We start from the raw sequence: 72,089 nt of genomic DNA, 5'->3' as shown, positions 1-72,089 counted from the left end.
TGTGGTCACTTTGCTCTGGGACCTGCTAGAAATGTGGGGGTGTTTGGGAAACATTTGGAGCAATAAAGGGGTCATTTGAACTACCAGCTGACTACATTGCCTCTGTGCCATGCCTTCAGACAACATAACCATCTGTATATAGGACTATATACAGATGTTTATGTTGTCTAAAGGCTCAAATAGTTTGTAACAGATTCTTCATTGATATTTGCCTTCCCAAAATAACCAATTTTAAGTATCTACTGTACTCTTACCAGTAGGTTCATTAAACAAGCTAGAGAACATCAGACTTCCTACTCAATAATGAACAAATTATGATGTTTTCCAGAGGTGGGTGGGCAGAGTCTCCTGCAGCTGCTACTATCAGTTTGGCTGATCTGGGCCGATCCGGCAGCAACCCAGCTGTGATGTATTCCATTTATATTCACCCATTCTGACCGGCTCAAGGTTGACTCATCCTTTCATCCTTCTGAGGTTGGTAAAATGAGGACCCAGAACATTGAGGGCAAGAGACTGATTCTGTAAACCTCTTAGAGAGGGCTGTAAAGCACTATGAAGCGGTATATAAGTGCTATTGTTAGTGCTATTCTCTCCCTCTCCCTCCCTCCTTCCCTCCCTCTCTCCTTCCTTCATGTCCTTTTCTTTCCATTGTTCTTTCCTTCCCTCTACCCTCTACTTCCTTCCCTTCTTTTTCTCAATTTATTGTTCTCTCCTGCTCCCTCCATCTCTCATTTCCCTTCTCTTTTTCTCTCCCTCTTATTTCCTCTACTTCCTCCCTCTCTTCTTTTTCTTTCTCCTTTTTTTTCTTTCTCTTCCTTCCATACACTCTCTTGTAAGAGCTGTGGTGGCGCAGTGGTAAGAATGTAGCATTGCAGGATCACAGGAAGCAGTTTGATCCTGATTGGCTCAAACCTTCCATCCTTCTGAGGTCAGCAAAATAGGTCAGCAAAATGAGGAGGCAGATTGTTGGGGAAAATATACTAATTCTGTAAACTGCTTAGAGACGGTTGTAAAGCACTGTGAAGTGATATATGTCTGCTATTTCAATTACTTTCCTTCTTTCTCCCATTCCTCTGCTTATCCTTCTTCATAATAGTTGGAATTAAAAAAAGTACAGTAAAAAGAACAGTGGTTGGAAATATATCCACTGATATGTATTTCACATAATCTGATTTATTAATAAAGTATGCTTCTTTACTAAGTTAATAGAGACTAGCTGCTTAAAATGCTGATAGTGAATTCTACCCAAGGGATTTTTAAAAGACACTTTTGATTAAAAAAATAAAATAGGAAACTGTCCTGCTGTAAACTAATGTACACAATTTTGATATCAAGGTTTATTTCCATGATGATCACTTAGGTCTCACTAGGGAGTATAGAAACAAATGAAAAATAAAATGATTGGTGATTGTTGACAATTAACTGATACTTTGTGATCAGACAGATCATTTGAATAATAATAATTTACTATTCACAATTTTAAAGAAATCAGATTAAATACAAAATAAGCCCCATAAGTCAAAATAAAAGCTTCCAATCCCCTCCCAAAATCAGAGACTCTTGTGCCTCATTATATTCTCTCTACAATTGAGATGGGGCCTCAGAAGAATAATGTAGCATTTGGGGAAAAAGATGCAAGCCAAGAGACCAGCCCCAGAGGCCAAAATGGAGAAGATCTCCACGGCCACCATGGACTTCCCTTTGGTGCTCAGGTATGTGGGGAGGAATGAGATCCAAACACTGCAAAAGATCAGCATGCTAAAAGTAATGAACTTGGCTTCGTTAAAGCTGTCAGGCAATTTCCTAGCCAAAAAGGCCACCGTGAAACTGACGAAGGCCAGGAAACCCAGGTAGGCAAGGACAGCATAAAACATGAAAGCTGAGCCTTCATTACATTCCAAGATGGCCTCTCCAACCAAGGAGTGGAAGTCCAAGTTGGGAAATGGGGGAGAAGTTACCAGCCAGGTGGCACAAAGAACTGCTTGGATCAGGGGACAGCCTAAGACAATGGAGTTGGTCAATGGTTTTCCTAAGAGTTTCCTTGCCCTGTTCCCAGGCTTGGTGGCCATGAATGCCAAAACCACCATGACAGTTTTTGCCAAGACAGAGGAAACTGCAAGGGAAAAGAGAACGGCAAAGGTAGTTTGTCGGAAGAGACAGGTGAGCTTCCTGGGTTGACCAATGAAGAGAAATGAGCAGAGGAAGCAGAGCAAGAGGGAGACCAGGAGGAGGTAAGTGAGATCTCGGTTGTTGGCCTTGACGATCGGTGTATCATGATGTTTAAGGAAAATTGCCAGGACTCCCAATGTGATCATGGAGAGAGAAAGTGTGAGAGAAGTTAAAGCGTATCCAAGGGGTTCTTCATAGCCAAGGAAGTGGATCTTCTTGGCAATGCAGTGGTCCTTCCCCATGTTGGGATATTGGTCTTCTGGGCAGGGATCACAGCTTTCAGAATCTGAAATCAAGAATTCTTTGCATGTCATAGAATATCAAAAACATCCTTCAATATTGATTATCCTATTGGTTAGGCTGGGACAAGAATGTTTCAGCTCTTAGGCTTAAGTTTTCTGCTTTGTATTTTGCATCCAGTTATTCAGACTATTTATTTATTTTTTGCAGGGAAGGACGGGCAGATAGATGGTTTCTCCCCCTTCTCTAACAGGTCTGTCAATCTCCTGGGTGACTGATGCTGGGTGCTGACAGAAGAAGCACATCTTAAATAATGAAAATTAAAGCTTGAAGCTCAGGAAAAGTTGCTAGCTGGTTTTCCAGATGTAGTTGGATGTGAGAGTAGGATTAGAATGTCCACCAGGAAAAACAAAAATACACCAACAGAAGAAAATGTGATAAAAAAAGTATTCGAATGAGCCAAAATGGACAGACTTATAAAAGAAATAAAATACAAAAAAGAATCTGAGTATTACTTAGTATGGAATTTATGGTACAAATGGCTAGAGGTAAAATGCAAAGAATGAGAAAGCATTTAGGGAAGAAAGATTAAGAAATTAGAAAACAATCATAAAACCACATAATTAATAAGAGGGGGGAAATGTAAGATAGATTGTATATAAAATTGTATAGAATAATAGTTATAAGAGGTATATATGTACATACAATGATATGATATATTGTATAGTACATTGAAAGAGTAATATGTATAAAATAAATATAAGTATAAATTACCCTATGAGTAGATGAAAAGTGTGTGTGTGTGTGTGTGTGTGTGTGTGTGTGTGTGTGTGTGTGTGTGTTTGTGTCCAAAACCCAGCCTGAAGATGGCGAGTGAGACCTCGCTGAAACATTGCCAAGGCAATCTCAATCTTACATGCGAAAAGACCCGAATACAACAAGACCAGCATACCTACAACGGTGAAAATCTACGAAAAGACACACACACACACACACACACACACACACACACACACACACGTATGTATGCGTAAGTAGGTAGATAGGTAGAGATAGAGGTAGAGAGAGATAGAGATAGAGATAGAGATAGATAGAGAGAGAGAGATAGAGAGAGAGAGAGATAGTTATAGTTATAGTTATAGTTATCAATATAGTTATAGTTATAGTTATAGTTATAGTTATAGTTATAGTTATAGTTATAGTTATAGTTTAGTTATAGTTTAGTTATAGTTTAGTTATAGTTATAGTTATAGATATAGATATAGATATAGATATATAGATATAGTTATAGATAGAGATAGAGATAGAGATAGAGATAGAGATGATATAGATATAGATATAGACATAGATATAGATAGAGATAGAGATAGATAGAGAAGAGTTAGACAGTTTATGTATATGTATATGTATATGTATATGTATACATGTACATGTACAGATAAAAAGAGTATAATTGAGGCTTACCAATGTGGAAATGTTGCAAAGATGATATTTGTGCTAAAAAAAACACCTGTTTGATTAAAAGAAAAATTAAAAAAAAGAAAATCCAGTAGGGTTATGAATTGTGTCCTGAAACTACTCTGTATCAATTTGATGAGGAGCATTAAAGGTGGTCAGGAGGACAGGAGAGTTAAATCCGTGAAAAGCCTGAATATTTTGAGGAAGATCACTCTATCAAAAATGACAACCCACTTGATATTTGTTTCTACTGAATGGCTTCCTTGATTCTGGGAGATCAACATTTGAAGTGTGATTTACCTGTCTGGTTAGAAACGGTCCCTTCTGAGCAAGGGGCACATTGGTAGCAGCAAACCTGCTCGCCCTCCGGAATGCTTCTCCTCTCTCCTGCCTGGCACCTCTTCATGCCACACCTGGCAAAGGGCACCTTCTGAAAGAGAAAAAGGGAAATACTTGAGATGACCTCATCAACGAATATGCTTCATTTATTCATTTGTACATTTCTGTATCCATCATCAGAATATCTTCAGAAGATATGGTTGAATAGATTCTATCAGAATAGCAATAGCATTTAGATTTATATAGTACTTCATGTCAACATCTAAAGCGTTTCCATGACTACTATCAACTTGAGAAGGGAGGAAGATTCCATGCATACTTTTGGCTAGAGTAAAGTCTCATATTCTTGTAACTGGGATGTGAATGCGCGTGTCCAGAACCCTGGAGAACTGGGAGTGGAAATTTTCAGTAGTTCGGAGAACCAGTAAATGCCACCTCTGACTGGCCCTGCCCCCATCTATTCTCTGCCTCCTGAGTCCCAGCTGATCGGGAGGAAATGGAGATTTTACAGTATCCTTCCCCTGGAGTGGGGAAGGAATGGAGATTTTACAGTATCCTTCCCATGGTGTGAGGAGAGAATAGAGATTTTACAGTAACCTTCCCCTGCCACGCCCACCAAGCCATGCCCACCAAGCCCTGTCACGCCCACCAAGCCATGCCCACAAAACTGATAGTAAAAAATTTTGAATCCCACCACTGATGGAAGGCTGAGTCAACCTTGAACTGGTAAGATTCCACCTGCCAAATTGCAGGCAGCCAGCAGTCAGCAGAAGTAACCTGTAGAATTGCACTCTAACCACTGCACCACCGAGGCTCTTAGAATTCAGAATCCTGGAAATGCTTTGTGGGGGATTAAGGCCAGTTCCACTTCAAACCACCAATCAATGCTGGAGATTGGAACTGGGGCTTGGCATGCAAAACAAGATTTATGAATTGAGTATTGCTTTAAAAAAAACAACAAATAATTATTTGGGATCCAACTGAACGGGAATGTTCCATGGAAACCACTGATGGCTGCTCTAACGGGACCCTGAGTTTCAGGCAGAATTTCTCCCTAATCTCAACTTTGTTTGATCCATCCCAAATGAGATCTCAAATATATTACGTGCAAAACAGGTCTTTCATCAAGTGGTTGCCAACATTTTGATTGAGTAACCTGTTCTCCAGTAAGGACGATGCTTTGAATCCCCAGAAGAGAATGAGCCTTTTAACAGAACAACGGAACGGCAGAGTTGGAAGGGACCTCAGAGGTCTTCAACCCCCTGCTCAGACAGGACACCCTATCCCATTCCAGACAAATGGCTGTCCAATCTCTTCTTAAAAACTTCCAGTGATGGAGCACCTACGGTTCACTGACAAATGCACGCTCGACAAAAGCGCGCCGATGAAACCGCGGTGAGAAAACCGTGAAGTCGAAATCATGCCGACGAATGAGCACAGAAGCGCGCCGACAACAGCGCGCCGACAAAAGCACACTTTCAACAAACAAGTAATAACAACCTAATAACCCTAACCCTAACCCTAAACCTAACCCTGACCCTAACCCTTACCCTAACCCTTACCTTAACTTAAATCACGCTTTTGTGGGCGCGGTTTTGTTGGTGTGTTGTTGTGGGCGCGTTTATGACGTCACGGTTTTCTCACCACAGTTTTGTCAGCGCGCTTTTGTCATGTGCCCATTTGTCATGCGCGCTTTTGTCGGGTCACGAGCATCTACAACCTCTAGAGGCAAGTAGTTCCACTGGTTAATTGTTCTAACTATGAATAAATGTCTTCTTAGTTCTAGATTGCTTCTTTCCTTGATTAGTCCATTGCTTTTTGCTCAATTTATTTGACCTTCCGGCTCACCTTTCTTATCCAGACAATCGCATCAGAGTTTATAGTGAAATCCTGGCCTGGGGGAGCCCTGGGATCTATTTGTCCAACTTTCATGGAGACAAAAGATAGGTTGGGGAGGAGAACCCAGTTGAGAAGATCGTAACGAGCAGATCCCAGTCCATTTTCTGAGAAGTAGATTTCATCTCCAGCACTGTTGTTGAACCGGACGTTCCTCAAGTAGGAAATAAGCTTGAATGAAAAAGACATCCAGTAATTGGAGCTATAGGCTGAAAGATATCTATGGAGATTCTCCGTTATCTTGATCATCGTTGCTTTTCCAAAAGGTATCTGGACTTTTGTCTCCCCTTGAAGACCTTTTGATTCTCATCCAAGAAGCTTCTTCAGCTCTGGCCTAATGATGGAGGATGAAAGTCCATATTTCAGGACCCGGATTGTTGTTGGGGGTGATATGCTGACTCTGTAAACCGCTTAGAGAGGGCTGAAAGCCCTATGAAGCGGTATATAAGTCTAACTGCTATTGCTATTGCTATTCTGGACAGAGAGGACTGCTGGTTTGAAAGACGAGTCCAAGAGCCCATCTACATTAAGGCTGAACAGCCCTCTCTCAAAAGAAGAGGAGGGATACGATCCTACCTGTCTCACATTTACCACACAGTCTTTTCCGCAGTTCCAAGATGGTTCCACACGCTTTTGCACTATTCAGATGACCCCGAGGCCACAGATAAAGCTCCAAGTGGCCTCAATGACTCTTAGAATGAGCGCTAATGACCAGATGATTGCAAAGGAATATACATGATTTCATCCTTCATCATTCAGTCAGAACTGAAGAAGTTTCTTGGATAAGAAGCAAAACATGTTCAAGAGACAAACAAAACCTAGTTGCCCTTTGAAATAGCATCGTTGGAACAACAGGCTGCAAGCCACAAATGAGACAACATATCATTGTGTGATGGACATCATTTTGGGAGATCTGTATATATCTGAGAAGCTAGACCTTGGTGGAGATCTGAGCAGTCAGGATTAACACCAAGTTTTAAACAACTTCTCCTTCAAAAGTTTCTCTTTTGGGAAGCACCCACAAATTCTGGAGGTAGGCTGTTTCACTGATTAAACAAAATTATTGGATTCATCCCTACAAGGATCATGAGCAGGGAAAGAGAGATCATAATGCTACTATAAAGGGCTTTAAATATACTCCATTTGGAATACTGCATCCAGTTCTGGAGAAGTCACTTAGAAAAAGATATTGATAAGATTGAGAGAAGTCTTATCAAGGAGAGAACCAGCCTAGAAGTAAGGAGGAATTTTCTGACGGTGAGAGCAATGAACCCATAGAACAGAAGTTGCCTTTGGAAGTTGTGGGAGCTTCATCACTGGAAGCTTTCAAGAAAAGACTGGACTGCCATCTGTCATAAATGGTGTAGGGTCTCCTGCTTGGGTGAGGGGTTGGACTAGATAACCTACAAGGTACCTTCCAACTCTGTTAATCTCTAAGCCTCCAAGATCACTTAGAACTTTGTCATTCTAGATTAAATCGACGAAACAAAACTATTTCGAGCACGCAAACAAATCTGGGCGTTGGTTAGCACACAAATTTAAAAAAAGAAAAAGAAAAAAGGGCAATGCACCAACTATAGGATGCTGATGGAATTATATACCATAGAATGGAAGAAAAACAGAATATAATCCAAAAGTATTTTACAGAACTTTATTTACAAGACAATATAGTGGAAGATAAGATAAACAATATCTAGAAGGAGCAAATACAAACCCAATTCCAAATAAACACAAAGAGATGATAAATAGACCAATTAGAATGACAGAATTAAAGATGGCATTGAAAAAGAAAAACTCCAGGCCCAGATGGAATGCTGGCTGAATAAGAATGCACAAGAAATACTGGAAGAACTATTGTTAGAAGTATTTAATGAGGCCCTAGAAAAAGCCAAAATACCGGCATTCTGGATAGAAGCAATGATAACCCTCATACCAAAAAAGGACTCATTCGATTCGATCACACAGACTTGGCCTTCTCTGGATTCCATCTGCCGGCCAATGTCGGCTGGCGACCCCCCGGGGGAGAGCCTTCTTTGTTGCAGCTCCGGCCCTCTGGAACGAGCTCCCTGTGGAGATCCGGACCCTTACTACCCTCCCGGCCTTCCGTAAAGCTACTAAGTCTTGGCTGTTCCGGCAGGCCTGGGGCTGTTGAAGTATACTCAATTATGAATGTTGTTGTGTTTTAAATTGTTGCATTGTCTTATTTATCCCCTTTCCTTTTTTATTGTAAGCCGCCCGGAGTCCTCCGGGAGTGGGCGGCATACAAAACTAATAAACTAATAAACTAACTCAGACCAGCAGAAAATCCAAAATTACAGACCCATTTCCCTATTGAACACAGATTATAAAATATTCACCTCAATTATGTCAGGAAGAGTAAAAAAGACTTTAAATCCACCTCCATTCAGTTCAAAACAGTTTCCTCCCAAACATACAGATTAAGAATGACACGAGAACCATAATAAACATATTAAAATATTATGAAATACACCCAGAGAGACAAGCTGCACTGGTTTTCCTTGAGGCCCAGAAGGCATTTGACAATATAAATTGGAAATTCATTATATTACAATTAGACACTATGAAATTCGGCAAAAAAATTGTAAAAATGATTGAAAAAAATATACAAAATGCAAACAGCAAAAGTGATTATGAATGGAGATCTCACAGAAAAAAATTGAGATAGCAAAAGGAGTAAGACAAGGATGCCCTCTTTCTCCACTCCTTTTTATCTTAACCTTAGAAATACTTTTAAATCAAGAATGAAAAGATCAGGAGATAAAAGGACTAAAAATCAGAAAGGAAGAATACAAAACCCAAGCTTTTGCCGATGACTTAGCATTCATATTGGAAGATCCACTAGAACCAGACTAATTTGGAAGATAGAAGAATTTGGCGAAGTGGCAGGCTTAAAAATTAATAAAAATAAAACAAAAATAATAACCAAAAATATTACAAAAAAACGAGAAAGAATTGGAGGAAATGACTAAAATGCAAATAGTCAAGAAAGTTAAATACCTAGGAATTTGGTTATCGGCAAAATGCTCTTCAATTAAAGAGGACAGCCACAACAAACTATTACAGCAAATTAAAAAAGCTTTAGAAATATGGAAGAATTTGCAATTGTCGCTCACGGGATGCATAGCCACGATTCAAATGAACATACGGCCAAGAATTTTTATTTTTATTCCAAGTAGTTTCTATACTACCGGGTAAAACATTCTTCCAGGATTTAAACAAACTACCGTAATGATGTGTGAAGTACCCGTGGTTCGCCCATGAGGCCAATGTGGAGAAAAGACACGGACACGAGCTTTCTCGGGATGAGGCAACCCAGATTGGGGTCTGGGAGCCCCTTTTATTGAGATAGGACAAAGGCAGGAGGAGCAATCAGCATGTGATTTAAGACAGCCTGTCAAACTACAATTGCTAATCTACTGCTCAGGGAAGTTCTGTCTATATATGGTCAAATCCTGGGTGTCGTTGGGTAAGGCACATCTAGAGTGAACTATCAGGATGTTATGTCTTTTAGGAGTTTGTTTTTTCCTGTGTGGTTCAGCGTGGCTGTGCATGCCCTGTTATGCACTGGGCCATGGGTGACCGCCACACCTACACAAGGAGTTATATGACAACAATGAGGAAATTTATATGGCAGGGGGAAAAAAAGCCAAGAATCAAATTAAAACTACTGCAGGACAGTAAGGAAAGAGGAGATTTAGCATTCCCAGATTGGGAATTATACTTTCAGGCAGCAATACTAACATGGCTTAAAGAGTGGGTTGAAAAATAAGAGGGTTTTATCTGGCATTAGAAGGGCACGATCTCCAAGTAGGATGGTATGCATTCGTTTGGGATGAGAAAAATAAAGCACACAAATATTTTCAAAAATACTTAATTAGGAATGCAATATTTTCCAGAATATTTCATTTTCTAGGAGAGGTGGGTGCTAACTTCCTACTCTTCCATCTGTTACTTCTTGTCCTGCCTTCAGATGCTCTGGAGAATAAGTCAACCACTTTCTTCTCTATGACAGCACCTCAAGTGTTGGAAGGTTGCTATCATGTCACCCTTAATCTTTCTCATTCATTACTCAATTCTTGTCACCTAGAAAATTACAAAAACAAGTCTCCACACCGAAGCACCACTGAAGGCACAGAGGATGCGTGGAAGGGAGAAAGGACCCTGAGGTGGAGAATTGAAGAAGGATGAGGTGGAGTTAGCAAGGGGATGTGGAAGCCACCACAGCTGAGTGAGGGGTACTGAGCCTTACAACCTTACAACAGGGGTCTCCAACCTTGGCAACTTTAAGACCTGTGGACTTCAACTCCCAGAGTTCCTCAGCCAACAAAGCTGGCTGAGGAACTCTGGGAGTTGAGGTCCACAAGTCTTAAAGTTGCCAAGGTTGGAGACCACAAGTCTTCCTCAGATCAATCATTTAATCAGAACAGATTCATTGGAGGTCTTCTAGTCCACCCCTCTGCCCAAGCAGGAGACCCTACCCCATTCCAAACAGGTCACTGTCCAACCTTTTCTTAAAAACCTCCAGTGACAAAGCATTTACAACTTCTGAAGGCAACTTCTGTTCCACTAGGTTTTTTAAAAAGGTTTTTATTTATTTTTTAATTTGAACATTTCATCTTCCGTTAATGTGTTGTCTGGGTGCAAATATCTCTGTACAATAACAAAATTTACAGTATTCATTACATGGATATTAATTCTCTAATAATAATAACAACAATAATAATAGGCATAATAGGGATAATAAGCATAATAAACCTATTCATTTCTCCCTCTTAACATATCTTCTAATAAGAATATAATAATAATATTAAACACAATAGTCATATTAATAAGAATCACCATATCGTTTACATTTCTGTTCAAACGTATTTTCTATATTCTACTGATGTCCATTTATTTCTAATTTGTTTTTGGTCCACAATCATCCATAAAATAGCTCCCATGTCATATAATATTCAGTTTGTTCTTTCTCCAGTATAATCTACTCAGTTGTGCACATTCTAATATTTTCCTAATCACGTTCTCGTCAGTACCGATCTCTTCACAGTTTTTTGCATGTATAATTAAATATGCATTCCCTTTACTATAGGTTTCGGATAAGCTGCTCCACTGGTTAAGTGTCCTCACTGAAAGGAAGTTTTTTTTCCTTAATTCTAGGTTGCTTCTCTCCTCGTTTGGTTTCCATCTATTGCTTCTTGTCCTGCCCTCTGCTCCTAGGGAAAATAAATTGACACCCTCCTCTCAAATACCGGGACACAGCTATCATGTCCTGTCTCTTCCCTTTCTCTAACTAACCATACCCAATTCCTGCAACTGTTCTTCATGTGTTTTAGTCTCCATTATTTTTTAAAAAAAATATTGCTGTTTTAATCTGCTTTTTAAGATGCAGAGATATAATGCAATGGGTGGAAACTAATCAAGGAGAGAAGCAACTTAGATCTGAGGAGAAATTTCCTGACAGTGAGAACAATTAATCAGTGGAACAGAAGTTACCTCCAGAAGTTGTGAATGCTCCAACACTGGAAGTCTTTAAGAAGATGTTGGATAGCCATTTGTCTGAAACGGTATAGGGTTTCCTGCCTAGGCAGAGGGTTGGACTAGAAGACCTCCAAGGTCCCTTCCAACTCTGCTATTGTATTGTATTGTAATGCCATACTGATATTTAATCGATAATTCAAGAAATCCACATGGAGAGCTTCTTCTCTAAAGATCTGTGGACTGGATAAAAAAAAAATGAAATTACCTGCCACGGTGGGACATTTAAGATCCTCTCTCCAAGCCTCACCATGGCTGGTTGCTCTCCCGATCCCTGCATTGCATGCGCCATGGCATAAATGGCATTGTAGAAGTTGTAACTTTCACCCGACATGCTCATTTCAAACACATAAGATGGCAAATTCTGTAAATTTTCCTTTCCTGTACATGTTTTTCCCCCCTTTGGAAGGATTTTGCCTGGTTTATGGATATTGCAGTCGAAGATCCTTTCCCACCACAGCGGGAGAAAGGTGTACCCGTGTGTGTTCAAAGGGTCTAAAGACATGAGAAACTGGCTGAATTCTGAGATATCCCCAGTGTGGTGCCTAAAATGCAAAGCCCCATGGAAAGGCTTTATAGCTGGCAGTACATATTGAGAATTCATCGCATTAATATTCCAATTGGATGTGAAGATCCAAACTTTGACAAATGGCTCATTTCTCAATTCTTCATAAGCATACACAGCTACCTGTACGTTTCTAACAGTACTGGGGCCTCCAAACAAAACAATCACTTCACCTATAGACCAAGTGTTGAAAATCTGGTATACTCTTGAATCGGAAGCAGCGTGAAAATCAGGTTTCATCATTTCAATGAAGACCAGGCAGATTTCCTTCTCCTTCAGCCTTGGCACCAGAGATGAAATGAAACGTTCTGCATCGTCATCTTCAGGGGCCACCAGCCCAACCCAGTTCCACTGGAAATACAGGAGCAGCTGAACTAAACCTTCATACTGAGCAGATTCCTTGGAATTAATCCGGAAGAAGGAAGGATAAACTCTTCTGTCTCCCTCAGAGAACTCAAAGCCAACACCGAGCTGGAGAAAGTGAGAATCTTCTTTATGAGAGAAAGTCCAGTTTAATCCTGATGTTAAATGTCCCACCAGTCATGGTTTATGCACTTTGAATGGCAGGCTTAACTTCCTCCCTTCTTAGGTAAAGTTAAAGTAAAGGTTCCCCTCGCACATATGTGCTACTCATTCCTGATTCTAGGGGGCACTGCTCATCTCTGTTTCAAAGCCAAAGAACCAGCACTATCCACAGACATCTCCGTGGTCATTTGGCTGGCATGACTAAATGCCACACGGAACCCTGTTACCTTCCCATCAAAGGTGGTAGCTATTTTTCTACTTGCATTTACGTGCTTTCGAAGTGCTAGGTTGGTAGAAGCTGCCAATTACCTCCAATAGACCGATTAGATCCCACAGATTAGGCCTCCTCTGAATTCCCTCCGCCGGCCAATGCCGGCTGGCGACTACCCGGAGGAGAGCCTTCTCTGTGGCTGCTCCGACCCTCTGGAACGAGCTCCCCATGGAGATTCGAACCCTCACCACCCTCCAGGCCTTCCGCAAAGCCCTTAAAACCTGGCTGTTCCGACAGGCCTGGGGCTAAAGAGCTTTTGCCCCCCTCCTCAAATGGTATGGTTGTTGTGTGCTTTTAAATTGTGTATTGTTTTGTTCGTCTTTTTATCCCTTATCTGTATCCCCTTCCCTGACTTGGATTGTGAGCCGCCCTGAGTCCCCTTCGGGGAAAAGGGTGGCATATAAGTGCAATAATTTCAATTCAATTCAATTCAAGCTGGGACAAGTAATTGGAGCTCACTCCATTACGCAGCGCTAGGGATTCGAACAGCTGAACTGCCGGCCTTTCTGATCGACAAGCTCAGCGTCTTGCCATTGAGCCACCACATCCCTAATCCTCCCTTCTTAGGAAGAACCAAAAGTTACCTATTTTACCTGGTTATGATAGCTCAGAAGTCAAGGGAACAAACCACCCACTTGATGCAGAGAATAGGATGCACTGAAAGGTGCAGAAAGTTGATAAACTTCTATGAAAGTCAGGAAGGAATTCCTCTTTTAGAATTATACTGTATCAATATTTATTTGCGGTTATATAGAAAGGTATCCTGACATATAAAATACAGAAATCAATTCAACAATAGTATGAATGATCAAAGTCATAAACTCCTGATGTGTGTCTCTTCCCAACACCTTTGTGTTCATCCTTAGCTTTTCTCTATGTTTCTGTTCGTTCTTTGTGTGTTCCACACTGTATCCCATAAGCCCCCCCCTTACCTGTGGGACCTTGAAGAGGCTGAAGATGGAGGCCATCTGCCTTGAGGATTTGGCATTGTCACCTCCAATGACAGAGAGCAGAGGCTCCTTCCTGTCACATTTATAACCTGGAACCATTTGGCCTCGTGTGGAGAGCAGGGAGAGGCTGAATAAAGTATTATTGCTGTCACTCTGGTGATTTTCATAGATGTGGAAGCCCAGGGTGATGTTGGGGAGGAGAACCAGATCCTTGTTGACTTCTGTAACTGCAAACATCAAGGCCAGGAACTGCTGGAAGTTCTTGGGTATGATTCTATAGTGAGAAAATAACATAGGGGGACCTTGCAAACTCGTGTCTTCAGGTGGAGTTTGCCTTGCCGAATTTCTTGTTTAGTTTGCAAAAGTAAGCCTCACCTTCCATTGAGTTTTTAGGTGAATTCTCCTTGAGTAAACTTCTATGGATTAGTGAGAAAAGAGGAAGTCTTTCTATAAATCATGGGCCATATTTTACGATTCTATCATCCCTCCCTTCTTCAATTTGCTCCAGTGGCTCTTATTGACTCTGGAAAGGTCTGCAGAAGACATCTATGGACATTTTTAGTCCTCCAGGTCATGGTTGTCCCAAAGGTGCTTTTTTTCAAGAGACAACTGGACTTTCTGGTTTTTCTTTGAAGATGTTCCACTCCTCATCCAAGAAGCTTCTTCAGCTCTGACTGGATGGTGGGGAAGGGAAGGATTTATTCTCCTTGCAGGCAGAGCTGGTCATTTGCATCCTTTTCGAGAGTCGTTGAGGCCACTTGGAGATTTATTTGTGTCCTCACAGTTACCTGAGAGATGGAAAAGGGTGTGGAGCCTTCTTGGAACTCCTGAAAGGACCGTGTTGTAAATTAGAGATAGATGACATTGTATTCCTCCCCCTCTGTTGAGTGAGGGCTGTTCAATTTGGATGAACCAGATAAATCTCCAAGTGACCTTAACAACTGGCTAAAAGAATGCAAATGACCAGAAATCTTTGGCTCCCTCAGATGCTCAACAAGAGATGACCGTCACCTCTAAAGTCAGACATAACTAAAATTTTAAGAATTTTGCTAGTACTTCACTTTGGAAAAGAATTGGGCTTTTCTTTCCATTTTTTAAAAACCATGATATTATGTCCAAATTAATCCTGTAAGTCAACATCTTCAGAAGGTGAAGAGTGCTGCAGAGTCTCAAAAGTGTTGTCCCTCTGCAATTTCATGTGGTTTATGATCATCCTGATGGAGACTTCTGGAAAGACGGGGCTTCTAGCTGTGGTGGTGCAGTGGTGAGAAGACAGTACTGCAGGGTAATTCTGCCCACTGCCAGCAGTTTGATCCAGACCAGCTTCAGGTTGACTCAGCCTTTCCGTCCTTCCAAGGTCATTAAAATGAAGACCCAGATTGTTTGGGGGGGGGGGGGTTGATAGGCTGACTGTGTAAACAGCTTAGAGAGGGCTATAGAGCACTATGAAGCAGTATATAAATCTAAAGGCTATTGCTATTGACTGAGTCTTCTATCCTTCCAAGGTCAGTAAAATGAGGACCCAGATTGTTGGGGGCAAGAGTCTGACTCTGTAAGCTGCTTAGAGATGGCTGTAAAAGAGTGTGATGTGGTATATAAGGTGGAACGAAGGAAGGAAGGAAGGAAGGGAGGGAGAATGGGAGGGAGGAAGGAAAAAAGGAAGGAAAGAAGGAAGGAAGGCTCCAGGCTGACTCAGGAAGGAAGGAAGGAAGGAGGGAGAATGGGAGGGAGGAAGGAAAAAAGGAAGGAAAGAAGGAAGGAAGGCTCCAGGCTGACTCAGCCTTCCATCCTTCTGAGGTCGGTAAAAATGAGGACCCAAATTGTTGGGAGCAACATATTGACTCTGTAAACCACTTAGAGAGGGCTGTGAAGCATTGTGAAGCAGTAGATAAGTCTAGGTGCTACTGCTATTTCTTGTGTCTGCCTCTTTATTGAGAAAAGGACTATGTTTGAAGCTACAGGAGGACACTGCAAATATCCCTGGAACAATTATTTCTGAAAACAGGCCCTGAATTTTATATATATAAAAAATCTATATCCTTCCCCTCCAGGTGAAACTTACGAGACATCATATTTAAACACGAACGGCTCATTTTGAAAATCTGGGATCCTGGCGAACATGAAAGCTGCCAGGGGTAAATTCCCCCCAATAATCAGATCACCAGGCCTGTGAAATTCCCAATGACTCTGAAAATTTAAACCTTTTAGCGATACACAAATAGCTTGAGTCTTCTTGGCAGTTGTTGGAGCCAGGAGCCAGAAGAGCAGCAGCAGCAGGAGAGTCAGCCCAGCCATTCTTCTCACCTTCCCTCCTAGATCAGAAATCAAGGTTTGTGCAGAGGCTGAATTGCAGGGAACACTTGAAATCTCACCAGATCTACATAGTTGAGCCTTCCTTGCCAGCTGGATGGCCTCGAGGCAAACTCATCTGCTGTCTCTTTGTATTAATCCATTTCTATTTTATCACTTTATTTCCTCCTACCTAGTTTATTCAGAAATTAGAGTATGTATTGTATTTTACTTTAATCATAAGGTCGCAGGACTAATCCGTCAATAAACTACGATTATATCAATCATGCTTTCTCTTACCTGTGTTTTGGCTTTGAGGCAGAGGGCAGCAGCGTCTCGCCAAAGCTCAGAGTTAGCTTTTTGGAAGACCAGGGAAGGTCCTCCACCATTGGGAGAACCGAGAGCATATTTCTGAAAGCAGGTTTTACTTTGGAAGATTTTTGTGGGTTGAAATCCCTCAGGGGATCCATTGAGAATTACTGTTCTTCTGGTAATTGCAAGGAAGAGCAATTGATCTACCCACTTAGCTGCAGATGTCGCTTTCACACCAGACAGGTGTGGGAAAAAACATGTTTGTGCCTCTTGTTAATCCACAGAGCAGATGGACTTGAGAGTCAAGGTGAAGTTGATGTTTTGACTGAAAGTGAGCACCTGCACACAAGATGGAGTTTGGCCGGTGTCATAATATGTTCAATAGCAATAGCAATAGCAGTTAGACTTATATACCGCTTCATAGGGCTTTCAGCCCTCTCTAAGCAGTTTACAGAGTCAGCATATCGCCCCCACGGTCTGGGTCCTCATTTCACCCACCTCGGAAGGATGGAAGGCTGAATCAACCTTGAGCCGGTGAGATTTGAACCACCGAACTGCAGCTAACAGTCAGCTGAATTGGCCTGCAGTACTGCACCCTAACCACTGCGCCACCTCGGCTCTATATTCAGATAAGAAAGGGTTCTAATGGGACATGGTAGCAGTCAACTGTACTCTAGTAAGAGTGAGAAATCATGCCAACATTTAGATGGAATGACTGGTTTAGTTATACCTACAAGACGGGGGATGAAATTGATTGATTATATGGTCACCTATCTCATGCAAAGTGATTCTAAGCAACATATAGTAAAAAGTGTAAATAAAGAAGACAATTATTCCTTAAAACCTTTATACAACATTTATTAAAAAGAATTAGAATTATTGGGGCCCCCAAGTCCTCTAGCCTGACCAGATCTGAGGGAACTTTAGAAGCTCAGGAGTGATGAGGTTATTTGCATCCTTTTAGATGACTGCCAGTCATTTGCATCCTTCCATTCCCCACCATCTGGTCAGACCTGAAGAAGCTTCTTAGATGAGAAGTGAAACATCTTCAAAAGAAAAAACAAGAACGCCCAGATGCCTCCTGAAAAGGCACCTTTGGGGCAACCTGGACCTGGATGGCTGAGAATGTCTACAGACTTTTAGCTCTACAATTTGGGATGAACACCCTTTGAATGGGGTGGGAGTAGAAATGGATTTCCAGAGGAGGAAAAATTGCAGACTACATGAACCATCTGCACCACTCAGGTGACCCTGAGGACACCTGAGATAAACCTCCAAGTGGCCTCAAGGACCCTCTCAATTGATGCAAATGACCAGCTGTCTGCAAGGAGTATAAATCCTTCCATTCCCCACCATCCAGTCAGAGCTGAAGAAGTTTCTTGGATGAGAAGTGAAACGTCTTCAAAGAAAAAAAATCAAGAAAGTTCAGTTGGCTCTTGAAAAAGCCTCTTTGGGACTTTGGCTGCAAAATTAGTAACATGAGTTCATGTTGGTGGTGGTTTGTTCCCTGAGCTAGTTTGCAAACATTTTGTCACTGGGCTAGGTACCATATGAGCGTCTTCTAATAGTGAGATCCCCCCCGCTGGAGGTGATGTGAGTGGCCTCACTACCAGGTGACCCTCACATTGCATGACTGGACGATCACATGACCAATTGACCGCATAAGACCTATAAAATCAGAAAAGAACTGAAATGAGGCACGTCAACTGAAGTTCTGATGATGATGTTACAAAATGTTCAGAAACTAAACAAGAAGCTCAGAGAACAAGCCAATGCCAACAGCTACCACCTGAGCTACAAATATTTCCCACTGTTTCTAACATGAGTTAAACTCATCTTCTGACTATGTTGAAATTTTCAGAACAGAGAAGCAAAGTCTCAAATCTGCAGATGGAAGCAAGTGAATTTAAAATCATTAATAGTAAAATCAAAGCCAACATATTTTAGAGATTCCTTTGAGTAAAAGAAAAAAAAAGGGAACTGTGTTGCTGGAAACTAATGCTCACATAACAACCTTAATTTCCAAGTTGGGCACTGGACCAAACTGTGGACAATTGACATGTATGGAAGAATAAAACTGTGGGTGATTGCTGATGATTAACAGGTATATTACAATCGCATCACTTGTCACATTATTTACTACAAATCAGATCAAATACAAAAATACTCCAAAAGTGAAAATAGAAGTTTTCAATCAGAGATTCTTATGCCTCATGATAGTCTCTCTACGATTCAGATCGGGCCTGAATAGGATAATGTAGCATTTGGGGAAAAAGATACAAACCAAGAGACCAGCCCCAGAGGCCAAGATGGAGAAGATCTCCACGGCCACCATGGACTTCCCTTTGGTGCTCAGGTAGGTGGGGAGGAATGAGATCCAAACACTGCAAAAGACCAGCATGCTGAAAGTAATGAACTTGGCTTCGTTAAAGCTGTCAGGCAATTTCCTAGCCAGAAAGGCCACTGTGAAACTGACAATGGCTAGAAAACCCAGGTAGGTGAGGACAATGTAAAACATTGAAGCTGAACCTTCATTGCATTCCAAGATTGTCTCTCCTACCAAGGATTGGAAATCCATGTTGGGAAATGGGGGAGAGGTTCCCAGCCAGGTGGCACAAAGAACTACTTGGATTAGGGGACAGACTAAGACAATGGAGTTGGTGAGTGGTTTTCCTAAGAGTTTTCTTGTCTTGTTCCCTGGCTTGGTGGCCATGAATGCCAGAACCACCATGACAGTTTTTGCCAAGACAGAGGAAACTGCGAGGGAAAAGAGAATGGCAAAGGTAATTTGACGGATGAGACAGGTGATCTTCCCTGGTCTCCCAATGAAGAGGAAGGAGCAGAGGAAGCAGAGCAGGAGGGAGACCAGGAGGATGTAGGTGAGATCTCGGTTGTTGGCCTTGACGATCGGTGTGTCACGATGCTTAAGGAAAATTGCCAGGACTCCCAATGTGATCATGGAGAGAGAAAGAGAGAGAGATGCTAAAGTATATCCCAGGGGGTCTTGATAGGAAAGGAAGTGGATCTTCTTGGCAATGCAGTGGTCCTTGTCCATGTTGGGATATTGGTCTTCTGGGCAGGGATCACAGCTTTCGGAATCTGAAATCAAGAATACTTTGCATGTCATGGAGTATCAAAAAGGGCAAATAATCTTTTTAATACTGAAGACCCCAAGGATGGATTAGCCAAAGGCAAGGATGCTTTCAGCTCTTTGGCTCAACTTCCCTGCTTTGTACTTTACATCTATTTATTCAGACCTCTTTCTGCAGAGAAGGGTAGGCAGACATAGCTAGATCAATCTTCTCCTTCTCCAGTGGGGATATATCAATTTCCCGTGAGACTGAAGAAGCACACCCGAAATAACGAAGATTAAAGTTTGATATTCACACTTCTCTCCTTCGTGAAAAGTTTGGTAGCTGGATTTCCCAGTGGGTTGTTAAGAGAAGGAATAGAAAGTCTAGTAGTAGTATCTTCCAAATGGGATAATAATAATATAAGAATGGCAAAGAAAAAGAATAATTATGTGAATGTATATCTATAATCTGTATATAAGTGAACAAATGATAGTAAAAATATTTAGCATAATACAGGTAAATAATATCTGGTCATAAGTAGCTAAGTTTAAATAAATAAAGAAATGTACATACAAATGGATAACGAATAAGGAGATTATGAATGAAAGATAGAAATGTATAGAAGGGAAAACACTAACTGCAAAGAAACCGATTCGGAACTGCTGTATGATATACGATGGAACTCATTGTTCCTATGTTGCTTTTAATGTTATGTGTTTGTTTTTGTTGATGTTTTTATGTGTTTAAAATAAAAAAATTATCCTGGGGGGAAAAAAATGACAGAGTTACCCTGCGGTAAGATGGGTGGCCAATAAACTTTATAAACAAATACAAAAAAAGAAAGAAAAGAAAATCTAGTAGGGACCCCATGAATTGCGCTCTGAAACTCCCCTGCATTAAACTGCTGAGGACAAAGAAAAGTGGCCAAGGGGACAAGTCAGTTAAGATCTATAAACTCAGAGGATCTGCTGAAAAGTATGAATATGATGAAGAATGTAATCAGCCAAAAATGAATAAGTTGATATTTATTTCTATTGAACGACTTCTCTGATCCTGGAAGATCCGCTGTTAAAGTGTGCTCTACCTGTTTGATTAGAAACGGTCCCTTCTGGACAAGGAGCACATTGGTAGCAGCAAACCTGCTGGCCCTCTGGAACTCTTCTCCTCTCTCCTGCCTGGCACCTCTTCATGCCACACCTGGCAAAGGGCACCGTCTACAAGAGAAGAGAGAAATGGCTGAGATGGTCTAAACAATGAATGTTCTTCATTTATTTGTTTCCATATTCCTGTTTCCCTCTCCAGAATGTCTTCAAAACATTAACTAGAGTCTATCAAAATCCGTGAAAAGCTATGTGGGGATTAAGGCCAATTCCAGTTCAAACCACCAATCGATGCTGCAGATTGGACCTTGGACTTGTCATTAGAATAGAATAGAATAGCAGAGTTGGAAGGGACCTTGGAGGCCTTCTAGTCCAACCCCTTGCTTAGGCAGGAAACCTTATAACATTTCAGACTTTCAAAATAAGACTTACGAATTGAGCGACAGCTTTTTTAAAAAACAAACAATTATTTGAGATCCAAATGAATGAGAATGGTCCATGGAAACCACCATTGGCTGCTCTAATTCAGTGGTGGGATTCAGCCGGTTCGCACCTATTCGGGAGAACTGGTTGGTAACTTTCTAAGCAGTTCGGAGAACCGATTGTTGGAAGAAATATCCTTTTGTTCATTTTTTCCCACTTCACAGGGCTAATCCTGTAAGGAAGGCAGGAAGAGAACATTCTGGTGTTGTTTCTAGCCTAATCTTTATTGACCTGCTTACAGAAACTGCCTCTCCGGTTAACCCTTATTACATTGTAACAGCTAAGGCGAAGTGCCCATCGACCTGAATGACCTTGAGTTGGCCATGCCCACCCAGTCACATGACCACCGAGCCCCACCTACCCAGATGTTCATTAGGGCAGAGAACCGGTTGTTAAATTATTTGAATCCCACCAGTGCTCTAATTGGATCCCGGGTTTCAGAATTCCTTCCTTATCACAAACTTTTTTAATCTGTCACAAATCAGACCTCAAACATCAGCCCTCTTCTCAAGAGCCGAGGTGGCGCAGTGGCTAGGGTGCAGTACTGCAGGCCACTTCAGCTGACTGTTATCAGCGGTTCTAATCTCACCGGCTCAGGGTTGACTCAGCTTTCCATCCTTCCGAGGTGGGTGAAATGAGGACCCAGACTGTGGGGGCGATATGCTGACTCTGTAAACTGCTTAGAGAGGGCTGAAAGCCCTATGAAGCGGTATATAAGTCTAACTGCTATTGCTATTGCTAAGATGGCTGCTGCATGGTAAGGGATTCTATGTTCTCTTACCGACAATCTGTGATTTCACTGCTAAAGCTGGTTCTTTGGCCTTGCTGAGACCTGGTTTTGGATGGGGGCACTTAGGATAGACATAAAATGACTTCTGGATGATTGTGGACCCAGTGGGGAATAGAGGGTCTTGAGAATTCCAGTTCACTCTGGAAGTGTTTGAAGAGTCACTGGGTGTACCCATCTTCCTGTCAAGCAGTTTTGTTTTCAAAGCATGCTGAAGTATTAACTCTCACTTTTTGAATTTATTATTTTGCTTTTTGCTTAGTGATTAAATGCTGATTTATTTCAACCCTTGCTGAACTCTAATTGCTTCTTCTCTTTTTTCCTTTTGATATATGTTGTTCTGGATAACCGGTATTTGAATTTGAATTTGAATTTAATAACATTTATATGCCGCCCAATCCCGTAGGACTCCGGGCAGCTAACAATACAGAATAAAATCAAAACAAAAACATAAGGAAAAGAAAAGATAGATTTAAAAACAACACACCATACACTCAGTTCTAGATGAGGCTGGACCGTATTTTGGGGTCAACAGCCCCAGGCCTGCCGGAACAGCCAGGTTTTAGTGGCTTTTCGGAAGGCCAAGAGAGTGGGAAGGGTCCGGATCTCTGCGGGGAGATCATTCCACAGGGCCGGAGCAGCTACAGAGAAAGTCCTCCCCCGAGTGGTTGTCAACCGGCATTGCCCGGTCAACGGCACCCGGAGGAGGTCCAGCCTGTGAGATCTTATGGGTTGTTGGGAGGTATGTGGCAGGAGGCGGTCCCGTAGGTATCCCTTCCATATAGAATGTTCAGGCGTGTGTGACAAGAGGCTCTGACCACTGGATTCTGCATTTTCCGAATTTGCGAAATGCCTGGAGTTTATTTCTATTGAATTTTTCTCATAATTTTGGACTGAACTACAGGGGAAAACATAATTTTTTTTGGTTCTTTGCTCCATGATTAAGTTTCATAGATTAAAATGGCTGAACAGTGCTTGAAACATAAGATAGGAGGCTGGGGAAATATGCAGCTTCTAGCTGGATTTCTCTTTCAAAAACTTGATCAAACTCCAATGATTGTCCAAACAGTGTTAGGATCTGAAGCTTTATCTTTGTATAAACTTAAACAAAAGGATTTTGATCCAGTTCCAAATCAAAGAGACGGCTGGAGAATCAGCAGAGTGAATTTCAACTGTTGTTTCAAAGTTTAAATCTGTAAATTTCTTCAACAGCACAGCTGTCAGGCCTGCAGCCATATTGGCTTGTAAGATCTCAGGCCTGCCACACTTTCTATTATTCTACAATGTATTGTGGGAAAATGGGAGGGAGGGATTGTATGGAGTTAGATGCTATGTAGCCATAACAAAATTCTTTCTAGGAAGCCAAGGTCATCTTTTTCTTGGCACCTCTGCACCTGACCAGAACTGGATGGGTGGAACTGCCAGCACAGCAGTGGGAGATTGGACCCTTTAATTGTATTATGTTTTGTTATATTATCATTCTTCCTGTAAACTACTTTGTCATTAATATAACATTAAAGACAGGCCAACAGGTTCCCAATAGATGTAGTAGTTTAAAATTTTTGGGAGGGCCTGTTTCACAAGGGGTGAAAACTAATGTTGTACTAATATATTAATCAGTACTCAATTAGAAGGGATATTATATGTATAATGTGGAGGTTTTGATGCACCTTTTTAAATACTTTTGACTATTGTGTTTTGTGGTCCCCCCCCCCCCTTTTGTCTTCTTGGAATTATTTTGAGTTTTGTATTTTGTATTTTAACTTTGTTCTGAACAAAATTATGTATATAATGTGTGTGTGTGTGTGTGTGTGTGTGTGTGTGTGTGTGTGTGTGTGTAAAGTGTTATGTCAAAGCACCTGGCATGCCCAAAAATGGGAGGGACCCTACTGCTTCTCTTTTGCCTTTCAGCTTCGACATAACACTTAATCATTTCCTTGGCTCAGCTGATAAGGAAGGAGAGCTTGTGGCTTAGTGGCTAATACAACTGCCTAATACGTAAAAACAGCCCAGATTCCAATCCGAGTAAGCTAGCTGATGAGACCTAAATAGCTTAAAATAGATCTATACTAGTCTCCCTTTCTTTATTTATCTCCACAAAATGCAACATATATATGAAGGAAAGGATCCATCTTTGGTGGGAAGGGAACAGCATTCCGTGCACCTTCAGCATTTAGTCATGCCGGCCACATGACCACAGAGACATCTTTGGACAGCGCTGGCTCTACACACACACACACACACACACACACACACACACACACACACCAAACTTGAAACCTCTTACATACAAAACTGATTTTTCATCCAATGGTTGCCAACGTTTTGATTCAATAACTTTTTTTTCCAGTAAGGAGGAAGTTTTCAATCCTCAGAACAGAATGGATTTTTTTTGCCTAATGTATTTCTTCTTCCAGCTCACCTTTCTTGCCCAGACAATTGAATCAGCGTTGATGGTGAAATCCTGGCCTGGTGGAGCCCTGGGATCTATTTGTCCAACTTTCACGTGGACAAAAGATGAATTGGGGAGGAGAATCCAGTTGAGAAGGTCATAACGAGAAGAACCAAGTCCATTTTCTGAGAAGGAGACTTCCTCTCCAGCACTGTTGTTGAAGTGGACGGTCCTCAAATAGGGAAGAAGCTGAAAGAAACGAGACCTTCAGACATTGGAGTAATGGGTTAAAAGACACAAATGAGACATCATGGCTTCTACAGTAAGATTCTGGAGTAACACCAAGTTTCTAATTCCTTCCCCTACAAAAAAAATCTCTTCTCTGCTAAAGTTCCTGCAAGAATCTGATGGACAACTGGTTTCGTTCATTTCTCTTCCCCCACCCTGCTTTCTTTCAACAAAACATTGAAATTCAGGTCGATCAGCAAAGAGAATTCAATCTGTGGGAACAGGAGGGGGAAGTAGAGATAGCTGGGGGATTGTAGCCACAATAAATTATTTTCCTGAGAGCCAAGGACTTTCCCACCACTTGATCTGAGATCAAGTGACTCCTTGGACTGTGACATGATTGGACCATGTGATGACTGCATGGGCAGGGGAAAGGAACATTTGACTTTTGACTAGGGGAAAACCAGAGGGGGGGTTTAGAGTTGGGTTTTCCCAGATGTGACAATATGACTGTCAGGGTTCCAAATAGCATCCCAAATTAAATCAGAGTCCAAGGCAAAGTATTGCTCAAAGTTCCATTTTATTAAGAGAGACATGTTGGCACATCTGGGAAAACCCGAATCTGAAGCTTCCCGGTTTTCCCCACCCAGTTGAAAGTTCAAGATCTTTCCTCCTCCACCCACAAGTCCATCCCATGGTCCAATCTTCTACTGACATGCTGGCAGTTCCACCCATCCAGTTCTGGTCAGGTGCAGAGGTACAAAGACAAAGGATGACCTTGGCTTCCTAGAAAGAATGTTGTTATGGCTACATAGCATTTAACTCCATACCATCCCGCCTCCCATTTTCCCACAATAGAAACAGCATACTAGAATAATAGAAAGTGTGGCAGGCCAAAGATCCAAAAGGAATATGGCTGCAGGCCTGACAATGACGTGCCTAATAAATCTGTACTTTGAGGAACATGGCTGCCTTGGAGTTCGGATCCCATTGGGTGTGTTACTTGGAACGCTTAAAGTTCATTTGATTGTTCTTTAAAAGTAATTACTGTTTCAACCTGGTTTGATGCAGATTTGATGCATTGATAGGATGCCGTACAGGTGTTTATTTCAAGAGATGCATATGGGGAGCTTCCTCTCTAAAGATCTGAGGAATGGATTAAAAAAAAAAAATCACAGATTACCTGCCATGAATGCACATTTAAGATCCTCTTTCCAAGTCTTAGCATGGCTGGTCGACCTTCAGAACTATACATTGCATGTAATGCGTGTGCCACAGCATAAATGGCATTGTAGATGTTGTAACTTTCACCTGTCATCTTTGCTTCAAACATGTAAGATGGCAGATTCTGTACATTCTCTTTTCCTGTACATAGTTTTCCCCCCTTTGGAGGGGCCTTGCCTGCCTTGTGGATCTTGCAGCCAAAGGCCTTTTCCCACCACAGGGGGAGAAAAATGTCCCCTTGTGGGTTGAAAGGGTCTAAAGACATGAGAAAACGGCTGAATTCTGAGACATCCCTGGTGTGGTCTCTAAAATGCAAAGCTCCATGGAAAGGTTTTATACTTTGCAATAGATATTGAGGGTTCATCGCTTTAAGTTTCCAATTGGATGTAAAGATCCAGACTTTCAGAAATGATGCATTTCTCCGTGTTTCATAAACGAACACAAGCGCTTGTACATTTGCAAAAGCACTGGAGTCTCCAAACAGAATAATCACTTCCCCTTTAGACCAAGCGTTGAAAATATGAAGTAATTTTGACCCTGAAGTAGCGTGAAAGTCAGATTTCATCATTTGAGTGAAGGCCAGGCAGATCTCCTTCTCCTTGAGCATTGGCACCAGAGATGAGATGAAATGTTCTCCACTGTCATTTTCAGGGCCCACTAAGCCAACCCAGTTCCACTGGAAATACAGGAGCAGCTGGACTATACCCACATACTGAGGAAATTCCCTGGGATTAATCCAGAAGAAGGAAGGATAAACTCTTCTGCCTCCCTGAGTGAACTCAAAGCCAACACCAAGCTAGAGAAAGTGAGAATCCTCTGTAAGAGATAAAGTACCATTTAATGCTGATTTCAAGGTCTCCATTGTGTGGTTGATTGCCCCACCAGTGAGTTTTATCCACTTTGAGTGGGAAGGTTAATCTTTCTCCCTTGTTAGGAAGAGCCACCAGTCACCTATTTTGCCTGATTATGACAGATCAGAAATCAAAGAAACAAAACATCAATCTGATGCAGAGAATAAACGACACTGAAATGTGCAGAGAGATAATAAACCTTTATGAAAACCAGGAAGTGGTTTTCGTCAAAGAATTGCAGGGCAGCTGTCCAGAAGAAGTTGGAGATCCTGACACAAACTTGTAGTCTTTTATATAAATATTTTTATCATTGAAATTTACAGCAGTCTTTGTCATCATCCAGAAAAGGAGGAACACAAGATAGTCAGGAACACAGGAATATCATGAGATAAATTAAACCGTATACAGGACACATAGAAGGAAAAGGTGGGAGGGGAACTCTCTTTATATTTACAGCAACCAATCATAACATAGATCACCTCACGCATGAGCCGACAAGATAGTCAGGAAGACAGTAGCATCATGAGGTAAATTAAACACTACAGAATGGACAGAGGAAAAAGGTGGGAAAAAAGGGGAACTTTCCTTTTACACCCAAAGCAACCAAACACAGCATAGATCACCTCATTCATGAGCCGACAAGATAGTCAGGAAGACAGTAGCATCATGAGGTAAATTAAACACTACAGAATGGACTGAAGAAAAAGGTGGGAAAAAAGGGGAACTTTCCTTTTACACCCAAAGCAACCAAACACAGCATAGATCACCTCATGCATGAGCCGACAAGATAGTCAGGAAGACAGTAGCATCATGAGGTAAATTAAACACTACCGAATGGACTGAAGAAAAAGGCAGAAAAAAGGGACTCTCCTTTTACATCCAAAGCAACTAATCATAGCATAGATTGTCTCATTCATGAGCAGACAAGATAGTCAGGAACATTATGAGGTAAATTAAACACTACAGAACACACAGAAGAAAAAAGCGGGAAAAAAGGGAAATTACCCTCTATACGTATAGCAACCAATCATAGTGTACATCACCTCATGCATGAGTTAGCACTCTCTAGCTAATCGACTATAATTGGGTGTTCTGGCTTATTGTACACTGTTCCATCTATTAAATTCAATATCCTAGCCATTTATCTTTCAGAAGTATTTCAATATCTACATATTTGTGGTTATATAAAATGTATTTTGATACATAAAATAAAAAATAAATTCAATTATAGGAAGTCATACTGTCATATTGTCAGATCTGTATCAGAACTGAGGTGACAGTTGTGACATATATAATCATGATGTGTTGCCCCCCCCCCCCCCGTCCACAACACCTTTGTTTTAATCCTTGGCTGCTGTGTGTCTTTCTATTATTTGTCCATTCCATATTGTATTCCCCTTACCTGTGGGACCTTGAAGATGCTGAAAATGGAGGCCATCAGCCTTGAGGATTTGGGGTTGTCACCCCCAATGACAGAGAGCAGAGGGTCCCGACTGTCACATTTGTAACCTGGAACCATTTGGCCTTGTGTGGAGAGCAGGGAGAGGCTGAATAAAGAGCTGTTCCTCTCACTCTGGTGATTTTCATAGATGTGGAAGCCAAGGGTGATGTTGGGCAGGAGAACCAGATCTTTGTTGACTTCTGTAACTGCAAACATCAAGGCCAGAAATTGCTGGAAGTTCTTGGGTATGACTCTATAGTGAGAAAAAAAAACATTGGGGAACATCACAAGGAAGCTGGTGTCTGTTGCATTGCCATATTTTTTGTTTGCAACAGCAAGTCCCAGATTTTAAAATAAATATTCCTTGATTAAATTTCTACGGCTTAGTGAGAAAGGAGAAAAATTCTCTCTCCACATCATGGACCATTTTTATACAATTTCATCACCCTCCCTTCTTTACTTTGCTTAAACGATTGTAATTGAGTCATTCCTGGAGCAGCTTCTTCAGGTCTGGTCACCATTGCTGACCACACGGCTCCAGTGGGAGGGTCACAGCACAGATTTACTTATAATTCCATTATTTATGAGAAGTGCTGATTCCAAAACGGAGGGATTTTTGGCAGTACCTCACATTGAAAAAGGACTGAGCTTTCAGATTTCTTTCACCATGATTTTACATCCAAATTAATATTACGAGTCAACTTCTTCACTAGATCAGCTGGGTCTCTAAGGTGGCATCCCTCCTCACTTTTATTTAGTTTATAAGTATCATGAGGAAGACTTCTGGAAAAACTGTGAATTTTTTCTTGACTTTGACTAAGATTTGAAGATTCCCTAGAAAAAGCATTTCTGAAAGGAGGCCCTAAATCAGAAATAAAGAAAACAATCATCTAAAGCTTTCCCTCCACATCACACTTGGAATCCTGCATTCAGTTTTGGTTGCCACAATGTAGAAAAGATGCGGAGACTCTAGAAAGAGTGCAGAGAAGAGCAACAAAGAGGATTAGGGGACTGGAGGCTAAAAAATACGAAGAACGGTTGCAGGAACTGGGTATGTCTAAGTTTAATGAAAAGAAGGACTAGGGGAGACATGATAGCAGTCTTCCAATATCTCAGGGGTTGCCCCAAAGAAGAGGGAGTCAAGCTATTCTCCAAGGCACCTGAGGGTAAAACAAGAAGCAATGGGTGGAAACTGATCAAGGAGAGAAGCAACTTAAAACTGAGGGGAAATTTTCTGATAGTTAGAACAATTAATTAGTGGAACAGCTTGTCTCCAGAAGTTGTGAATGCTCCAACACTGGAAGTCTTTAAGAAAATATTGGATAGCCATTTGCCTGAAATGGTAGAGGGTTTCCTGCCTAGGTAGGGGGTTGGACTAGAAGACCTTCAAGGTCCCTTCCAACTCTGCTGTTGTAAGTAAGGTGAAACTTACAAGAATCTATCAATACGGAGCAAAGGGTCATTTTCAAAATCTGGGACTGTGGAGAACATAAGAGCCGCCAGGGGTAAATTCCCCCCGATAATCAGATCGCCAGGCCTGTAATAGTTCCAGTCGTCCTGCTTCTGGAAAAGGTTTTTCAACACACATACAGTTCGCATCCTCTTAGCATCTGGTGGAGGCAGGAGCCAGAAGAGCAGCAGCAGCAGCAGGAGAGGCAGCCTAGCCATTCCCTCCTAGATGAGAAATCAAGATTTGTGCAGTAGCTGAATTGCAGGCATCACCTAAAGTATCACCAGAACCGTGGCACAATCGATACCACTTTTCCAGCTGGATAGCCTCAGGGCAATTTTATCTGCTGCCTCTTTGCAGTAAAACATTTGTATTGCATTCCTTTATTTGCTTCTATCCCTCTTATTCTGAACTTAGACTGTGTGCTGTATTTCATTGTAATGATAAGGTCAGAACAACCAATCAACAAACTACTATTATATCAATCATGTTTCCTGTGCTTGGGCTTTGACATGAAGGTCAGTTGAGTCTCACCAAATCCCGGAGTTAGCTTTTTGGAAGACAAGCCATGGTCCCCCACCACTGGGAAAACCCAGAACATATTTTTTAAAAGCAGGTTTTACCTTCGAAGATTCTTGTGGGTTGGAATCCAGAGGGATTACACGAAGAATTATTGTTCTTCTGATAATTATAAGGAAAACCAATCGTCCTACCCACTTAGCAACAGGAGTTGCTTGCACCTCAGGTGGGGAAAAACATACGTCTGCCTCTTGTTTGTTCATCCACAGAGCAGAGGGACTTGAGAGTCAAAGTGAAGTTGAGGTTTTGACTGGCATGAAAGTGAACACCTGCACACAAGATGGAGTGTCATAGTATCATAGTATGTTCAGATAAGAAAGGGTTCTAATGGGGCATGGGAGCAGTCAGCTGTACCCTGAGAAGTGTGAGCAATCATGCCAACATTTAGATGGAATAACTGGTTTAGTTATACCCACAAGACAGGGGATGAAATTGATTGACTAATGAAATTTTTATGGCCAGCCATCTCATGCCAAGTGATTTTGAGTAGCATACAACAGTCCAGTAAAAATGTAAATAAGGAAGACAATCATTCCTTAAAACCTTTACACAACATTTATTAAAAGGAATAAGAATTATTGGAGTCCTCAAGTCTGCTGGAATGACCAGATCTGAGGGAACCTTAGAAGCTCAGGAGTGATGAGGACACCAAACCAACTCAGCAAGCAAAGTTGTAAGGAGACCTACCAGAAACATAACTCTTCTTGCTAAACCATTTTGCAGCAGTTGAAGTTTCGGGATACTCTTCAAGGGAAGGCCCATATGGAACACATTGCAGTAGTCCAACCAAGAGATGACCAGGACATCCTTTGTCCTGGAATGGGTGCAACTGGCACATAAATGAAGTTGTGAAAAGGCCCTTCCAGCCATAACTCACACTTGATCGTCAGGCAGGAATTGTGAGTCCAGGAGGACCACAACGTTCTCACAGGCCTCGATGGGGCAATGCAACCCCACTCAGCACCATAGATAGTGTAGTCCTAGAACTGGAGACCCCCAAACCCAAAGCCATTCAGTCTTGCTGGGGTTCAATTGAAGCCTCTGCCCCCCCCCCCCAGTGCAGATACTCATAGCCTCCAGACTGAAGGACAGAACATGCACAGCGCTGCTTAATTTCCCAGAAGCAAAGATGTCATCACCATATTAAGGATATGGCGATGGATGAGCTTACCCTGGGGTCTCATGTAGATATGGAATAGGAGAGGGGACAGCACTGAGTCCTGTAGCACATCAAAAAGGTCCAGGGTGGGGGTGTCTCCTCCCTTGTCACCACTGAGTCCAGAAAGAGATGGATGGACACAGGATCTTAGCTGTTCCTAGTACTTTTCTCTTCTGGACCAAGAGCTCTGCTGCTGTTCCTGGGATCTGCTGGAGCCCCTCTACCAGTTTCAGTGTCACAACCCAAAATACCCACATCACTAGGACCACTTTAGCCTGGACTTTCCACATCATCTCCAGTTCCTCCTTTAGACCTTGGAAGTTCTCCAGCATCCCATCCTCCTCCTTCCTGATCTTGCTGTCATTTGACACAGCTGCATCTATCCCCACCAATGTTTTCTTCTCTATGACCTCTTTGTCTGGTTCATTGGCCAGTACCTGCCTGTTTGCTTTGATCTAGAAGTCTCAGAGGATATTAGCCCTGGTATTCTCTACAACGTTGTGTTGAATATCACATCTGTGCTTGGGAAGCTTTAGCCCACACACTGTGCATATCTCCCTGTTTCAGTGGTGGGTTGCAGAACCCGTTGCAACCGGTACACTGCAATGGGGCCCAGCGTCCACCAGGTGCATGCGCACAGCATGTACGCAACATGCGCATGCACACTTACAGCCCGCAACCCTCCAGCTGCTCGGTGGAGTATTGCGCAGGCACCGTATGCTCTATGTGCATGCGCAAAAGGCCCAATCCACTCAAATACAGGTAGGGAGGGCAGGTGGGAGGGCGGGCCCTCCAGAGCACCATACCGGAACGGTACCCGGTGCTCCCAGCAGGCACTGGTATGCCCGTACTGAGATGTACCAGTCATATCCTGCCACTGCTCTGTTCCAACTACTTGGTGGTGTCATTCAGTGTATCTTATACCCTGTCACTTATGTATTGGATCCTCTCTGAGGCTGGATGCAATATTCAGGTATGATCTAACCAATATATAATATGGATCCATATCCATTGAGTTGGATATGGAGATTCTATGGCCCAGGTCTCTCCACATCTGCTGATCCTGCACTACTTTTTTGAGTTGTTTTATGCTCCAGTTGGTGTCAGCTTTGATAGTGTCCAGCCATGTTGTTCTTTGGTGGCCTGGGTTCCTATTACCAAACATAATTGCTTTCTCCAGTGAATTTCCATGTGTGACATGGCCAAAGTAAGTGAGATTCAGATCCATAATTTCCTTCCAGCAGCATGCCTGGTGTTATGTGCTCCTGTAATTGCTTGTTAGTTACCTTTACTGTTGTGGCCCAGCAGGAGCCATTGGAGCTGCCGCCAGACTCCGACAGAGAGGGGTCTTATGCATCGGCCTTGGAGGAGGTGGAGGACCCTGGACAGGGTATCAACTCCGAGCAGGGCGGGGAGAGACTGGTTGGCCACCAGGTGGCAGCAGAGCATTGGATCAAAGGGAATGTTCAGGAAAACATTTGGGAGTTGTTTCAGGATGCACGCAGGCGAAGGGCTACTCGACGGAAGGAACAACTGCATAATTGTAGGAGATGATTGTGCTTAGCTGATGCTGATTAAGATCCTCTCCTGATTATAAAAGAGACTGTTTGTGCCATGACCTGTTTGCAGGAGTCAACGTTCTCGCTCATGTTCATGATTCAGAGAAACCAATTTGGAGAAGTGGTTTGCTATGAGAGCTTGTTTGAATTGCCTAGGTTTGTAGTAATTGCTGCCAGAGAGTTTATCTCTTTGTTTATTTTGGGCTTGCAGCCAACAAGAGTCTGGAGTGATTAAAACATTCTTTCGTACGTCTGTTTTGGCTTTCGTTCCTGGACGGAGAAGGGGGGGTCAGAACACTTTACTATGTAAAAAAATTGTTTAATATGCTATTCTAATTAGTTAAACATATTACATCACAATACCGAGACCTAAAGAAAAATGCTTTAATATTTTAAATTGTAATGTACCAAATGTGAAATGCAGATAAATAGGAACTAAAAATGATTTGTCTTTGGACGGAGATGATTATAAAATATCAATAGCACTTAGATTTATATATCACTTCACAGTGCTCTGCAGCCCTCTCTAAGCAGTTTATAGAGCCTTTTGCCCCCAATAATCGAGGTCTTCCTTTTATGGACCTCGCAAGGATGGAAGACAAAGTCACTGAGGATTGAACCCTTGGCAATCAGCAGAATTAGCATGCAATTTGCATTTAACCAATGAACCACTAAACATTTACATGATTTCCAATTATTTGACAATCAAGCCACTCTCTTATTTTATCATTGTTAAGAACCCACATCAAATTGAAAAAGAGCGCAAAGGCAAAATAAAAGTTACTACTTTAAATATAAATCAGAGATTCCTGTGCCCCATTATATTTTTTCTCTGATTCAGATCAGGCCTGAATAGGATAAAGAAGAATTTGGGAAAAAAGATGCAAGCCAAGAGACCAGCCCCAGAGGCCAAGATGGAGAAGATCTCCACGGCTACCATGGACTTCCCTTTGGTGCTCAGGTAGGTTGGGAGGAAGCTGATCCAAACACTGCAAAAGACCAGCATGCTGAAAGTAATGAACTTGGCTTCGTTAAAGCTGTCAGGCAATTTCCTAGCCAGAAAGGCCACTGTGAAACTGACCAGGGCCAGGAAGCTCAGGTAGGCAAGGGCAGCATAAAACATTGAAGCTGAACCTTCATTACATTCCAATATGGCCTCTCCTACTAAGGAGTGGAAGTCCATGTTGGGAAACGGGGGTGAAGTTGCCAGCCAGGTGACACAAAGAACTGCTTGGACCAGTGGACAGGTTATGACAATGGAGATGGTCAGTGGTTTTCCTATGAGTTTCCTTGTCTTGTTCCCAGGCTTGGTGGCCATGAAGGCCAGAACCACCATGACAGTTTTTGCCAAGACAGAGGAAACTGCAAGGGAAAACAGAATGGCAAAGGTAGTTTGTCGGAAGAGGCAAGTGAACTTCCCAGGTCGACCAATGAAGAGGAAGGAGCAGAGGAAGCAGAGCAGGAGGGAGACCAGGAGGATGTAGGTGAGATCACGGTTGTTGGCCTTGACGATTGGTGTGTCACGATGTTTAAAAAAGGTTGCTAGAACTATTATTGTGATGACAGAGAGAGAAAGAGTGAGAGAAACTAAAGTGTATCCCAGGGTGTCTTGGTAGGCAAGGAAGTGGATCTTCTTGGAAATACAGTGGTCCTTGTGCTTGTTGGGATATTGGTCTTTTGGGCAGGGGTCACAGCGAGCTGCATCTGAAATCAAGAAATCAAATCTTTGTCTGAGGATCCCAGGGACCTCTGCCATAAGCCTTATTTCCCCTTCATTATTCCTCCCTCCCTCTGGCATGATTTCCCCTTTCTGCTATGGCTGGTCCACAAAGGAAGTGGTGGAATGACCCTTTGTGCACTTCATGCTGGATGAAAGAAGTTCATTCTTTGTATATTATTGATGATGCTTTGGTTAAGTTAAACCCAGAACAAGGAAGCGTTCAACTCCTGCTTTTCTGGTTTGTTTGCTCTTTAAGAAAAGGTCATCTCCACCCCCTGGGCACTTCCATGACTATTGTGGCTTTAAATGTGAGAGAGATTGCCATTTCTTCCCTAATTTTTACTGGAATCACAAAAAGACCGAAATCTTGCTCTAAAGATCTAAAATGAAACAGAGAAAGTCATGAAAATGTCTCCTGAGTTTTGGGAGAGGGAAAGGTCTCATTTCTTGATCCAAAGTAGTTTATAGAGAAATTGGTTACAAGGAAAGAAGGATCCAGAAACACAATAGCACTGAGAATTCTTTGGCTCAGGTTCCCTGCTTTGTACTTTAAATCTATTGGTTTATATTTTTATGTATATATTTGAGTGTTAGTAGACACGGATAGCTGAATCGCCTCTTCCTCTGACACGCCTATCAACTAATCCTAGAAGATGTGTTTTTGGTAGGTGCTCTACCTGTCTGATTAGAAATGGTCCCTTCTGGACAAGGGGCACATTGGTAGCAGCAGACCTGCTGGCCCTCTGGAACTCTTCTCCTCTCTCCTGCCTGGCACCTCTTCATGCCACACCTGGCAAAGGGCACTTTCTAAAAGAGAAAAGGAAAATGCTTGAGATGGCATAAGCAAAGAACATGCTTTATTCATTCTTCTCCACTTTCCTATTTCAATCGAAATAAAGTCTTCAAAAGAAATGGGTCACCTGCGCTTCCCAGAAACCAAAAAAAACATCTCCTGGGTGATTTAGGCCAGCAGCATTCCGACCCATCCGTGGGTGCTGGAGATTGGAGCTGGGACCTCCGCATGCAAAGGTGGGCTTGTGACATTAAGCTACAGATTTTGTGAAACAATAAATGATGAGCACCAACTGAAGAGTGTGAAGTGAGAGCTTGGAGGAGTGGAAGGAGATGAGCAAAATAGAAACAGGAGAAATGGATTCTAATTGAGGCAACATTGAACTATTTGGTTCTCAGTGCACTTTTTATTAAAATTTCTATGGCAACATAACAGACGTGCTTCTTTTTATTAAGGAAATTATTCTTTCTTGAGGTTAGTAACACTAGACACAGGGAGAGATATTTTGAATTATGAGTATCTTTGATTATATCATCAAGGTATACATATGCTATGAATTAAGTGTTGTCTTTGAAAAGGGGCGGGGGGGGGGGAGCAGAAATAAACCAAAGCCATCATCCTTAAGATCCATAGAGGAAACATCTTCATAGAAGGTCCCTAGAGATCTTCAATGGGTGGCCATTTCATGGAGGAGGAATCTGTCCAGAGCAAGATGACAATCTGGATCTGTTTGACTGTATCATTTTCTTCCCCTTTCCTGAAATGTATGACTGAACCCTTTGTCGTGGGAGTCCCTCTAATTGTTGACTCCAGTGTGAACTTCTACATCCTGCAGTGAGATTTGGTTCTTGGTTTTGGGGTCCTGCGTTTGGTTCCACAGTGGGAATAGTACACCAAAATCACTGTTGTCCACCCTAGTGGCATCCTGGCCTTCAATAAGTTCTTCCGAATCCAAAACCTTTCTGGGAGCATCCAAAATCAGACCTGAAATGTAAATCAGGTCTTTCACCAAATAGCTGCCACATTTTTTGATTCAATGGACCTTTTTCCATCTAGAAGGACGTTCTGCATCTCCAGAAGAGAAGGAATCTTTCCCTGAATTTACATCAATGCCTTTTAACTCACCTTTGTGGGCCAGATGATTCCATCAGAGTTAATGGTGAAAACCTGGCTTGGGGGAGCCCTGGGATCGATTTGCCCGACTTTCACAAGGACATTTGATCGATTGGGGAAGAAAACCCAGTTGAGAAGATCATAACGAACAGACCTCAGTCTTTTTTCTGAGAAGGAGACTTCTTCTCCAGCACTGTTGTTGAACCGGACATTCCTCAAATAGGGAAGAAGCTGAAACAAAAAAAGACTTTCAAAATTGGAGCAATTGGCTGAAAGCCACACATGAGACAACTTGGCTCCTGCCATTACTAGCGTGGCCCTCATTCAAGCAGATGGGTTTTCGTCTGAAAAGTTCTACAGCACCATTGGGGGAGATTTGAGCAATCAGGGGTCACACCAAGTGCGAATTCTGCAGCACAACAAAATTTTGCCTTTGTGCCTGGGCATTTGTATCATGGCTTCTTCAACTCTAGTTTTCACAAATGATATCTACGCATAAAGATTTTAATTCAAACTATCATTGTTTGGTTTTCCTCATGCTTTATGTGGCTATATACATTTAACAATCTTTACTTGTAAATTTGTCTTGTGAATGTCAAATGCATTATTAGAATGATAACATAATTTCTTTCAAAATGGCGTACAATTCCACTGACTTTCTTTAGCGTATACACAAAGAGAGCAGAAGGCAGGAACAGGGGGTGACTAAGTGGAATCCTTCCCAGGGTTGCCCCTTCACTGTCCAGAGAGGTCCAACATTTATCCTTTGGTGCAGGAAATCCTGATGAATTTTAGACCAGGAAAAAGTTGGATTCAGGCTACATACCGAGAGAAACTGAGGTGGTTCTGGAAATGTGGCCACAAGGACATCAGCTGCCCTACTGAAGTGTCTGGCACAAACACACCAAGATTGTCATCTCCTTCTTGGCTGACACCTCCTCTATGAAACAGTCACCTCCTGAAACTCAGGGATCCATTGGAGATCTTGCAGGACTTCCTATGAAGATGTTCCATCTAAGGATCTTATGGATAACTGATTTGGTTTATTTTTACTTTTCCCCCTCTGCCCCTTTTCAATCAAACACTACACTTAATTCAAATCACTGTTTATAATAATTGCCATTTTATCCTGTTCTGGTATTCACTGATATTGCAGCCTAAAGATATTTCACGAGTAACTCAAGAAATACGTATGGGAAACTTTCAGTCTAAGGATCTGTGGACTGAATAAAAGGTCACAGAGATTACCTGCCATGACTGAAGATTTGAGATCCTCCTTCCAAGCCTCATCGTGGCTGGTCGTCCTCCAGATCCATCTATTGCATGCAAAGCATGTGCCAGAGCATGAATGGCATTGTAGATGTTGAAACTTTCACCAGTCATTCCTCTTTCAAACAAGGAAGATGGTACATCTTGTAAGCTCTCCTTCCCTGTACAGTTTTTCATCCCCGCTGGATAAAATTTCTTTGGTGCATAGAACTGGCACCCAAGTACCTGTTCCCACCACACTGGGAGAAACATGTCCCCTTGTGGGTTCAAAGGGTCTAAAGACAGGAGGAAGTGGCTGAATGCTGAGCTGTCGACAGTGTTTTCCCTAAAATGCAAAGCCCCATGCAATGGCTTTAGAGCTTGCCATGTATCAAGACGCTCCAGTACACTAAGTTTCCAAGAGGAAGTTAGGATCCAAACATTCTGAAGTGATCCCGTACCATAATTTACATAAATATGGAGACCACCCTGAAAAGCTTTAACAGTTCTAGAGTCTCCAAAAAAACCAATGATGTCAGCTTTAAGCCACATTTTGGAATATAAAAGGAACTGGACCATATCATTTACAGAATAATCTTCCACGATATGAGTGAAGGCCAGGCAGATCTCCTTCTCCTTCAGCATTGGCATCAGTGTTGAGATGAACTCTTCTCCGCTCTCACTTCCAGTGGCCAGAAGCCCAACCCAGTTCCACTGGAAATACAGGAGCAGCTGAACTAAACCCACAAACTGAGCGGATTCCTCGGGATTAATCCGGAAGAAGAAAGGATAAATTCTTCTGCCTTCCCAAGTGGACTCAAAACCAACACTGAGCTGGAGAAAATAAGAACCTTCTTTAAAAGATGAAGCAACATTTGATGGTGCCCTTTGTGTGATTTAGTGGCCCCATCAGTCAAGTTGAATCATTTTGAGAGATAAGTTTCTTCCCTTCTTAGGAAGAACCACCAATTAACATATTCACAGAGTTGTGACAAGTTAGAATCCAAAGGAAGAAACCCTCAAACAATGATTTATATCACAAGAAACTCATCACTGAGCCATTGTGGTGCAGTGGTTAGAGTGCAGTACTGCAGGCTACTTCTGCTGACTGCCGGCTGCCTGAAATTTGGCTGATTGAATCTCACCAGACTCAAGGTTGACTCAGCCTTCCATCCTTCCCAGGTGGCTAAAATGATAACCCAGATTGTTGGGGACAATATGCTGGCTTTGTAAACTACTTAGAGAAGGCTGTAAAGCACTGTTAAGTGGTATATAAGTCTAAGTGCTATTGCTTTCTTTATACCTAAATTATTTAAATGAATCCCCCCAACACCTTTGAGGTCATCTTGTGCTTCTATGAGTTAATCTGTTGTTGTCTATTCCATCACTGTATCTAAAGGAGACCCCTTACCTGTGGGACCTTGAAGATGCTGAAGATGGAGGCCATGAGCCTTGAGGATTTGGCATTGTCACCCCCAATGACAGAGAGCAGAATGTCCTGCCTGTCACATTTATAACCTGGAACCATTCGGCCACGTGTGGAGAGCAGAAGGAGACTGATCAAAGAGATACTCAATTCCCACTGGCTATTGTCATGCATATGGAAGCCCAGGGTGATGTTGGGGAGGAGAACCGGATCCTTGTTGACCTCTCTGACTGCAAACACCAAGGCCAGGAACTGATGGTAGTTGTTGGGGACGAGGCTATAGTGGGTGAAACATTGTGAGATATTACAGGAAAGCTTGGGTATGCTGGTGGAGTTTGCCTTGTCTCTGATCTTTGGAGCAGGATGTCCCAAATATTAATATATTTTTAAAAAATGTGTTTTAATCAACCCAATTTTTGAGAAAGGAGAAGTAGGTATGTGTCCCTATCACACACCATTTCATATCTTTCCATCCTCCCTCCCTTATTCACTTGCTTAGTGGCTGAATCCTACTCAATTTCTCCTTTAGTATCCTAATCAGTTTTGTTCTCTCTTGGAGCAGCTTCTTCAGTCTGGTAACCATTGTTGAGCACAAGGTTCCAGTGGGGGCCACAGCAAAGATTTACCGAGGGTCATTATTTATAAGCACTGCTGATTCCAAAACTGAGTTGTGTATGTGTGTGTGTGCAGGCAGTGTGTGTGTGTGTATTGTAGTACCTCATGTAGTAAGAGTTTTGAGTTTTCCCTTCAACGTTCCCTCTTGAGATACTTTCCAACTTAGCAATCTTGCAAGTCATCTACTTAACTAGGGCAGTAATGTTCCTAATAAGTTGTCCCTCATCCCATGGTTTGTCTTCCTGATGAAGAATTCTGGAAAGATTGGGAATCTGGGCTTTTCTATGAGCTTGAATCTTTATTGAGAAAAGGACAAAGAGTTGAACTGCACTGGGACATTGAAATATCAGCAGAACAAATGTTTCTGAGCAAACAATTGTGTAAATCTTTTTCCTCCAGATGAAACTTACAAAAGTCCGATAAAAAGTAGTAATGGATCATCTTTAAAGTCTAGGCTAGCAGCACCACTTAAATAGCTGCCAAGGGGCAAATTCCCACCAATAATGAGATCACCAGGCTTGTAATAATATTGTTGAATCCTGAAACATTTTGGCAGAACACATCTGGTTTGCATCCTCCCAGCAGATGTTGGAGAAGTTGGGGGCAGGAGCCAGAAGAGCAGCAGCATCAGGAGGAGGAGGAGAGGCAGCCCAGTCATTCTTGTCACCTTCCCTCCTACATAAAAACAATCAAGGTTTGTGCAGAAGCGGATTTACAGGCATCACCTGTAATCTCACCAGCGCATAGTCTGCTCTTTCCACCTTGATGACCCCAATGCAAATTTATATGAGATTTCCTCTTACCTGTCTTTGAGCTGCGACCAAAGAGAAAACCGAATCAGCTGAGTCTCACCAAAGCTCGAGGTTGGCTCTTTGCAAGATGCAGAATGGTCTCCCTCCCTCCACTTGGAGAAATCAAAGAATATTTGTAACTCAGGTTTTATCTTGGAAGATTTCCGTAGGTGGAAATTCATAGGGGATATATTAAAAATTACTGCTCTTCTGGTAATTGCAAGGAAAAGCACTTGTCCGCCCTCATTAGCCCTAGAGTTGTTTGTGGAACAGAGAAAGAAAAAAAACATGTTTGTGTCTCTTGTTGCTATTCCACAGAGCAAATGGATTGGGGAGACGAGAGGACGTTGGGTGTTTGACCTACATGAAACTGGGTCCCAGCACACACAAGATGGACTTTGATATTTGCCATAGCTTGTTCAGAAAGGATGAGTGCAAATGGGACAGGGTAGCACGTGGCAATCAGTGATACACTAATAAGTGTGAGCAATGATATCAATGCAGTTTGAAATGACTGATTTATTGATACTCAAATGGAATGGGGCAAAAGTAGAATCTTTCCTCTCCCAAAGATCTTTAAAATAGGCAAGCTGTCAGGTTAATTGAAACTCTACAGCAGGTTCTCTAAGAACTTGTTGGAGCCATAACTGTTTGTCTGCTGTATTTGTCTTATGGTGTAGGTCGAATCCTCAGCTGGGGTGGAAAGGATGCCACCATTCATAGACAGTGTCTGGACCAGCTTTGGTAATAAGAATGGGCACATGGTGTTACGTGGCATTCCCCTTTCTCTGAAGCTGGTTCCAGCCAGTGTTGGTTGGAGGGGGGAGATTGAGCTCAACCCCTCATCTTCAGGTTGTCTCAGTGAGGTCTTCTCAGTTCCAGGTCAGGTATCATCCATATGATGAAGATATTGTCAGCACTCCTTCATTTTCATTAGGAAAGAAAACCACGAGAGTCCATTGATAGAAATCAAGTGTACTTTTACTAATTATAAATGATTAGAAGCGTAGCAAAGCGAAAACTGATTATTTAGGCGTGAAAGCGAGTGATATATAAAATAACCCATTCCCCACCCCTTGGCATCCCAGTTGCAGTCCAATTGTAATTCTCCCAAGTGTCAGGTGTGAGATAACTTCGAAAGGCATCACCCAGATGGAATGTCGGTGCCGTTAGCCTTGGTGGGAACCTCCTCCGCATGCGCAGTCAGACAGGCAGCAGAATTCCAGAATCTTCCTCCAGCACAATTAGTAATCCCCTCCCAAATACCATGCCCCCCTCCCCGTTTCAATGGCAGCCGAAGCAGCAGCAAAGCAGAGGCTGACAGATATTCAATTCCACAAGCAGTGAAGGACTAAACAATGTAGGTTTTGCCCTGGTTCCTGACAGCTGTTGGATGGGGAGGAAGAATCTCAGTTTAATACCTCCAAAATCAAGTAACTGTGGATGATTGGTATTAGGTCATGGATGACATTGCTCTTCCATGTTTGGGACTTTAGTGCAATCTGAGGGTCTTCCATGACACTCATCTCCTGCTCCAAGAACAGATAACAGCTATGGCCAGGAAGCTCTTTGTAAAGGTTCAGTTTGTGAAACAGGATGATCTTGAACTTTGGTGAATCTGAACCCCCATGAGAGAGATGGAGTGGCCAGAGTGGAGGCAGGAAGTCTTAGTTATTGGGATTGGATTCAGCAGTGGAAATGGATGGATTCTTCCTTCAGACATGGTGTAGTATTTCCACCTCTTAAGGAGGTCTTGGTTTCCTCCCTTTTCAAGAAACAATGGCTGGACCCCACCATACTGGACAATTCTCATCCAGTACCAATGTCCCTTTTTAAAGGAAAGATTGTGGAGAAGGTGGTCATGCAGTACTTTGGGATCATGAGTGGATTATCTAGGCCCCTTTCAATCAGGATTCAGAACTCGGATGTGGGACAGAAAAGACATTGTGTTAGTGTTCCAAGTAATATATCCATAGCAAACAGAATTCCGAGGTAGGCAGGTTCCTCAAAGAATAGTTTTATTTGGCGTATCATATTGGCACAGGCTGGTGAAAACCGATTCTGAATATTCCCGCTGCTTTCACCTAATTAAAAGTAAAACTTTTTCTCCTTTGGCAAACAATCAGCCAGAAGGTCCAATCAAAGTGCCATCTGGTTGCCTGGTAGCTTCACTCCTCCTCTCTCCGGCCAGCTGTGGATAAGTCCTTGGTTCCCAGGGGAAAGTGTTTTGTTTTGACTACTTTGTTTTAGCCATGGGATGGTGGTAGCAGATCCAGCCTTCCTCTTCTTGACCACTCGGTGGTCTTCGACATCAGCTTCTATATCAGCTCCTTGTTAGGGAGTGGGCAGCACTTAATTTTGCAATTTCTTTTCCTTTCTACGGGACAGGTATCAGTCTGTGCTGACTGGGAGTAACAGGTCCCACAACTGACTATGTGGGTGCTGTAGTGTTTGGTGCTTTCTTCTCTCCTCCTTAAGGTATACATGAAGACACTGGGTCATCAATCTATGTGGGGTGAAGAGTTATCAGTGTGCTGAAGATGCTCTACTCTACATCTCTGGCCCTGGTGACCCAAGCAATGCTGTTGATATCCTGACTAAGGACTTGGTCGCTTTGGGGTTCTGGAGGAGAACATCAGGCTTCAAGTCAATCCTGGAAAAACTAGGTGGATTTGGGTTCTGGATATGAGATTTTACCACCTTTGCCCCAAACAGGCCCAGTGCATAATCTGAGGTCCTTCATAACTCCTGGCGTCTGCCCAATGAGTAGGTGGCAGTTGTAGTTAGGAGGTCCTTTGCAGGGGTGTGCTTTGTGTGCCAATTGCACCTGTTCCTGGTTCCTGAGGGTCTGTTCACAGTTATTCAGGCCCTAGTTGTAATGAATTCTCCATGGGGCTGATCTTTAACAGCATTTGGTTTTCGAATTTGTGCAAAACACAGCATTGTGGGAAGCGATGTTTTCTCTCAGAACAGTACCTCACACTTCTGCCTTATGAAATGTGTAGGTTTCTGGTGTGTTTCCAGATGGAATTAAAGCAGGGGTGAAATTCAGCAGGTTCTGACCGGTTCTGGAGAACTGGTACCCGGAATTTTGAGTAGTTTGGAGAACTTGCAAATACCACCTCTGACTGGCCCCAGAGTGGGAAAGGAATGAAGAGTTTTCAATATCCTTTCCCCAGGAGTGTGGAGGGAATGGGGATTTTGCAGTATCCTTCCGCTGCCATGCCCACCAAGCTACGCCCACAGAACCGGTAGTAAAAAAAAATTCACCACTGAATTAAAGGTACAGTTTTGATCTTCAATACCCTACATTGTTGGGACCAGGTTATTTTGAGGAACCCCCTCTCTCTGGTTTCATCCATTTGCCCCCTTGGATCAGCAGGAGGGGAAAGGACAGGTCCCATCTGCAAAAGACTTCCATCTCTTGAGACCCAGGAGACAGGAGACTTCTGCTATGGATCCCACCTCTTGGGATATTTATTTGATTGATTGAATGAATGCTAAATGGCCCATCCGACTCACAGAGGGACTCTGGGTGGTGTACTTTATAGCAATATAGCAGTAGACTTATATACCGCTTCATAGGCCTTTCAGGCCTCTCTAAGCGGTTTACAGAGAGTCAGCATATTGCCCCCAACAATCTGGGTCCTCATTTTACCCACCTCGGAAGGATGGAAGGCTGAGTCAACCCTGAGCCGGTGAGATTTGAACCGCTGACCTGCTGATCTAGCAGTAGCCTGCAGTGCTGCATTTAACCACTGCGCCACCTTAAAAACTTATAAGTAATATATCTTTTCTAGCAAGATATACTTCCAAGTTGATCACTTGAGCCTCACTCAACAAGGGTAAATGAAAAATGAAAGATGATTGACTGATATTTTATGGTCAGACAAATCATTTGATTACCAATTATTTAATATTCATTATTTTTAAGAAATGAGATTAAAAAATCAAAACAAAAGTTTCCAATCCCTGCATAAATCAGAGGTTCTTGTGCCTCATTATATTTTCTCTCTGATTCAGATCAGGTCTCAGCAGAATAATATAACATTTGGGGAAAAAGATGCAAGCCAAGAGACCAGCCCCAGAGGCCAAGATGGAGAAGATCTCCACAGCTACCATGGACTTCCCTTTGGTGCTCAGGTAGGTGGGGAGGAAGCTGATCCAAACACTGCAAAAGACCAGCATGCTGAAAGTAATGAATTTGGCTTCATTAAAGCTGTCAGGCAATTTCCTAGCCAGAAAGGCCACTATAAAACTCATAAGGGCAAGGAAACCCAGGTAGGCAAGGACAGCATAAAACATTGAAGTTGAACCTTCATTACATTCCAAGATGGCCTCTCCAACCAAGGAGTGGAAGTCCATGTTGGGAAATGGGGGAGAGGTTACTAACCAGGTGGCACAAAGGACTGCTTGGACCAAGGGACAGGCTAAGACAATGGAGTTGGTCAGTGGTTTTCCTAAGAGTTTCCTTGTCTTGTTCCCAGGCTTGGTGGCCATGAAGGCCAGAACCACCATGACAGTTTTTGCCAAGACAGAGGAAACTGCCAGGGAAAAGAGAATGGCAAAGGCAGTTTGTTGGAAGAGACAGGTGAGCTTCCCAGGTCGACCAATAAAGAGGAAGGAGCAGAGGAAGCAGAGCAGGAGGGAGACCAGGAGCATGTAGCTGAGATCTCGGTTGTTGGCCTTGACAATTGGTGTGTCATGATGTTGAAGGAAAATCACCAGGACTGCAGATGTGATCACAGAGAGGAAAAGAGTGAGAGAAACTAAAGTGCATCCCAAGGTATGTTGATAGGCAAGGAAGTGGATCTTCTTCGCAATGCAGTGGTCCTTGTCTATATTTGGATATTTGTCTTCTGGACAATCGTCACAGTGGTCTGCATCTGAAATCAAGAATCAAGCAGTTCAGGAGCATCTAACATGATATCTATCTATCTATCTATCTATCTATCTATCTATCTATCTATCTATCTATCTATCTATCTATTTATCTATTTGTCAAACATGTACAAGATAGCAGGTATACATATGAACATGGATATGAATGAAGGAATTGAATACAAATAAATGGGGACCATAGGACAGGGATGGTAGGCACGCCGGTGAGCTTATGTGCGCTCCCTTTATGGACCTCTTAGGAATGGGGTGAAGTCCACGGTAGAAGTTGGAAGCATTTGAGGCTGTAACAACAGAGTTTCGTAGAGCATTCCCGACATTGACCACTCTGTTGCTGAAGTCATATTTTCTGCAATCAAGTTTTGAGTGGTTTACCTTGAGGTTGTATCAATTATTTGTCCGTGTATTATTGAGGTTGAAGCTGAAGAAATAATTGACAGGTAGGATGTTGTAGCAGACAATTTTGTGTATTATGCTTAGATCAGACTGCAGGCGGCGCATTTCCAGATTGTCCAAAATTATCCTCATTCAGGGGAGAGAAGATTGTCCCCTTGCTACTGTGGCCAACCAAAAATGTAGTGATGGAACAATTCACGGTGCTGTTTATGGTGCATCAAAAAAGGAAAATCATCCTTCATTCATGACCTTTGACCTAGGGATAGATTCTTACTGATTCCTGGAAGAGTGATAGTGCTAAAAGGACAAGCACACCCAAAGTAAAAGAAAATTAAAGCTTGGACCACACTCCTTAAGGAAAAGATAAGTGGTTGAATTTCTCAGTGGGATATGGCAGTAGGAGTGGAAAGTCCAATATGGAACCTGTCAATTGTGCCCTGAAACTAACTTGCTTTGAATAGCGGAGTAGCAGGAAAATTGGTCCATGGGAGGCAGAACAGTTTATGTCCATGAATTAAAAATTCTGCTGAGATCTATGTCAGTCCTACCAAAATGACAATATATTGATATTTTGATCTACAGCAAGACTTCCTTGAACCTGGAAGGCGTACATTGAAAGTGTGCTCTACCTGTCTGATTTGAGATGGTTCCTTCTGGACAAGGGGCACATTGGTAGCAGCAAACAGGCTCTCCCTTTGGAACTCTTCTCCTCTCTCCTGCCTGGCACCTCTTCATGCCACACCTGGCAAAGGGCACCTTCTGAAAGCGGAAAGAGAAATACTGCAGATAGACCAAGCAATGAACGTATCAAGCCTGAAGCTGACCTGTCGGAGGCTATTTTGAGGTTTCAATGTGGCCACACTGAAGCTGAGGGATAGGGAGGGAGGGGGGATAGAGATAGTTGGGGTTTTGTGGCCAAAACAAAATGCTTTCTCCTGGGAACCAAGGACATCCCCACAGGTGGTCGGAGAGAGGAGGAGTGACCAGATGACACCGTGTCTGGACCATGTGACTGATTGTTTGGGGAAGGGAGAAAACTTTTACTTTTAATTAGGTGAAAACCACAGGGATATTTAGAGTTGGTTTTCACCAGCCTCTGCCAATATGTTATATCCAATAAAACTGTTCTTTGAGACCGCATGTGGTGGACTTGTACTGAAGCTAAAAATATTGGACTAAAATCCACATGTGGTTGGAGAAAATGATACATATAATTTAAAACCGGAATTCTTTTCATTGGGAATAATACCAGAAACATAGAATAAGGACTTGAAGTACCTGATCATAAATGTTTTAACAGCTGCTAGAATTGTATTGGCCAAAAATTGGAAAAAAAACGAGAAAGTACCATCACAGGAGGAAACTATTCGGAAAATAATGGAATGTGCCGAAATGAGTAAGCTTACATTTGAAATTAGAGAACGAGAGGACGAGCAATTTTATAAAGTATGGGACTTGTTTTACCAATGGTTAGATTAAAAAAAATCTGGGAATGAAACTGTTTACTTATGTAGTAATAGGTTTTTTTTTCTTGTTATGATATAGAGTACTATTTACATGATATATAAAGGACAATAATGATCTCAATGTATAAGAGAGCGGATGATTTGAACACTTTGGTATAACTGCATGGAGTGGCCATTTTTTATTAGAAAGATCTTTGTATAATAAACGGATCAATGATGATGTAATGAACAATTGATATAGACATGAATTGAAATACTTAACCACTAGATGGATTAATAATTAATAATGGGAAATTATTGTTGGAACTCTGGATGATTGGTGACATTATGGTCAATTGAAAATATGAATGTATATTATAAACTAATGGGAATTCTTTGTTCTAATCTTAGCTTTTCCTCCTTAGAAATAGGTGACACTATAATACTTTAAAGACTTATTGTTATTTGATAGATAATTATGAATCCAAGGAAACAAGGATTGTTACAAATGAAAGAATAGTAATGGTAATTTGAACACATAATGCTCAATGACAGAGAAATATCTAGCTATGTTTAATGTAAACCAGTGATGTTAATCCTAAATTTAAGAACTGATGCACAAAAACTTGTAACCAAACGACATGCTTGATGAGATGGAGGAAAGTTGGTTTTTTTTCCTTCTCTTGTTTTGTATGTGTTGTTTTGTTTTAAAAAAAATCTATTTAAAAAAACCTGTTCTTTGAGGAATCAATGTGTCTCGGAGTTCTGTTCATTACGGGTGCAGTGGTGGGTTCTGGCTGGTCCGATCCGACCGTACCGGTAGTAGCCAGGAGCAGCAGACAGCGGACTCGTTTGGCCCACCAGCTTTGGAGGGATCCAGGCCAGTGGCCCTCACGAAGGCCTCTTGGAAATTCAAACTGGGACCACAGAACGGAAAGGAAAGCTTGAGACAAGGATCTACAGCGTTTGGAAATCAAAGAATCACGAGTATCCAACTAAATGGGAATGGACATTGGAAATCACTGTTGGCTGCACTTTTTTAAAAAAATATTTATTGTTTTATCAAAAAAGTAAAATACAAAACTGAAAAACAAACAAATAAAATGGAAGAAAACAAAAACATACCTCCAACACTCACAACAACAACAACAACAACAAAGGAAAAAATTGTGTATAAAAAAACAGGAAAAAAGTGATCAAATAAATTTAACATTTAATGTGTAGGATCTACCTTGGCTGGGCGCTGAAAAAAAGAAAGAAAGAAAAACCATTCTCCTCCCCTTTTACGAATATCCATATCTCCGTCTCTCTTTTTCCTCTCCCTCTCTCGGTCTCTGTCTGTGTCTGTCTGTCTGTCTGTCTCTCTGTCTCTCTCTGTCTCTGTCTCTGTCTCTCTCGCTCCAGTTTTGGTCTCCACGATGTAGAAAAGATGTGGAGACTCTAGGAAGAGTGCAGAGAAGAGCAACAAAGAGGATTAGGGGACTGGAGACTAAAACCTATGAAGAACGGTTGCAGGAACTGGCAATGTCTAATCTAAGAAAGGGAAGGACTAGTGGAGACCTGACAGCAATCTTCCAATATTTGAATGACTCTCACAGAAAAGAAGAGGGAGTCAAACTATCCTCCAAAGCACCTGAAGGCAGAATAAGAAGCAATGGGTGGAAACTAATCAAGGAGAGAAGCAACTTAGAACTGAGGAGAAATTTCCTGACAGTTAGAACAATTAACCAGCGGAACAACTTGCCTCCAGAAGTTGTGAATGCTCCAACACTGGAAGATTTTTAGAAGAGATTGGATAACCATTTGTCTGAAGTGGTGTAGGTTTTCCTGTCTAAGCAGGGGGGTTGGACTAGAAGACCAAGGTCCCTTCCAAACTCTTATTCTATTCTATTCTATTCTATTCCGTCAAAGCCTATCTGGAATGAGTTAACTATTGGAAGATCTGCATGAACAGATTTGAGATAGATTTCTTTGGAATGAGATAGGGAGCAGGGGTTGGACTGGAAGACCTCCAAGGTCGTTCCAACTCTTTCATTCTGTTATTCTGCTACCCGCAGGACAGAATAAATCTTTTTCTCAATTTACAACATTTCCTTCCAGCTCACCTTTGTGGCCCAGGTGATTGCCTCAGAGTTAAGGGTGAAATCCTTCCCTGGGGGAGCCCTTGCTTCTACTTGGCCAATTTTCATGGAGACAAAAGATCGATTAGGGAGAAGAACCCAGTTGAAGAGATCATAACCGCCAGACTGAAGTACGTTTTCTGAGAAAGAGACTTCCTCACCAGCACTGTTGTTGAACTGGATGTTCCTCAAATAGGGAAGAATCTGAAAGAAAAGAGAGCTTCGGAAATTGGAGTACGTGGCTGAAGCCAGAAATGAGACATCACGGATTCAGTCATAATGTAATGGCCATTATCATGAAATTCAACATAGAGAAAACTCTTACACTTAGGCAAGAAAAACCCAAAATGGACATATAAACCGGGTGAAACCAGGCTTCATAGCAGTAACTGTGAGAGGGATCTTGAAGTCTTAGTTGACAACCAGCTAAGTATGAGCCAAACTGTTGTGCAGCGGCAGCCAAAAAAGCCAACGCAATCCTAAGCTGCATCAACAGAGGGTACAATCAAGATCAAGGGAGGTATTAATACCACTCTATAAAGCCTTAGCAAGACCATACCTAGAATACCGCATCCCATTTTGGTCACCAGAGTATAAAAAAGACTTTTAGAAAGAGTGCAGAGAAGAGCAAGAAAGAGGATTAGGGACTGGAGGCTAAAACATATGAAGAACGGTTGCAGGAACTGGGGATGTCTAGTTTAATGAAAAGAAGGACTAGGGGAGACAGTATAGCATTGTTCCAATACTTGAATGTCTGTCACAAAGGGGAAGGGGTCAAGCTCTTTTCCAAAGCCCCCGAAGGCCAGAAATGGAATAATGGATGGAAACTGACCAAGGAGAGATTTAACCTAGAAATAAGAAGACATTTTCTGACCATGAAAACAATCAACCCATGGAACAGAAGTTGTCTTCAGAAGTCGTGGGAGTTTCATCACTGCAGGCTTTCAAGAGAAGATTGGACTGCCATTTGTCAGAAATGGTATAGGGTCTCCTTGGGAATGGGGTTAGACTAGATGACCTACAACGTCCCTTCCAACTCTGTTATTCTGTTAAATCTTTAGGACACGTGCATGTCTAAAACGATAGAGGAGTTTTCTTGGTGCTGATCTGAGCAACAGGGAGGAACATGAAATGTTTGTTGCCTTCCCAAACACTGGAAAAGATTGTATTTATCTTTTTTGGGGGGCATTTGTATCATGGCTTCTTCCATTCCAGATTGTAATGATTAAATAAGTTCTATCACTTTGTACAGTGTACAATTCCACAGACTTTCTCTAGCTGATAGGCCAAGAGAGAAAAATGCAGGAATGAGGTCTGACAAAGTGGGGCCATACAGAAATAAATCCTTATCCAGGTTTTTCTCTTCCTTGATGGAAGAGGGATGTGACATTTAGCTTTTGATGCAGGAACATCTGATGAAGTTCAGACCATGAAGCCAGTGAGACCACAGACAGAATAGACTAGACTAGACTAGACTAGACTAGAATAGAATAGAATACCAGAGTTGGAAGGGATCTTGGAAGTCTTCTAGTCCAACCCGCTGCTTAGGCAGGAAACCCTACACCACTTCAGACAAATGGTTGTCCAGCATCTTCTTAAAGACTTCCAATGTTGGAGCATTCTCAACCTCTGGAGACAAGTTATTCCACTGATTAATTGTTCCAACTGTCAGGAAATTTCTCCTCAGTTCTAAGTTGCTTCTCTCCTTGATTAGTTTCCACCCATTGCTTCTTGTTCTACCCTCAGGTGCTTTGGAGAATAGCTTGACTCCCTCTTCTTTGGGGCAGCCCCTGAGATATTGGAACACTGCTGATCACGTGATTTGATTCTATCCCACTTGGTGAAATTTCAAGACATTAAATGAAGACTTTTCCTGTATGGATCTTACACTGGTTTGGTTGACTTTATTTTGTGTTACTTCTACCCCTTTCTTTCTTTCTTTCTTTCTTTCTTTCTTTCTTTCTTTCTTTCTTTCTTTCTTTCTTTCTTTCTTTCTTTCTATCTATCTATCTATCTATCTATCTATCTATCATCTATCTATCTATCTATCTATCTATCTTCTATCTATCTATCTATCTATCTATCTATCTATCAATCATCTATCTACCTACCTACCCACCTACCTACCTACCCACCTACCTATCTACCTACTTACCTACCAACCTACATCTATCTATCTATCTATCTATCTATCTATCTATCTATCATCTATCTATCTATCTATCTATCTATCTATCTATCTATCTATCTATCTATCTTCTATCTATCTATCTATCTATCTATCTATCTATCTATCTATCTTCTATCTATCTATCTATCTATCTATCTATCTATCTATTATCTATTATCTATTATCTATTATCTATTATCTATTATCTATCTATCTATCTATCTATCAATCAATCAATCATCTATCTACCTGCCTACCCACCTACCTACCTACCTACCTATCTACCTACTTACCTACCAACCTACATCTATCTATCTATCTATCTATCTATCTATCTATCTATCTATCTATCTATCTATCTATCTAATTTCTTTTAAAAACAATTGTGGTTTTCTTCTGTTCTGAAATGCTTTACTATAGTAGCACACAGGTATGATAGCATATAGATGTTTAATCAGTAATTCAAGAAAAATCATATGGGAAGCTTTCTCTGAAAGGATCTGTGGACCAGATAAAAACTCACAGAAATTATCTGCCATGACTGGACTTTAGAGATCCTCTTTCCAAGCTTCATCATGGATCTCTGGATCACTCTGGATCTATACATTGTGTGTAAACTGTGTGCCACAGAATAAACGGCATTGTAGATGTTGTAACTGTTCCCTGTCATGGGTATTTCAAAAAGGTAAGATGGCAAATTCTGTAAATTCTCCTTTCCTGTACACCGTTTTATCTCCTTCGAAGGAATCTTGCCTTGTTTGAGGATTTGGCAGCCAAAGACCAATTCCCACCATACTGGGAGAAAGACATCCCTTTGGGGGTTCAAAAGATTTAAAGACAGGAAATAACGGGTGAATTCGGAGACATCCGCAGTGTGGTCCCTAAAATGCAAAGCCCCATGGAACTGCTTCAAGATTAGCAAATGGAGGAGATCTCCCATAAGATTAAGATTCCAATGGGAAGTTAAAACCCAAACTATACGAAAAGGGGTCTTTCTCATTTTTTCATAAATAACCAGAGCTGCCAGTAGAACAACCAAACTATGAGTGTCTCCAGGCAGAATAATTACTTCAGCTTTAAACCAAACTTCTTCCAAATTACGAACCAAAATCAAGAGTGCAGCATCAGTCATGTCAGATGAAAATGTTGCGGTAAAGACCAGGCAGATCTCCTTCTCCTTCAGCATTGGCAGCAGAGTTGAAGTGAAATGTTCTGCATCATCATCTTCAGGGGCCAGAAGCCCAACCCAGTTCCACTGGAAATGCAGGAGCAGCTGGACTAAACCCACACACTGAGAAAATTCATTCTGATTAATTTGGAAGAAGGAAGGATAAACGATTCTCTCTCCCCGAGAGAACTCAAAGCCAACACCGAGCTGGAGGAAAAAAGAGATTCTTCTTTCAAAGACAAAATAAAGTTTTATGGTGACTTTAAGGGTCATCATTGTGAGGTTTTTGTCAGCCTGACTCACTTTGAATGGGAAGCTTAAGTTTCTTCCATTCTTACAAAGAGTCACATATTTTGACTCACTGTGACATGCCAGAACGCAAGGAGAGGAACCATCAACCTAATACAGGGAATAAACTGTGAAGAAAGGGTGTAAACTAAGTCTTTCTCTTAGATAAGAAAAACCCAAAGTGCACATATAGACCGGGGGAAACCAGGCTTCATAGCAGTAACCGTGAGAGGGATCTTGGAGTCTTAGTAGACAACCAATTAAATATGGGCCAGCAGTGTGCGGTGGCAGCCAAAAAAGCCAGCACAGTTCTAGGCTGCATCAGCAGAGGGATAGAATCAAGGTCAAGTGAGGTACTAATGCCATTCCAAAAAGCATTAGTAAGACCACACCTAGAGTATTGCATCCAGTTTTGATCACCACACTATAAAAAAAGATGTTGAGACTCTTGAAAAAGTGCAGAGAAGAGCAACCAGGATGAGGAGGGGACTGGAGACTAAAACATACAATTAACGGTTGCAGGAACTGGGCCTGGCTAGTCTAGGGAAGAGAAGGACCAGGGGAGACAGGAGAGCAGCCTTCCAATATTTGAGGGAGGGGCTGCCACAGAGAGGAGGAGGGGGTCAAGCTATTTTCCAAAGCACCTGAAAGCCGGACAAGGAACAATGGATGGAAACTGAAGAAGGAGAGAGATTCAACCTGGGAAGAAGGTGGATACACCTTTATGATGAATAAATTAATTAAGAGGTTGTTTTTTGGCGAATGTAGCATTTTAGTATTATCCCATTCTCTTTGGGTTAAAGAAAGCAACTCTTTCAACATGCAATATAGCACAGATTATCTAAGTCTCAAACTCTTGGTATCCACTCCAAAGCACCATTGGTTTATCTTTGGTAGGTCTATGGCAATTCGCTGTGGCCAACTCACTATAGCAATAGCAGTTAGACTTATATACTGCTCCATAGGGCTTTCAGCCCTCTCTAAGCGGTTTACAGAGTCAGCATATTGCCCCCAACAACAATCCGGGTCCTCATTTTACCCACCTCGGAAGGATGGAAGGCTGAATCAACCCTGAGCCGGTGAGATTTGAACAGCCGAACTGCAGAACTGCAGTCAGCTGAAGTAGCCTGCAGTGCTGCATTTAACCACTGCGCCACCTCGGCTCATATGGCCAATTCACCACAGGACAATCCCATGTGGGACAAGAGTTACCCTAATATCAAAGAAGTGGTGGAATAGAATAATTAAAGAAAGGATGCCAAAGGAGGGACAGAATGAAATGCCATGTGAATGGCAAAAATTAAAATAATTTTTATTTCTCTTAAATAACAAAATGGAATTGTTTTTTTCTTTTGCAATTTTTTTATTTTTATTTTTTAAACATAAAAAACAACATAACAAAATTTCTCATCCATTATGTCATTTGGTTACAAGTGTTTTTGCATCCATATTCTCAATTACATATACAATTGTTAAATTGTCTCATAGCGAGTTGTCCTATGTTGAGTTGGCCATGGTCCCCCTATAGAATAACAGAATTGGAAGGGACCTTGGAGGTCTTCTAGTCCAACCCCCTGCTTAGGCAGGAAATTCTATGCCATTTCAGATAAGTGGCTATCCAATCGCTTCTTTAAAATTTCCAGTGTTTGAGGTTTCACAACTTCTGGAGGCAACTTCTGTTCCACTGATTAATTGTTCTAACTGTCAGGAAATTTCCCTTTAGTTCTAAGTTGCTTCTCTCCTTGATTAGTTTCCATCCGTTGCTTCTTGTTACCCTCAGGTGCCTTGGAGAATAGTTTGACTCTCTCTTCTGTGTGACAACCCCTGAGATGTTGGAAGACTGCTATCATGTCTCCCCTAGTCCTTCTTTTCAACAGCCTAGACATACCCAGATCCAGCAATGATCCTTTATATGTTTTAGCTTCCAGTCCTCTAATCATCTTTGTTGCTGAAGGAACAGGGCTAAAGTTCAGCCATAGTTCAAATGAGGTTAGATCTGACTGCAATGCAGTATTGCCGAAATGGTGTTCCTAATAAATGACTGGTTTTCTTTTGAAACTTGGCTTGAGGCTCATGAATTAATTAGGGCATCTTTTGGAAACCTGACAGACAGTCAGATCTAGCCTCATTTGAATTATGGCTGGACTTTACCCCTGTTCCTTCCCTTCCCTCAATCTGTGTCATTAATCACATTCTCCAACGAGGTGCATTCCTCACAAGCCTGCTGTAGTAATCCGACTCTATCCGAAGGTATGTGTGGAATGCGCTACCCCCTTTCCTCCCCATGGCAGCTTTTAACAGACATGCCAATCCTTTATGAGTTGACACTTGCTTTATCCAGCAGAGCCCCCTTACCTGTGGGACCTTGAAGATGCTGAAGATGGAGACCATCTGCCTTGAGGTTTTGGGGTTGAGTCCTCCAATGACAGAGAGCAGAGGGTCCTGCCGTTCACAATCATAACCTGGAACTAATTTGTATTTTGCAGAGAGCATGGAGAGGCTGTGTATAGAAATCAACCTTTCCAGCTTCTGATTGTCAAAGATATGGTAGCCAAGAGTGATGTTGGGGAGGAGACCCGGATCTTTGTTGACCTCTCTAACTGCAAACGCTAAGGCCAGGAACTGCTGATAATTCTTGGGTATGAATCTATAGTGAGGAAAAAATATTGAGGAACATTACAGGGAAGCTGGTGAAGGTTTGTCTTGCCTTGTTTCTTTGGTTAATTTGGAGCAAAGAGACATGATTTTCATTGGGTTTGGTTTAATTAAAGCATGTTCCTGGATCGAATTTGGATGGCTTTGTGAGAGAAGATTAAACCCAACCAGTTAGTATCAGAGGCCATTTGACAGACAGAGCTGGAAGGGACCTTGTAGGTCATCTAGTCCACCACCCCCCAAAGCAGGAGACCGTATACCATTCCTGACTAATGGCAGTCCAGTCTCTTCTTGAAAGCCTCCAGGGATGAAGCTCCCACAACTTCCGAAGGCAACTTCTCTTCCATGGGTTGATTGCTCTCCCTGTCAGAAAAATTTCTCCTTATTTCTAGATTGAATTTCTCCTTGATCAGTTTGCATCCAGTATTCCTTGTCTGGCCTTCGGTTGCTTTGGAGAATAGCTTGATCCATCTCCTCTCTGTGGCAGCATCTCAAATATCGGAAGGCTGATATCCTGTCTCCCCTGGTCCTTCTCTTCACTGGACCAGCCATGCCCAGTTCCTGTAACCGTTCTTCATATAATTTTAGCCTCCAGTCCCCGAATCATCCTGGTTGCTCTTCTCTGCACTAAATTCTCTGCACTCTGCATTTAAATACTCTTCTGTCCCCCCTCCCTCCCTCCTTCACTTTGCTGCTCCCCCAATTGCTCCTCTTTCACCGTAATCAATTTGGGTCTCTTTTGAAGCAGTTTTTTTCCCCAGATCTGATAACCATTCCAGATTTATTGAAGCTATTATTCATGAGCAATGCTGATCCCAAATACAGAAGGTTTTTTCAAAAATTATTATTAAATTCCTGCACAACTGGAAACAATTGACCTCCTCTTTGAGTTTTCCACCGTGTCTTTCAAGTCAACTTCTACTCTAGACAGAACAGATTAGCATTTCTTGTCCTCCATGACTCTTTATGTGGTTCATTGTCTTCCTGATGAAAAATTCTGGAAAGATGGAGAATTCTGGCCTATTTTAGGAGCTTGGCTCTTTATTAAGAAAAGCAGAAAAAAAAAATATTGAGTTACTCAACTTACAACCCTTTGTTCAGTGAGCGGTCAAAGTCAGAACAGCACTGAGAAAAGTTACTTATGACCGCTTTTCACACTTACGACCCTTGCAAGTCACATGATCAAAATTCAGATGCTTGGCAACTGACTCATACTTATGACGATTGCAGTGGGACCTTCTGACAAGCAAAGTCTATGGGGAAGCAAAATTCACTTGACAAGCGTGTTGTCAACTTAAAAACTGCAGCGACTCACTTAATGACTGGTGCAAGAAAGGTCGTAAAACGAGGAAAAGCTAATCAAACAAACATCTCACTTAGCAACAGAAAGTTTGAGCTCAATTGCGGTCATAAATCAAGGAGTACCATAATTTTTTTTTTTGCTTTATCAATGATATCTAAGTTATCTAAGATGTGTAAAGGTATGTCAAATGAATGCTGGAAGTGTAAAAGTAAAGAAGGGACTTTTTATTATCTATGGTGGATATGTGATAAAGTTAAAAAAGTTTTTTTGAGTATGATTCATATTTTAATACCGTTTTTTTAAAAGATGGGGATAAAGATATGAACAGAACTTTTTCTTTTGGATCTAATGGAAAAAGAACTAGAGAAAAAATCTGGAACTTTGACACTGTATATGTTGACAGCAGCAAAGCTACTTTTGGCCCAAAAATGGAAGGACACTGATTCCTAACACGGGCGAATGGTTGCAGAAGCTGATGAGGTTGGTTGAAATGGCAAAATGGACTATTTTGATTAAAGAAAAGAATAAAAGCGCTCTAATTTCCACATGGAAACCACTTCTGAACTTTTTGCTTGAAGTGAAAAAGAATGAGAATTTGAACGTGGGTTTTGCTGATTAGATTGATAGATGCTTATAGAAAAGGCTTGTTCATATTATTAAAAAAAAAGGTGTGATTTGATGTTAACATTTTATTCTACTGCAAAAGAGAGACTCGGAAGGCAATCTTTCTTTTTCTTTTTCTCTTATTCTCCCTCGCTTCTCTTCCCCTTCTTTCCTTCCCACCGTTTTCCTATTTACTTTCATATTTTGTATCATATTTTTTTCAGTGAGTTAGTTTAATTTATTGTCGTTGCACCTCGTAGAATGAAATTAAATGCCCTCTTCAGTGCACACCATGCATAAAAACAAAATAAAAGAAAAAAAACCCCATTCTTCACATTCTAGACAATTGAATTGAAAACCCCTGATACCGCGTTAATATTGCACTGTACGGTGGGATTCAATATAGTTACTGCTCTGGGATAGAAGCTGTTTTTCAGCCTATTTGTCCTTTTATCTTATAACACCATAAAAATATTAAATGAGAAAAATCAACTTAAATCACCCAGTACTTTAGGATGTTGCAAAGATCGCTAGAACAAATATATAACAGCAAAGCAAATAATTACACTTTTACCATGCAAATGAAACCTACAGAGCTGTCAGAGTAGACGTCAATGGGGTTTTTGCAAACTCTGGGACATTGGAAAGCGAAGCGCCTCTCAGGTGCAAATTCCCAGCAATCATGAGTTCCCCAGGCCTGTAATAGTAAAGGTGAGTTTCTATATGTCCCTTCAACCCACATCCAGTTTGCATCCTCTTAGCAATAATGGGAGGCAGGAGCCACAAAATCAGGATAGGAAGCCCAGCCATTCTTGTCACCTTCACCCCTAGATAAAGAAAAAAACCCCCCCAAGATTTGTAGATAATCTGAATTGCAGGTAGCCCTTGAATTCTCAACAGAGCTGCAGCACCGCAGAGAAAGACTGTGCCACATGGATGGTCCCAGGGCAAATGTATATCGAACATGCTTCCTCTTCTACGTATTTGGGGCTGTGGCCAAAGTAAGGCCAGCTGAGTCTCACCAAACCCAGGAATTGTCCTCTCCCCCCAGCCCCCAGGAGACCTCTGAGCATATATTTTAAAATCAGGTTTTATCTTGCAAGTTTTAGATGGGTGGAAATCCACAGAGGGTTGAATTACTGCTCTTCTGATAATTGCAAACAGAGGCAATTGTTCTACCCATGTAACAATAGAGGCTGTTTGCACAGCAAATAAGGGAAAACACAGGGACGTGCAGTCAGGGGAGGCAGGGGAGGCAGAGCCTCACCACTGTCATCATGAAAAGAAAAAAAATGTAAAAGGAAAAAGGCAAGAGCTGAGGTCAGACTGAGCTAGTTGCTGCCAGAGTCACAGTGGATGACTCTGCTTAGTGCTTAACTGTTTAAAAAAGCCTCTGAAAAACCACGGGAGGAGGCGGGAGAACGAGGTGCCTCATCTAGTCTGACTTTATGATCACTTGAGCAGAGTTAAGCAAGGGTTAAAAGCCGAAAAATTCCTTATGTAGATGAGGCACGTGGTTCTCCTGCCTCCTATAGAGGGCATTATTTAGAGGCTTTTTTCAACAGTTAAGCAGAGTCATCCACACGGTGACTCTGTCAGCAACTAGCTCAGCCTGACCTCAGCTCTTGCCTTTTTCCTTTTACATTTTTCCGAAAACATGCTTGTGTCTCTTGCAGATGGATTTGTGAGACAAAGTGTAGTTGTGTATTTGACCCACACCAAACTGAGCACCTGCGTACAAGATGGAGTTTGTTCAGAAATATGCATGTTCATGGGTTGTGGGTGGAGGGGTGAATAACTTTTTCTTATCTTTATCCAATATTTCTTTGCTTCTGGGCATGTCCACCACATATGGCACTATGTTCCCTGCTTCTGTTCACATTTCCAAGATTCTGCTAATATATTTGGAAATGTTTTTGCTAATCTTGCTGGGGTAAATGCCAATGAGAAAACATTTTATATGGGAGTTGGGAGGAAGTTCTTCAGCCGGACAGACATGAGGGTGGGGACTCTTAAGATGGTTTGACAAACCATCTCCGAGATCCTTTTTGGATCAGAACCCTCCTGGAGGGGGGGCAAAGAAGGGCAGCACCTCATCAGACCCAGAGGGAGGCAACAGGTCCCTTGCAGGTCGGAGTTTTGCCCTATGAATCAGAGTCAGGGCAACAGTCTGAAATATGGCTGACAAGATGCTGGCTTTTTGTCAAAGCAAATTGAAACAGGAGAGTGTTGAAGAGATGAAAGACTGGTAAGAAAATTTATCTAACCCACAGACATAAATCAAACCTGGAAAAGTCAAAGAAATCTTGAGAACATAAATAATATTGATGGTCTGATCGGGATTTTTTCAAAAAGAAAGAAAGAAAAGGAAAATGGAGTGTTGAAACACCCCCCCCCCAAAAGCTATTTATTTGAAACAATTTCGGACAGAAAGGGAGAAAGCAGAGAAATGGCAAACCCACTCAAATATAAATTCTAAACTTGGTTTTGGATTTGAAATAGAAACAAAACATTCCGAAGGATTTACTCTGTTTGAATTTCTTCCAACTAATATATCTTAACTAAAAAAAAAAAGCACTTCTTCTTACTGATAACTGATAACCTAACCTTGACTGTGCGGGAAGTTTTAATTAATCAACTGCCATAAATCAGAATTTGGAAAAGTAGGAAGCAAAGAGAAATATCCGAATCTGGCTGTTTGCAATTTTGTCTTAAGTGATATATAGTGAGCAGCTACAATCGACCAGACCCGGAAGGTGGCAAGGGAAAAAATAATAACAGAATAATAACAGAATCAAGAACTGGGAAATATGAACGGTTTTTTTTTTTCCTTTCTTTTTCTCGGCAAAAGATTAAGATGGTCCCAGCTTCTCTTCCGGTTTGAATTAAATTTAAGGTGGACCAGAATCTCGAAATAAGACTTGTATAACTAACTGCAATTTTGGAACTGGACATTAAGGAAGAACAAAAGACCAAGATGGCTCCCATCGTTCTTCCCCACAGCAACTGAAGTAGATAAATTTAAGGTGGAACAGAACTCTGAAATAAGAACTGTATAAGTAACTGTAACTGGACATCATGGAAAAGTGGGAATTTGAAGAACTATGTGAAATTATAAAAAATATGCATAAATCATTAATATCAAGTTTAAATATCAAGCCTAAATAGAATTCTGAATTCAGAGAAAGAGATATCTAAAGAAGAATTCAAAGAAGAAAGGGGGTAAGACAATGAAGGAGTAGAAATGGAGGGAAATAAAAAGCAGACAAAAAACTCCATTCATCCTGGCAGTGGTGTAAAAAGGGGAGGTGTCCCAACAAAAGGGAATAAAAAACAGACAAAAGTGATTTTGGAGGTTGTTAGTGGCATAAGGAAAATTGAAGTAGGAGATTATGCCCCAACAAAGAGAAATATAAAATATCCTTTTGATGGTGACCTGGGGAAAATTGAAGAGAGTGGATGTGTCAAAATAAAGAAAAGGGAGAAGACAGGAACAGAGAAATGGGACAAAAGACAAAAGCCTTCCCTCGCGAAAGCTAGGCCGCCACTGTTGCCTCTGCCGCCACCTACCTGTTTCGGCTGTGTGGCGTATGCCAGCAGCTTCATGAAAGCTGCGAAAGCTAGGCCGCCGCTGCCGCCCACCCACTTTTGGCCACATGTTATACGCCAACCTGCGGCTTTCACTAGGGAAGGACTGAAGGCGTTCCCACGCGAAAGCTAGGCTGCCACCACCACCTCCGCTGCCGCCCACCCGCTTTCGGCCACATGGTGTACGCCAGCCCATTCTCTTCTGGGGATGAATGCATCTTACTTCAGATGCATTCAGCAGAAAGGAGTCACACTGGAAAGAATAAATAAATAAATAAGCAAAGAAGTAAATAAATACATAAACCTGCTATCAGCAACAATAATGCAACCACTTAGATCCTACTTCTTCCAGGTGATAATATTGAGGCCCGGTGTCAGGGGCCCAACAGATGCCCTAATTAACTCATGAGCCTCGAGCCAAGTTACAAAAGAAATCCAGTTATTTATTAGGAACAACATGTCACCACGTTCCCAATTGAAGTCAGATCTGCCCCACGTAATTTAGGGCCCAACTATGACCCTCTTTCCCCCTTCCTCCAAGGGTGTGTCATAAATCACATTCTCCAACGGACCACTTTCACGGGCTGTAGAAAACACGCCTCTCTGGCTGTCTCTGGTAACCTGGGAATCAAGCCTTGAGAAAGGTATGTGTGGAATGTGCTTTTGGTCATGGCTGCCAAGCTGCTCTGTCAATTCTCCCCCCGCTCCTGCCTATGACAACTCGAGAGCAGACCAGGAATGCTCTACGAGTCGACACCCAGAGCCTTACATAGAAAGAAAGCTTGCTGTTAAAGATATGTTCATTATTTCAAGAAGGACATTTTCCAATTTTATTCCTTTTTATTAGATATTGTACTATTTTCGTGTTTTGAAAAGTTGGTTCCCTACTAGCATTTCTGTCTTATATATTTGTTTTCCATAGCCTTCCAACACTGTAGGAATTTTCTGCTTCTATTCCTCTTTTTAATGGTAGATTTTAAATTCCCAATTTCCTACCCAATTCTGCTGTGTGGCCTCATCCATGTGGTGGGAATTATTGGTCAGGAAGATAATATCACTATGTACACCTTATTTTAACAATCCCTTGTGATATGTCATATCTGAGAGCTTCTAGTTAAACATGATGTTTTATGATAATTATGTCCCTTTAGAGGACAAAGAAATGCACTGACATTTATACATTTCAGAAGGAGAAAATGGTGTAAGAAAGGAAGGGGAAATGATGCTTGCAAACATATTCAAAAGTAATATTATAATGGATCTTGGGTTATTCCCTGCCCTTCTCTTATTTACAGAGAACAGTGGACTTAATTAGAACAAACATTGGCATCTAGGGATTCAGAGGCTGCTGGAGGAACGTTCTGAGAAAAACTACAATGGGCCTCTGGGAGACGCAAGAACACATTTTTTTTTATTTCTCAATTTGTATATTATCTACTCCTATTAAACTAAAAACTAATTTTCACGACCATTTTTTGTTTCATTTAACCTCTCAGAGGTCAAATTCCCCATAGCCTTTTTAAATAATGCAAGTCAACGACTCCATTAGTTTTACAAGATTGCTTTTCTTGGCTCTCATCAGTTAGCCATACCCTTGCTGGGATTCGAGCTTGGGCTGCTAACATATTAGGCAATTGTATTAACCTCTAAGCCACAGGTTCTCCTCCCTTTATCAGCTCAACCAGGGGAGAGATTAAATGTTTTTTTCTTCTTCTGTCAAAGCACCTGGTCTACCCATTAATCTCTCCCCCCGGTTCAACTGATAAAGGTAGGAGAACTTAGAGGTTAATACAACTGCCTAATATGTTAGCAGCCCAAGTTCAAATCCCAGCAAGGGTATGGCTAGCTGATGAGAGCTAAGCAGCTTGAAATAGATCTATACTAGTCTTCCTTCATTTCTTTATCAGCAAAAATGTAACACAAAGTAGTTTGTTGTGAAAGAGACTGCCTGGAAGGCATAAGAATTATGGTGCACCAATTATGGAAATAGTAAGCCCATAAATATCTCTGATATTTTGCAGTTTCCAACACTGAGAGTTTTAAAGAAGAGATTGGACAACCACTTGTACCGTGTGTCAGGGTTCCAAGTAATGCACCCGTAGAAAGTGGAAGTCCAAGGCAGGCAAATTCCTCAGAGAACAGTTTTATTGGATACATCATATTGGCATGAATGGTGAAAGCTGACTCTAAAAGTTCCCAGGGCTTTCACCTATTTAAAAGTACAGGTTTCCTCTTTCCCCCAAGTCACCGGTCACGTTGTCCAATCCAGGTGCTGCCTGGTCACTTGGTTACTTGGCTCCTCTTCTGGCCAGCCACCTGTGAGAACGTCCTTGGTTCCCACAGGAAAGCTACAAAAGCCCATCTAACTATTCCCCCCCTCCATTGTGTGGCAACTCTGAAGCCCCAAAGATGGCTTCTGCCATGCTCACTAGAGCCGAGGTGGTGCAGTGGTTAGAGTGCAATAGCAATAGCAGTTAGACTTATATACCGCTTCATAGGGCTTTCAGCCCTCTCTAGGTAGTTTACAGAGTCAGCATATTGCCCACACAGTCTGGGTCCTCATTTCACCCACCTCGGAAGGATGGAAGGCTGAGTCAACCTTGAGCCGGTGAGATTTGAACTGCTGAACTGCAGATAGCAGTCAGCTGAAGTGGCCTGCAATACTGCACCCTAACCACTGCACCACCTCGGCTCCTAGTTACGCAGGCTACTTCAGCTGACTCCTAGCTGCAGTTTGGCAGTTCAAATCTCACTGGCTCAATGTTGACTCAGCCTTCCATCCTTCCGAGACGGGTAAAATGAGGGCTCAGATTGTTGGGGGCAAGAGGTGGACTCTGTAAACTGCTTAGAGAGGGTTGTGAAAGCACTATGAAGTGGGATATAAGTCTAAATGCTATTGCTATTCACATCAGGGTTGACACAGGTTCCTGCCTGAGGAAGGGCCTGGACCTTGAAGGTTCCTTCTCATTCTTTTTTTCTATTTTTCTGTTACTCCAACATGGTCATCATAGCTACTATTAACTGGGGAGCCCTCAGTGAGGTACTGACTTCAGTCCACTTGCTTGGACTTGTGATAAATGCAGTTTTGGATAACTGGAAGTGCGTGAAATATACTTAAATTCCCCATGGCTCAACAGCTTCCTGAGGCATGTGCTGGAAAGTATGAAAAGGCATAGTTTCCACACAATAAATACTGTCTCTACCACAGGAGAGTTTGAACATAGCCAAGCTTGATGTGGTGGATTATTGGCTGAAGGAGAAGGGGCACCTCTAGGGGAATAAATAGACATTGCAATGTGGAGTCAGTTTGAAGGAGAAAGATCTTCATTCAGACCCTTAGTTCTAAATCTGCTTTTTCCCAAAGGAAGGCAGACAGTTGGGCCAGTTTCTTCTAATATCGATGATCAGCCATAAAGTATGTACTTGAGTGTCAAAGGTGCTTTTTCAAGGGGCAACTGGACTTTTCTTTGAAGACATTTCACTTCTCATCCAAGAAGCTTCTTCAGCTATGGCTCCAGGAGATATGGCCGTCTTCTTCTAATTTTTTAAAAAATTTGGGGCAGACTCCTAGAATTGGGAATATTCAATATCAATGAGGGAGATGGAGGTGGGGTGGTGATGCCTCTTTCCCAAGACCTGAAAGGCTAACACAGTGAACCTTTTCAGCACCACAAAGGGAATATGTGCATATACACACTCATCAGGGTCACAACCCAGAAGAGGAGTGGCCCAGAGGGCATGCGCACACCAGGAAATGAACTTCCAATTTCTGGCACACACTGGCCAGCTGTTCTTATGGTTTCTGGCACGCATGCATGCGTACTAATCAGCTGCACTGCCGCACACACGAAGGTCAGCTGATCACCATGCATGTATGCACACCAGAAACCCAAAAGAGGAAAGGGCGACGCTGCATGTTCTAGGCAACATGGCTCCACATGCCACTTTGGGCAACCCCACTACCGTTTTCTCAGAGCACTAAATGTGGCAGCCCTGAAGCTCCAGAGAAAAAGCTTCATAGTGCTTTACAGCCCTCTCTAAGCGATTTACAGAGTCAGCCTCTTGCCCCCAACAATCTGGGTCCTCATTCCACTGACCTCAGAAGGTTGGAAGACTGAGTCAACCTTGAGCCAGGTTAGATTTGATCTGCCAAACTACTGGTGATCAGGAGAAGTAGCCTGCAGTACTGCACTCTAATCACTGTACCACCACGGCTCTATGTGTGGTTGTGTGCTGGCCACGCCCACCCCTGGTTTAGCGAAGGGGTGGGAGTCATGATATGTCATGTGATGATGCCATGAGATTGACACCCCTGGTGTAGAGTTCAAATTAGCCGAACAGCTGTACAGATCTAACTGTCTACTTTTAAGCTCTATTGGAAAAAATAGTTTCTTTTTTTTAAACATATTTTTTATTTCCATTTTCATAACATACAACCACATGTATACTATACATAGCCAGTATCATATAGTATTAAATAATGATTACATCAGTTCCTCTTGTCATCAACGCCCAAAAAAATTAAAACCCATTATTAGCTCTTCTGCTCTCCATACACCTCTTTCTTCTACCTCTCTCCTACTTCCTATCTTCCCTCCATCATCTTTCCTACTCTACTTCCCCTTCCTTTCTCCTTCTCCTCTCTCTACATTCCACTCCTCCTTATCCTCATCCTCCTCATCTTCCACCCTTACCCTCTCTCCTATCCCTCTCTTCCCATCTTTCTTCTCCCTTCTATTTCCCACTCTTCCTCTCATTGGTGTATTTCCGCTTCCATATCAATATACTTAACATATCCTAGGATATGTTAGGAAAAAACAGTTTCTGACTTCAGCTCCTGCAATTGAAATAAATCAGTCAATAAGTAAATCAGTCATTCCATTTATTCTTATCCATTCTTACTAATTTGCTTCTATTGATCCCTCTGTCCATTCTTCCTTCTTCATAATATTTGAAGGATAAAAATATTAACAATACCAATGATAAGAAAATATCCATTGACATCTATTTCACATGATCTTATTTATTAATAAATTATGTTTCTGTAGTTGGTTAGAATAAAACAATGTGGCTCATTTAATACTGTAATACACAATTAAATGAAAAAGTTAGTAGGGAACTCAGCAAAGCCTGAGGGATCTATGCAAACAATCATGTTTAAAAACACTGACAATGAAGCCAACCTGACCAATTTTGAATAACTCTTTTGGCTAAAATAAATGAAGTGAGAAACAGTCATGCTGGAAACTAATATCCACTTCTTTAATATTACTTTTTCCTAAGCTGATCACTGGACCTCTCTGCTGACAATTGGTATTTAAGTAAAATGAAAGGGTGGGTGATCGTTTTCGATTAACAGATATATTGTTATCAGGAATAACATTAAATATAACAATATTCCAAAGAAAAAATAAAGTTCTCTGTCCCCACACAAATGAGAGATATAAATCAGAGTTTCTTGTGTCTCATTATATTCTCTCAGCAATTCAGATGGGGCCTCAGTAGGATAATGAAGCATTTGGGGAAGAAGATGCATGCCAAGAGACCAGCCCCAGAGGCCAAGATGGAGAAGATCTCCACGGCCACCATGGACTTCCTGTTGGTGCTCAGGTAGGTGGGGAGGAAGCTGATCCAAACACTGCAAAAGACCAGCATGCTGAAAGTTATGAACATGGCTTTGTTAAAGCTGTCAGGCAATTTCCTAGCCAAAAAGGCCACTGTGAAACTGATAAGGGCCAAAAAACCCAGGTAGGCAAGGGAAGCGTAAAACATGAAAGCTGCGCCTTCATTACATTCCAAGATGGCTTCTCCTACTAAGGAGTGGAAGTCCAAGTTGGGAAATGGGGAAAAGGTTATCAGCCAGGTGGCACCAAGAACTGCTTGGACCATGAGACAGGCTAAGACAATCGAGTTGGTCAGTGGTTTTCCTAAGAGTTTATTTTTCCTTTTCACTGGCTTGGTGCCCATGAAGGCCAGAACCACCATGACAGTTTTTTCCAAGATAGAAGACACTGCAAGGGAAAAGAGAATGGCAAAGGTAGTTTATCGGAAGAGACAGGTGAGGTTTCTGGGTTGACCAATGAAGAGGAAGGAGCAGTGGAAGCAGAGCAGGAGGGAGACCAGGAGGATGTAGGTGAGATCTCAGTTGTTGGCCTTGACGATTGGAGTGTCATTATGTTTACGGAAAATTGCCAGAACTGCCAATGTGATCATAAAGAGAAAAAGAGCCGGAGAAGTTAAAGTGTATCCCAGGGTCTCTTGATAGGAGAGGAAGTGGAGCCTCTTGGCAATGCAGTGGTCCGTCTCCTTGATGGGATACTGATCTTCTGGGCAGGGGTCACAGCGAGCTGCCTCTGAAATGAAGAAATCAAATATTTGAGCATTATTTCACCCTCTTTATTCCTCCCTCCCTCTACTATGGCATGACTGCCCCCTTTCTGCTATGGCAGATACACAAAGGAACTGATGGAATGACCCACTGGGCATTTCATGGTGGATGAAACAAGGCAATTCTTTCTATATTATTGATGATGCTTCGGTTAGGTTAGAGAGAGACTAGGAAGTGTTCATATGGATAGGGCACTTCCATGATTATTATAGCATTCAGTGTGAGAGAGATTGCAATTTCTTTCCCAATTTTTACTGCAATCAGAAAAAGACTGAAGGATCCGTCAGCGAGAAGTCATACCCTTCCATGTATTCATGCATTATTTTTGTGTTTGTACAGAGAAGATCTAAATGCAAAAGAGAAAATGAAAATGTCTACTGTGTTTCGTGATAAGGGAAGGTCTCATTTGCTAATCCAAAGTGATATACAGAGAAATTGATTGCAGTGGGGAGAGAGGTAAGAATGATCTAGAACAGGGGTTTGAAACTCACATCATGACGGCGGCATCATATGATGTGTCAGGACTTTTCCCCCCTTTGCTAACCTTGGTGTGGGCGTGGCCAGCATGTGACGCATCCAGCCCATAGGCTGGTACTTTGACAGCACTGATCTAGAAGTACCGTAGCACTCTTCACCCAAGTTCTCTGATTTGTAGTTCAAATCTGTTGATTCTGATTTTTGTTGTTTTTATAGGAGAGGGTTAATAGCAACAGCAATAGCACTTAGACTTATATACCGTTTTACCTTGTTTTACAGACCATTCTAAGTGATTTAGAGAGTCAGAGCTGGCTGGTGCACGCATGTCTGTTTTTGGCCATTTTTGGATGATTTTCTGGGCCATTTCCAGTCCATTTTGGTCCCCAAAACGGCCTGGTAAACAGTCCAAAAACAGGCTGAAAATGACCTGAAAAATGTTATGAAAACCACCCAAAAATGATGTGGAAATAAACTGGAGAATGGCTGTTTTTGTCCATTTTTGGGCCATTTCAAGGCTGTTTTCTAGTGTTCTGGCACTCATGAAGAACAACTGGCCAGAATGCCCATGCCTGTTTTTTTGCTGGATTTTTGGCTGTTTTCAGGCCATTTTCAGGGCCATTTTCAGTTCACTTCCTTCCTTTGTTCCAACCAACCATCTTCCTTCTTCAGAATATTTGAAAAGGATAAAAAATATTTCAAAGAGTAGGAGCCGGAAAATATCCATTAGGATAAATTTCACATGATTGTGTTTATTAACAAAGCATATTCTCTACGAAGTATATAGACAGCAAAATATGGTAGCTCATTTAAACTGCAGAATAGACATTCAAGATCAAAGCATTTTTCCAAGTTATTCATGGGGCCTCACTGGGGTGAACTGAGATTAATGAAAAATGAAAGTGTGGGTGATTAGTGGATGCGCATGTGCGAGGTGGGGATGGCCGCTGGCTTCTCTTGCTCCATCCAGAAAAAATGCCGGGATAAACCAGCGGTTTGGCTCGGAGCCTTAGAAAAAGGGGTCCTCGCAGCTGAGCCAGATCCAGGGGAGCCAAATAGACGATTTTCTGGAGGGTTGGCGCTCCCGAGCATCCCCTGGCCCACGCGGAAGCCGGAGTGCTCTTCACGACACTTAGCAAGGCTTCAGCGTTCTAGGCTTCCGGCATTTTAACCACCCACAGACAGCCTCGAATCGACTTTTTGTGGCGTTTAGTGGTCTTGGCTTGGTTTAGGCCCTACTTCCTCGCTGACTGGGAGGAGCCCTGGTGTCTGCCTGTCCTTTGGAGACCTGTTGTCATCGAAGGAAGTGGGTGACTCGAACGACGCTGGATGAGACAAGGCAGCTGGTTATTCCTCGGCTGCCGTAGTCTCTTTAGCTGCCCCCCCTCCTCTACTCCGGTCGGAACACATTACTGGCCGCTCCTGGCGTTTTTTGACATCTGTGCCCCTGTTTCTTTCTGGATTTTTTTTGGACTCTATTTGGCTGGCTTTATTGAGGGGTAGTCGGTTGATATGGGGCGTTATAAGATCTGGCAGTTGGCCTTGCGGCCGTTGCCACAGCCCCTTAGCCTAGGCCTTCTCTTCGGTGCGGCCTTTCCTCTCCTCCCTGACCCTCAAATTGCTCATGGCTTACGGCTGCTGGACATTGGACATTGGACTTGTGAGCCGGTCCTGGCTGGTATGATCATTGCCGCCCGCCATTATCAAGGGGTTCCATCTCAGCCCCTTTGGAACTTTTTGGACCCCTCTATCCCAGTTCCATCAATACTATCTATCGCGTAAGGAAGAGAGAAGATGAAATCTTGCTTCCCCGTTTATACCTTCGTGAACCCCACCGGACTGGACTTTTTGCGAACTTTATTTGAACTTGCACATTCCTTAACAGCTGCACAATCTTCTTCCTTTTCTCTTGTATGGGATATGTATGTGGTATGTATGTGATGTATGTTTGATGTTTGATGCTTGTACCACTTTTATCATTTTATTGTCATTGTATTTTGTAATTTTTAACTGACTTTGTGGGGACTGGATGAGTGAGTGACTGTGTATGCATGAGGGGACTGGGAGAACAGCCGGGTGCCTCCTCCACTGAGTGCCATTGCAGAAGTGGTAGGGGGCCCAGGCCTATCTCCAGTCCTAGAATGACTGAGATTAATGGCCTGCTGGAGAGAGCGGACGCTACGGGGGGGGGGGAATGGGGTCTATGGGTGCGGGAGTGGGCCGGAACATTACGGTCATGATGGGAAGGGGCAGGTACGGCAGGAACTTCAGGGCTGGCCATTACCGGGGAAGGAGGGTCCTCTACGTCGCAGCGATCCCACCTTCCGGCCCTGTTAGTTCCACTCCAGGACCAGATGGCAAGAGTGGTCAGGGCCCTGGTCTCAGGCTGTTGTTGCTAAATGCCAGGTCTGTGGTTCACAATGCTCCCCTCATCCGGGACCTAATAGGGGGCAGACCTGGCATGTATTACTGAAACCTGGCTGGGCCCGGAGGGAGGAGTCCCCCTCACTGAAATGTGCCCAGAAGGTGAGGTGACACATGGCTGGATCCAGACGATAGTTAACACCTCTCTCTGGGAGGGGTCCTTCCCGCACCTCCTAAAGGATGCGGTGGTGAGATCCCTCCTGAAGAAACCTTCTCTGGATCCAGCCATCTTGAGTAACTATCGTCCAGTCTTCAACCTCCCCTTTGTTGGGAAGGTTGTTGAGAAAGTGGTGGCCTTTCAACTCCGACGGTCCTTGGATGAAACCAATTATCTGGATCCCTTTCAGTCTGGCTTCAGGCCTGGTTACAGCATGGAAACTGCTTTGGTCACGCTGATCGATGATCTCTGGCGAGCCAGGGATAGGGGTCACTCCTCTATCATGGTGCTTCTTGACCTCTCAGCGGCATTCGATACCATCGACCATGGTATCCTTCTGTGACGGTTGTGGGAGGTGGGAGTGGGAGGCACCGTTCTTCGGTGGTTCTCCTCCTACCTCTCGGACAGGTCGCAGTCGGTGTTGGTCGGAGGGCAGAGATCGACCCCTAGGCCCCTCAATTATGGGGTGCCACAAGGGTTCGGTCCTGTCCCCCCTCCTATTCAACATCTACATGAAGCCGCTGGGTGAGATCATACGCCGGCATGGGATTAAATATCATCAATATGCAGATGATACACAGTTGTATCTGTCCGCCCCGTGCCAACTCAGTGAAGCGGTAGAAGTGATGTGCCAGTGCCAGGAGGCTGTCAGGGTCTGGATGGGAACGAACAAGCTGGCGCTCAATCTCGACAAGACCGAGTGGCTATTGATGCTCCCTCCCAAAGATGGTCCAGCTATTCCATCTCTCAGCCTGCGGGGTGAAATTATACACCCCTCAGAGAGGGCTTGAAATTTGGGAGTCCTCCTGGATCCGCAGCTGACTTTAGAACATCATCTGTCGGCTGTGACCAGGGGGACCTTTGCCCAGGTTTGCCTGGTGCACCAATTGCGGCCCTACCTGGACCGGGAGGCCCTTCGGATAGTCACTCATGCCCTCATCACCTCAAGACTGGACTACTGTAATGCGCTCTACATGGGGCTGCCCTTGAAGAGTGTTCAAAGACTTCAGCTTGTCCAGAATGCAGCCGCGTGAGCGATTGTGGGTGCACCTCAGTACACCCACGTTACACCTATCCTCCGCGAGCTGCACTTTGCTGCCCATTGGTCTCCGGACACACTTCAAGGTGCTAGTCATTACTTTTAAAACCCTACATGGTATCGGACCTGAGTACTTGAGAGACCGCCTCCTGCCAGTCACCTCCCAAAGACCTATTAGATCCCACAGACTAGGCCTCCTCCGAATTCCATCTGCCGGCCAATGTCGGTTGGCGACTCCTCGGGGGAGGGCCTTCTCTGTGGCTGCTCTGGCCCTCTGGAATGATCTCCCTGTGGAGATCCGGACCCTTACTACCCTTCCGGCCTTCCGCAAAGCAGTTAAGACCTGGCTGTTCCAGCAGGCCTGGGGCT

General features: G+C 42.4%; 2 protein-coding genes across 2 annotated transcripts; both read right to left on the bottom strand.

The window, feature by feature from the left end:
• Positions 1 to 1,550: 1,550 nt before the first annotated feature.
• On the bottom strand, positions 1,551 to 16,647 carry LOC116507163 (vomeronasal type-2 receptor 26-like). Its single transcript, XM_032215127.1, has 6 exons — positions 16,559 to 16,647; positions 14,014 to 14,243; positions 11,867 to 12,714; positions 7,517 to 7,569; positions 6,679 to 6,740; positions 1,551 to 2,455 (listed from the first exon to the last, which is right to left on the bottom strand). The coding sequence occupies exons 1-6, from the start codon at positions 16,645 to 16,647 to the stop codon at positions 1,551 to 1,553; spliced, it is 2,187 nt and encodes a 728-aa protein (XP_032071018.1).
• A 27,937-nt stretch (positions 16,648 to 44,584) lies between these two features.
• Positions 44,585 to 68,428, bottom strand: LOC116507158 (vomeronasal type-2 receptor 26-like). Its single transcript, XM_032215113.1, has 7 exons — positions 68,371 to 68,428; positions 67,421 to 67,591; positions 67,031 to 67,249; positions 59,294 to 59,381; positions 55,445 to 55,736; positions 46,528 to 46,618; positions 44,585 to 45,489 (listed from the first exon to the last, which is right to left on the bottom strand). The coding sequence occupies exons 1-7, from the start codon at positions 68,426 to 68,428 to the stop codon at positions 44,585 to 44,587; spliced, it is 1,824 nt and encodes a 607-aa protein (XP_032071004.1).
• Positions 68,429 to 72,089: the final 3,661 nt, after the last annotated feature.

Source organism: Thamnophis elegans, chromosome 1 (assembly GCF_009769535.1).
Source record: "Thamnophis elegans isolate rThaEle1 chromosome 1, rThaEle1.pri, whole genome shotgun sequence".
In the NCBI taxonomy this organism is placed as follows: domain Eukaryota; kingdom Metazoa; phylum Chordata; class Lepidosauria; order Squamata; family Colubridae; genus Thamnophis; species Thamnophis elegans.
This window is presented reverse-complemented; position numbering and strand designations above follow the sequence as displayed.

What these genes read in the sequence shown, in the direction of transcription:
- LOC116507163 (XM_032215127.1), bottom strand. Translation starts at nt 16,647, where the DNA reads ATGGTGGAGGACCTTCCCTGGTCTTCCAAAAAGCTAACTCTGAGCTTT. An exon ending in TCTGCTCTCTGTCATTGGAG is followed by an intron (nt 12,715 to 14,013) that starts GTGACAATGCCA and finishes TCTCTCATAAAG; the next exon opens with AAGATTCTCACTTTCTCCAG. An exon ending in GTGTGGTAAATGTGAGACAG is followed by an intron (nt 2,456 to 6,678) that starts GTAGGATCGTAT and finishes TCTTGATTTCAG; the next exon opens with ATTCTGAAAGCTGTGATCCC.
- LOC116507158 (XM_032215113.1), bottom strand. Translation starts at nt 68,428, where the DNA reads ATGCGTGCACCAGCCAGCTCTGACTCTCTAAATCACTTAGAATGGTCT. An exon ending in AGGAGAAGCCATCTTGGAAT is followed by an intron (nt 59,382 to 67,030) that starts GTAATGAAGGCG and finishes TCTTGTACGCAG; the next exon opens with GTGCTCAGTTTGGTGTGGGT. An exon ending in AACCATCTCAAATCAGACAG is followed by an intron (nt 45,490 to 46,527) that starts GTAGAGCACACT and finishes TCTTGATTTCAG; the next exon opens with ATGCAGACCACTGTGACGAT.